This window comes from Sinocyclocheilus grahami, unplaced genomic scaffold (assembly GCF_001515645.1).
Source record: "Sinocyclocheilus grahami isolate Dianchi unplaced genomic scaffold, SAMN03320097.WGS_v1.1 scaffold12.1, whole genome shotgun sequence".
NCBI classification, from domain to species: Eukaryota; Metazoa; Chordata; class Actinopteri; order Cypriniformes; family Cyprinidae; genus Sinocyclocheilus; species Sinocyclocheilus grahami.
Window position 1 is genome coordinate 3,130,365 of NW_015505191.1, and position 61,396 is coordinate 3,191,760.

The following is a 61,396-nucleotide window of genomic DNA, read 5'->3' on the forward strand; positions in this document are numbered from 1 at the left end:
AACCAGAGGATCTAGAGCCTTTGAAGTGGCTGGTCCCACCCTCTGGAACAACTTACCAGTTCACATCAGAATGGCTTCCACTTTATCTGAGTTCAAGTCATATCTTAAAACACATCTTTTCTCTCTGGCTTTTAACATGTAGTAATATGTGCCTTTGAATTGTTTTAATCTGTTTTTGTTGTTGTATGGATTTTGAATTGTTTTATCTGTTTACTGATTTAAGTGATTTTCTCCTTGTTATATATTATTGTATGTTGTGCAGCACTTTGGTCGGCCTTGTTTCATGCTTAAATGTGCTCTAGAAATAAAACAGAACTTGAACTTGAACACACACACACACACACACACGAACAGCTTGATCTGTGGTTTTGTACTTAAAAGTCTGTATTGATGGCAACAAAAATGGAGTACATTACATTAAAGGGATAGTTCACCCCTGCCCCCATGTTTCATGTTTCAAACCTAACTTTCTTTCTTCTGCTGAACACAAAAGATATCTGAAGAATGCTGGCAACTAAATAATTTTGATTACCAATGGAGACACGTTCCAGATAAAAAAGTCATAAAGGTTACGAATGACATGAGGGTGGGTAAATGATGATAGAATTTGTGTGAACTGTCCCTTTAAGATGATGATCAGGTGTACCTCTACACAGGGATTTATATCCCACCCAGCAGCAGTCTGAATCTCCACAGTTGTCTCTCTTCAGCTCCCTGTGTCTGCCTTTACACCCTCCGAAACAAAGGGGGGCTGTCCCAGACCAGTAAGTGTCTGCCAGTTCATCCTCCTGTTCCACCTCTAACAGACCTGAATAACACAGTGCAGTCTTCAGAGCTCAAATTCATGCATCTTTTGCCAATTTTCAATATTTCTAACATTTTGTAAAAGCAATCATGCTGCTTTGTTGAGATATTTTGTTCATTCATAAATGAATAAAGTGCTTCTCTTACCACTTCCTAGACCTTCCTCCACAGCTGTTCTTTCAGTAAATGCAGTTATAGGCACTTGAGTGAACACCCCGTGCAAGGACCCCAGAAGCAGCAGCAGAAGAGCTCCTAGTTTCATGTCGTTTTAATGGTAGGAATTCTTCTCCAATACAGAAGTAGTCTATATCCCTTCAGTTCTCCTCTTTAATGTCTTACTCATTTTCTAATCAGCAATTCCTTGTTCCGTTGTCTCATATTGTAGAAGTCATAATTATGTAAATAATGTAGAAAAACAATTTCATTAGGAACTGTATTATTTAAAGGCTATTTTCAAGAACCTGTTTTCCTGCAGAGACCGAGCGAGACAGATGGAAAGAAAGGGGAAGTGTTGCATCTTAGCTTAAACTAAGCCCTTAACTCAAACTAATCTTTTAAATTCGGCTAACACAACAGCTAATATCACCAGAGCAGAGAGAAACAGATTACAGAGAAAGGGAAGTCATGGGAAGTCTGATTTGCAGTTGCTCTGATTGTAAATTTCACGTTTCTCACATTTAACAATGTTAGAGATTAATCTGGTCCGATTCACTTCCCTAAGCAGAGTGCCTAGTGTGCCTGAAACCTGCAGTGCGTGTAATTACTGTAACGACACAGATCTGTGAAAAGCGTTCAAACACTGACCTCTGACTGCTGCAGTAATGCATAAACTTCTGCCTAACCCAGCACAACCTGCCTGCTGACTCCTGTCCTGAGAGATTCAACCAAACAGGACTTACAAGTACTGTTCTTACAGTCACACACAGGATCACAGAACAAAGTGGATTATTCCCAGAACACACAAGCTTTAATTTTTCACACACAGAGGAATATATATAGTATATTTGCACACTAATGATTGAAGTTTGGGGTTGATAAGATTTTTTTGTGTTTTTGATTGCTCACCACCAAGGCTGCATTTATTTGATCAAAAACAGTAATATTGTGAAATAGTTACAATTTAAAAGTAACTATTTTAATATTATTTTAATAGATTTTAAAATGTAATTCATTCATCTGATGGCACAACAATCTTTCTGACTTTGAATGGCAAGAAATAATTTCCGTTTACAAGCTAAATATTTTAATTAGAGAAGAACAAAACAAAAAGGACAACAATGTACTGATATTACTGCCATTGTTTATTTAAAACAAAATTATGTCAATTTGTATAGTCAGTATGCCCTAAATTAATTCTTTCTTAATAAGATTGTTAATTATTAGGACTCAATGGCAAAAAAAGTCCTAAGGAAAAGGTGTATATTAAAAAAATTATATATTTAAAAAAACAAACAAAAAACAATTAATTTAAAAAGTACTTTTTACTTTGATACAACAGCAGTAGGAATTGGAATGGGCCTTTCTGCACAACAGAACTGATTTCAATAGAAAGTAGAAAAATAAATTAAACGGGAATGGTGGTTTAAAATTCAGAAGCACTTCCAATTCAACTTTAAAACAGAAGCACACTGTATAAAACTATACACTGTAAAGAGTTCTCCACAGAGATCTGTTCATCTTCCTTCACATTAAGTCTGAACCTGTCAAAGAAAGCGGATTAAACTGTTCAGTAGGATTAAACATTTCAGTTCCCATTACCCTCTTCTCTCTCACTCACTCACTCTCACACACACACACACAGTCAAATTTAAAGGGATAGTTCAGCCCAGAATGAAAATAGCGTCATTTTTTAAATCGTATTATTCCAACCCTGCACTGTCCTTCTTTCAAGAAACACAATAAGAGATCCTGAATGTGTGTGCTTGTGTTTTCCCTACAAGGAAACTAACTTCCAAACAGGGAAAAAAAACACTTACAACACTAATAACGTACAAGTCTACATTTAACATACTTTCTTGGTGTTTTTTGTCTGTTTTGGAGCTTGGCAGTATAAATTATCATCAATGTTTGTTGAATAGAAAAAGGCAACTCACACTGTGTTTGAAATCTCATTTTGCATTTTGTGAAAAAAAAATTATCAGTCAGAAAGACATGAGGGTGAGAAAATAAGCTCCTTTCTGAATGAACTATTAATTTAAGCACATCCTCAGAGCTAACTTGTGATTTTGTTCAGTAGAATTCTCACACACACACTCTATTCCTGTTTTGGTCCCCTGTTAGTCTCATAGTATTTTTTGTCACGGCGTTAATTGGAATGTCCTAATGTACCTTCTTATTGTCTGACATGGCAGTCTTAGGGTGTTCCAGTAATCAGAGGTGCAGTTAAACCACCTCCATGCCCAACTGTTGGGCAGTGTCCTGTAGCTGACGCATTACGGCTCCCTCACTTGTAGAGTCCGTTTCTGCAGAGGTGCCGGCTGTCAACACCAAGAACACACTTTCTGTATTTTCCTGTGTCCTACAGACATCCACTCCCTCCTTTCTTATTCCTGCCTCTGTATTTCCACTCATGGTGCGGAGGGGCCCCGTCTCCTCCAGTTCTTCACCGTTCTGCTGGCTGGACTCACTGCTGTCCCCTTCTCCCTGCCGCTCCCGCATCAGCTGCTCTGTCAGCTCCACGCTCTCATAGCGGATCAGCTGCAGGCGCATGAACCCATCTTCATGCTCTTTATACCTGAAAAAGATTGGAGAAAACCATAGTCAGGTTAGATGGGTTAGGTTTACTGTCCACTGGATACCCACATCAAAATAAATATGCCATCTACTATGGTTAGAACTATGGGTGGTCAACCTACTTAAAAGTTTTGATTCATCGTGTTTATTTTATTTATTATTTATTTATTTATTTAAAAGAAAATAATATATGTTTATTCAGTAAGGACACATTAACCTGATCAAAAGGTGACCCAACGATATTTAGATATTTATAAAAGATTTGTTTCAGATAAATTCTGTTCTTTTAAGCCTACTCATCAAAAAGTAAAGTTTTCCACACACAAAAAAATAAAATTATAATAATAAAACATTAAGCAACGCAAATGTATTCAAGCATATTAGAATAATTTTTGAAGGATCACGTGACACTGAAGAGTCCACTTTTCAGAGAAATAAAATCTATTAAATACATTTAATAATTATTAAAACAGAACAGTTGTTTTAAACTGCACATTCCAAAAATTACTGCTTTTGACTATATTTTTAAACATAAAATTTAAAAAAATAAATAAATAAAATATATATATATAGTAAAAATACAGTATTGTAGGTTTCCACATACACCATCTAATGTTTATTGCACACAAACCTAGCAAGTGCTTTCTGAAAACAAAAGCAAAGTCAAAGAGGAATACTTCAAACCTAAATCTCGGGTGTCCTGAAGGCCATTTGAACTGATGTTTCTTGCGTAAATGGGCAGTGAGGTTGTTCCCCCGGGTGAAGCACTGCTCACACACGTGACACTTATAGCGAGGAGTGTAATCTCCCTAAATGCAAAACAACACATTAACGTTTTTAGCTATTCTGAAGCTATGAGCTGAAAATGAGTGCAAATGTAATGATGCAGAATTGTATTAACTTTCTGACGAACATTAAGTTTTATTTTAATTGCTCACACTGTTCCAGACAATGAATTCTGCCTTTTTATTTTATATAAGAGATCCTGAATGTGTGTGCTTGTGTTTTCCCTACAAGGAAACTAACTTCCAAACAGGGAAAAAAAACACTTACAACACTAATAACGTACAAGTCTACATTTAACATACTTTCTTGGTGTTTTTTGTCTGTTTTGGAGCTTGGCAGTATAAATTATCATCAATGTTTGTTGAATAGAAAAAGGCAACTCACACTGTGTTTGAAATCTCATTTTGCATTTTGTGAAAAAAAAAATTATCAGTCAGAAAGACATGAAGGTGAGAAAATAAGCTCCTTTCTGAATGAACTATTAATTTAAGCACATCCTCAGAGCTAACTTGTGATTTTGTTCAGTAGAATTCTCACACACACTCTATTCCTGTTTTGGTCCCCTGTTAGTCTCATAGTATTTTTTGTCACGGCGTTAATTGGAATGTCCTAATGTACCTTCTTATTGTCTGACATGGCAGTCTTAGGGTGTTCCAGTAATCAGAGGTGCAGTTAAACCACCTCCATGCCCAACTGTTGGGCAGTGTCCTGTAGCTGACGCATTACGGCTCCCTCACTTGTAGAGTCCGTTTCTGCAGAGGTGCCGGCTGTCAACACCAAAAACACACTTTCTGTATTTTCCTGTGTCCTACAGACATCCACTCCCTCCTTTCTTATTCCTGCTTCTGTATTTCCACTCATGGTGCGGAGGGGCCCCGTCTCCTCCAGTTCTTCACCGTTCTGCTGGCTGGACTCACTGCTGTCCCCTTCTCCCTGCCGCTCCCGCATCAGCTGCTCTGTCAGCTCCACGCTCTCATAGCGGATCAGCTGCAGGCGCATGAACCCATCTTCATGCTCTTTATACCTGAAAAAGATTGGAGAAAACCATAGTCAGGTTAGATGGGTTAGGTTTACTGTCCACTGGATACCCACATCAAAATAAATATGCCATCTACTATGGTTAGAACTATGGGTGGTCAACCTACTTAAAAGTTTTGATTCATCGTGTTTATTTTATTTATTATTTATTTATTTTTTTGAAAGAAAATAATATATGTTTATTCAGTAAGGACACATTAACCTGATCAAAAGGTGACCCAACGATATTTATCATGTCACAAAAGATTTGTTTCAGATAAATTCTGTTCTTTTAAGCCTACTCATCAAAAAGTAAAGTTTTCCACACACAAAAAAATAAAATTATAATAATAAAACATTAAGCAACGCAAATGTATTCAAGCATATTAGAATAATTTTTGAAGGATCACGTGACACTGAAGAGTCCACTTTTCAGAGAAATAAAATCTATTAAATACATTTAATAATTATTAAAACAGAACAGTTGTTTTAAACTGCACATTCCAAAAATTACTGCTTTTGACTATATTTTTAAACATAAAATTTAAAAAAATAAATAAATAAAATATATATATATAGTAAAAATACAGTATTGTAGGTTTCCACATACACCATCTAATGTTTATTGCACACAAACCTAGCAAGTGCTTTCTGAAAACAAAAGCAAAGTCAAAGAGGAATACTTCAAACCTAAATCTCGGGTGTCCTGAAGGCCATTTGAACTGATGTTTCTTGCGTAAATGGGCAGTGAGGTTGTTCCCCCGGGTGAAGCACTGCTCACACACGTGACACTTATAGCGAGGAGTGTAATCTCCCTAAATGCAAAACAACACATTAACGTTTTTAGCTATTCTGAAGCTATGAGCTGAAAATGAGTGCAAATGTAATGATGCAGAATTGTATTAACTTTCTGACGAACATTAAGTTTTATTTTAATTGCTCACACTGTTCCAGACAATGTATTCTGCCTTTTTATTTTATACATTTATTGTGGATTTATTGTGTTGCTGGCAGTAATAGAGATTATCACTAGATTAGATAAATTATTTTTATAGATCAAACCTTGGACCTTATTACATTATTTCTTGTAATGATAAACAATTCTTGCATCAATTACAGGCTAAAAAAACAATCTCACAGAAATTACATTTTCCGGTTTACATTTGAAATCAGGAAAAATTGGTAAAACAACATTAACAGTCCTAAATGTAACAATGTACTTCCACATGTCTGTAGAACCACTCCGGATTATCCATAGACATCTGAATACAAATACGCTTATCAGCTGAGCACTTTATTTTGAAAGCACTGCCAAACACAATACATATAATAGAATAAAAACTCTTCCACTTATTCTTCACACCTCAATAAACTTGATTTGACAAGCCACATACAGTAACACTTGGGATTGCTTCCATACCTCACAGTGCTCCCAAAGACAAAGGAAGTTCTCTTGGACCTCAGGCACAATGTTGCGGTTATGGAGGCCGACCGAACAGGCACCCATGTCACTGTGGCCCTTGAGTATAGCAAGACCCCATTGCTTCAACTTGGTGTGGTAGCAATGAAAGAACATGTGTCTGAGAAGCTCTGCATTTCCTTCCACTGAGCAGAAGCCACAGTCTCTCCACAGACAGTTATGCTCCTCTTCTGTAAAACATGCAGGCAAGCCAAGTATTGATTATGGACCAGACCAATGGAGTCAGCGCCACAGAGACTCTGACTGCCAGAAACCTTGAGCTCAGACACCTGCTATGGCTCAAAGTCAACACTCAACAATCCTCCACATTACACATTATACCAGAACTGATAAGCTATTGTTTATATTGTCATTTACTTTGCAATGTATGGCATGTTTATTCTTAGAATTGAATCTTTACTCATTTTTACGCAATAACTTTACATCTCACAATTGCAACAAGAGGAGACTTCCAAAATAAAGTATTATTCATATTGAGAATTTTTATAAATATTTTGAATTCGCTTTTATTTTCAGTTTTCATTATACAAGTTTTTATTTACAAAATCGTTAGAAAAAGTCATTAGAACTAGTCCATATTACTCATACGCAATGTTCCAAGTCAGTGTTAGACATCCATAGTCACCTTTCATTTTCAATGCATGCAACAGATATTCTCCAAAACGTTTCCTATTGTGTTCCATAAAAAAAACTTGGAACTATATCATGTTAAATAAATGATGAGAATGTTCATTTTTGAGTGAACTATCCCTTTAAGACAAGAAAGACAAGGAAATAAATGCTTCCATTACAAGACCTGACACTTGCGAGGGTTGGACGCACCTGGTAAGTCTGTCTCACTGTCCACGGTAGCTTTATAATGTTTCTCCATGTGCTGGCAAAACTCCTGCATCCTTTCAAACGTCTCCTGACACGAGCCCCACTCACACGCCAGCTCCAGCTGCAGCTCCTCTCTGCGCAGGGCGCGTTTACCCGACGGCAGCATCCTGCAGCACTGAATGTAAAGCACAATGTGTGGTCCTCCCGTCTTCTGAAACACATGCTAAAGTCACATGCGAGATCTAACATGACTGTAAGTTTGTTCTGCACACCGCAGCTCGAGCTATCTGTCCATAGCTGCCAGTTTGTTTTTAAAGGCGATAAACACCACATTCACAATATGAACTGCGCCAAAATTATTACCTCCAACGTATTAATTACCAAATGTACAGCTAGTAGTTGTATTAATTATTATCATAGACGACGTTGATACCTAGTATGACACATAGCCGGTTAGCAAAACAAAAAGGCAAGTTAACATTCTGCCTCCATTTTGTTGACTAGTGACTTCGGTTGAGAATAACTGAATATTTCAATTCAAGTTTATTTGTACAGCGCTTTTCACGATACAAATCGTTGCAAAGCAACTTTACAGCAAATTAAGTTAATACAATATTTAGTGTTAGCTTATCAGTGGTGGCTGTCAGTTAATGTAACGTTACATATGGCAGAAATGTACGGGAAAATCAATTAAAGACGTAATCAAACAGACGATGAACACTATTTCGTGAGGGAATGCGTCTGCAGTTGTTTACAAATATTGATAAATAACTCACCTTTTGCAAATACTTCAAACATTTCCTTCCTTTTTCCCACATGAAATAACCAAACCAATCAGAATCCACCTTTGCGGGGTCGCGTTCAAATCTCAGCCAATCAAATTGCAGCCTAGCAGTACATCACAATTATCATTCCCTCCAACACCTAAACTCATTCAAGTGTTCCGCTGCTCGATTTGCACTTTGTATTCAATGGCGGTAATGCCTGTCTTCTACTAGATTAGTAGATTAAATAAACCCTAAAAAAAGTTTATTTGCTGTATGGCACTACTTTATGTAAATCTGCTTTGGAATTGCACTTAAATTATTGTGCTATATTAATACATTTTAAGAAAGCGAAACAACTGTGATATCAAGTAATTATTTTCCAGATAATATTTTAACAATTTGCTATCATTTTAGTACAATGGCAAATAAAATAAAAAACATTTAATTTTGCAAACATCATGTTAAAAGACTACACATTTACTATGGTCACAGTATAAAAGGGTTGCTATATATTAAACTGAACAGCTGCCTTTGTATTGTAGGAAAGGGACCACCACATTTGAGGGTCCTTGGCATATAATAACATGGAAAACCCTCATGCTAAATAATTGAAAAATGGGTTATTTGTATTAGTATTAATGTTTGATTTTTGGTCTGAAAACTGCATGAGAACAATATAAATATAAAACATAAAATATACAACAATTGATCTATAAAACAGTATAAATATAGAGCACTTTTTCCTTTCCGGAAGCTAGTATGGTCCATTGTCACATTGGTTTATTTAAATCAGTCAAAGGCATAATATTAGATTTGTCACACACACACACACACACACAAATACACCTGCATACATCAAGTAATCTTTCAGAAATGTTCTCAAAAATTTCAAACTCCCTAAAATATTCCTGAATGTATCTTTCAAAATAGAACCCTCTTTTCAGGTCAACCAAAATAATTAGATATCCTTACGCAGACATTGTTCATTATCTACAGAGCTCAAATGTCCCAATGACAGTTAAGGGCATATGTGTACACCGTCCCATCTCATGCAGATATATAGACAGAGAAGCTGGAATACAGTGTGTAGTATCAAGATTCCATACTTTATAGAGGACAGGCAGTAAGGTTATCATTCTTACAACAATCAGTTTTGTTTCAGTTCTGTATGTTCTTCAAATGAAAGCAGCAGGTTGTAAAGTCTCTCAGGAGCTTGAGTGGTCTAGATGTCGTAGAACAGACGCACAAGATGATACCGGATTCCAAATGCCACGGCACTCCCCGAGACCTGAGAAAGAAATATACTATTATCTCAAACCACCAAAACATCAGATTCTTTTGAAGAATTTACAGTCTTTGAAACCCTGCATTCATGAGGTAGCCTGATTTTGAAAATGTGATTTCTACACCTGGAAAAGGCATGTAAATTAATCAAATCTTGAATTTGATTAAAGCAGCACTATGTAACTTTTGGCGCTCTAGCGGTTAATAAACAGAACTGCACACATCCCGCGGAAGAACATTCTAACTGGAGCTACTTCTCTAAGTTTATGTCTATGGCGATTCACGCAGGTATGTGTTACTCCGCAGCGGTGACGACCCGACCAGGCTACAATAGTCCAGATATAAGTATTATTATAAGTACTTATTATTAAGTGTACCGTAGTGATTCGGAATAAGACAAAAACGCGGTTTGGAAGATGAATTCATGATGTACTCGCTCATTATATACATAGTGCTGCTTTAATACATTTTGCATGAATATACATTTTTGCTAGATGCCAATCTATAAAGTATTTTATCAGAGACAGAAAGTGGAGAAAGAGAAATAACTTCTAAAAAAAAACTCTTATCCTTAAAATTGGAAGAGTTGAACCCCTGAAGAAGATTCAACTAATAATTTTTTTATAGGAATTTACAGAAACTTTGAGTGCCCATATATTACAGTAAGTTTTGAAAACAACACTAGGGCTATGGAGCCTTTAAATATTGTTGTGACTAAAGGGGGCCTTATGATAATGACCAGAAAGATGTATTTCTCATACATTAGTGAGGCTGTAATGCCAAATATCACAACCTTCTTTACGGTTTCAAAGCACTTTGAATTGAAACGACCATAGTATAGCACATTGCCTCTAAACTCAGCTATAATAAATTTATGGGACTCACCTGTATTAAAAGCATGATTGCAGTCAGGTTTCTCTCATGGGTAGGTCCCAGTACTTTTAGTACCAGGTTGATAAGGGTCATGTTGTTACACTCAATAAACTCATCATCTCCTTCCTGCCCTCTACGCACATCCAGAAGCCATAACATTTCTGCCACCTGCAGGATAAAAGAGGAAATCACATTCAAAGATACAGGGAATACTGGGTTAAGCTCCTGAATCTTTTGTTGCAAAAATAACATTCTTTTAAACAAACATTCTTAAACCGATTTATAATGATAAATACTGACAGTGGCATGAGTGTGTTTACCATCAGAATAAGTTGCCCTAATTTGCCCAGGTCCTTCTGTTTGAACTTGGAATAGCTCATGCCAAGCTTTCCCGTGTCAGATTGTAACCTGCATTAATCAGTTTCAGAGGTCATGCTCTCATAACCATTTCATTTTGCCTTATCTATGGTGCAAATGTTTAGGGAACACTGTTGAAATAATAAGTAAATCATGTATAAAACTTACAAATAAATCATAAGTGAAAAAGTAATTAAAGGGGTCATATGATGCTTTTTTAAAGATCATTATTTGGTGTATTTGGTGTAACAGAATATGTTGACATGCTTTAATGTTCAAAAAACACATCCTCTCCCCCTCTCTCTCCCCCTCCCCCTCTCCCCCTTTCGCCTAGAAACACACAGCGTCTCCCTGACATGGCTGCTTCAACACTAACTGCGGTTACTGAAACCACGCCTTCTTTCTTTGCGTGCACATTTGGGCGCATTATGCAAATATTTCCACATAGTGAGGTAAATATGTGGGGGCGTGTTAGAACGAGCCGTTTTAGGGGGGCGTGGCAGAGTCTTAACTTTGATAAAGAATATCTCTTTGGTTTTGAGACTTTAGTCTTTGCAACTTCAGGGATCTTATCTATGCACAATCATCTTGTAACACTCCAAAGAGAAAGGAAAACTTGAAATCGCATCATATGACCCCTTTAAAGAGTTTAACACTTCAAATGCCCACATATTCAAATAACTTTCAATGACTGTCAAAATAAATTCTACTGTAAGTAAAAAGGAATCTATGTTATAGCTTGATTTTAAAATGTTAGTGTAATAACCTACCTAGGCAGACGATGTCTGGGACAGGGAATAATGTGAAACAGCTGAGGCAGAGAGTAAATGAAGTTGATGATTTGGGGGATGAAGAAAAGCAGCATGGTCTTACTGAAGTGGCCGAGTATCCCAACCACTGCAAACGTCATTCCAGCAAAGTAACAGAAAGTGTCTCCCACAAACACAGAGGAAGGGTACCTGATAAAAGATATTCAAAGGTTTATTATAGGTTCAAAAATAGGAGTGGTTGAGGTTAAGATTATTATCAGTGCTGATTGTCAAACAACAGTTCAGCATTTTAATGGGCTGTCTTAAACTAAAGTAAGTAAAGATGATCAAAAAGCAATATATTTAACAAACCAGTTGTGGTAGAAGAGGGCTAATGTGGTGAAAAAAAAGGGAATCATGAAGTACAAAGAGAAAACATGGTCATCCCTGTAGTCTCCTGAAAGAGAAACATTAATCAAAGATCAATTAAACAATATAAATTAGAGAATATATCTACAGACCTATTCAAATGAAAATCAAGCAATGTCAGAGAGGTTTAAACAAATTAAGTATAATGTGACACTGAAGACTGGAGTAATGACTTTTGAGAGTTGAGTTTTGCCATCACAGGAATAAATTACACTTAAAAAAAATAAAATAAATATATATATATATATATATATATTTATTTATTTATTTAAACAAATTTCACAATAGTACTGTTTTTAACTGATCAAATAAAAACACCCTTTGTGACCATAACAGACTTGTTTCAAAAACATAAAAATATTATTTAAAACTTTTGAACAGTAGTGTACATATAAATGGTATAAATTATGCATGTGGAAAGCAGGTGGAAAATTTGATCAAACAGGTTGAATAGAAACCCTCCGCTCACCATTGAGTTCCAGTATATTAAAGAGGATGATGGAGCCAGATATGAAGAGAGCTTGCCCAGACTCAATGCCATTGATACCAGCCAAGATGTTGATGGCATTTGTGCAGAATACAGCCAGCATTCCCATATACACATAATACAGAATGCCTGAAACACATTGTATAAAAATGCTGAGAATAGCGACAATCATACTGCACATATCAAACAAGAGGGCAATACAATCAAATCTAGAGCACAAGACATTTAAGCAGACTGTCAAACTCACCCAAGTCCAGATGCATCCCCAGCAGGACACGGAAAGGTTTGGGCACGACGATGAGAGTGTTGCCAAAGTTAGTGAAGTAGACCATGAGTAGAGGCAGGGAGGCTATAGTGGGCAGCAGCAGCTTGTGTCTCCATCGCAGATTCAGAACATCATCAGCAAAGCCCAGGAATATCATGCAGCAGATGGCCAACAAAGCACCAATCAGCTGCACAAACTACATGGACATATGCACAAATGCCATAGTTATGACTGATATTTTATATTACATTATTTTATATTTATATTATTTATATTGATATTTTATATATATATATATATATATTTTTTTAAAAATAAGTCTCTTATGCTAACTTTTATTGTGAATGCAATTAATCACGATTAATCATTGCCCAGCACTACTTAAAATATAATTTATTCCTGTGATCAATGACACATGATCCTTCAGAATAAAATAATATACTATAATATTCATAATATACTGATTTGCTGCTCATGAAACATTTCTTATTATCAATGTTGAAACAGTTGTGATGATTAATATTTTTTGACATGCTATTTTAAGCTTTTGTAACATAAATGTCTCTATTGTCACTTTTAATATTTAATTTCCTTAAAAGAAACTGAACCCAAACAGAGTGGTGAATTCTTGAAATGTGTTTATCGTTTTATCATTAAGGGATGATTAACTCACCTCGTTGTGAGGGAACCGTTGACACTGCTCTCCCATAAAGCACTGGAGGAAGGGGACAGGGATGAAGAGGAAGAGAATGATGAGGAAGACTGTGCCACTGATTACACCTTGCGATTCAGGCCTGGTTAATAAGGAAAAGAAAAAGAAGTTAAATTCAGCTTCCAAACATCAAATTGCAATTCATACGTTTGATGTAAAAATCAACCACTTACACCTCTTTCTTTATGGCTTTATTTAGGTCCATGCCATAGAGTCTGGCAGATATGAAATGATCCTTAAAAGCAGGAATCAGTTTGATTGTTGCAATGCACCCAAGTGCAGACATACAACAGTTGATGATAAGAGGAAGAGCAGGAACTGGAGACATCTTCTCCATGGACTAACACGACATAAAAATACAATATACTGTATCTACTGTACTATATGTCAGTTATATGTGGATAAATCTAGTTAAAAACAGCGTTCGATTCCTGTCAGCAACATTTAAAACTTTTGTGTTGCATATCCATAGTGGAGCTGTCATTGGCTTAAGTTTCTTCGAGGCTGACAAAAATTGGATTACATTTCAAATGCAGCTACAGACCACATGACTGTATGAATGAAATCGCGTGCATAATGCTTTATGATGACAGCTAGATTTTCGTAAATTACAGTCAAGCGATAAAAAGAATCCTGGCCAAATAAGCAGCGGTTCAGGTTATGAGTTACTAGTTACTCGTAAGCTTCTTTGACGTCAAAATGAGATAGATGTATCAGTTTACTGTATAGGTTTGGCTCTGATCACAAACTCCACGTCTACTTCCGTCAACATAATCCGTCCGCAGACTGGGTATATTAAACAACTTGCTTATTATACTCTCATAAGCTGTTGGTACGACAGTAAAGGCTTCGAAGCGTAATACTGCTAAACACGCGGTAGTGATCAGGTAGGTCTTTTATCAGAGAAATACGTAAATATATTCGCTATCATCTTGTTTGCAGTCAAACCTTTGCAGACGTAACACAACCGGAAACAAAATGAATAGTACGTTAAAGGTCTCGTTTTCAGTGTAGAAACCATAGACCTCAAAAGGTAGAAACATTCTGATTCTGTCGCTCAAATGAACAATTATGTTTTATGACTCTAATTTTTAGAAATACCAAATAACAACAACAACATTAAGTCGTGTTATTATTATTATTATTATTTGTATTTTTAAAAATATTCTATTTAATACATTTTAATATTTGCCTTAAAAATTGTATTAAGCTCATATATCTTAGCTAAGGATTAAAGGCTGAAAAATGCAATGCTGTAATCTTATATTTGATTAAACATGTTTTACAAGAACTCAGACAAGACGTTGGAACAGGGATATGACAGCTATGCTCACTCTCGTATAATATCATATAATAACCCTATGTTTTTTACAACAGTGAACACAAGTGATTTACCAGCATAAAGACAATACACAAAATATTATAAGATGGTTACAAAACATGAAAATTAATACATTACCATACAATTAAATAAATTAAAGCATATTAAACAACAATATATTATTATATGTGTGTATATATAATGTATTATATGATTGTAGTTATTTAAGTAAGTATTTTATAAAATTATATATTTTTTATATAATTTTATAAGTATTACATATAGAAGATTATTACAAGCTGACTTTGAATTTTTTTAAGAATACAAATATGTATCTATATATCACCATCTTTCTTGAAAATATAAATAATTGAATATATATTATATATTTATCAAATGTATTTATATTCATATTATCTTTGAAAATGGACATTATGAATATAACATTTTGCTAGAATATTAATTAAATAATTCTAAATGTAATATGAAGAGAGTAACCAAAGAACACAATTTTGGCTAATACAGAAGTTGGCTAATATAGAATTAGAACCATTAGCCCAAAACGCAAAATAAATGGATACTTGTATCCTAAAAGTGATGACAAATGGAACATAACATTCTTATGTTTATGACATTATGTGAATCCTCATAAACATCAGCGACAGCGAGTGCGCTTTGTGGCGCGCACCGCGCAGGCAGCGCATGCGCAGTTTAGGCAGCTCGCGCGGGTGTGCGTGTCTCTTTAAATACGTGCAGCGCGTACGTGGTGTGTGTTTGTGTTGCTACACTATTTGACAGCTCGACTGTTCTGTTCCTGCGCATTGCCATTACAGACCATCCGACACCGTCGGTGGGAGGGGGCACAGTTTCTCTTGAGTTGACAGCGCAGGATATTATAAATGTGTGGTTTTATGTATCACGCTAAAGATTCACGAAACGGAGGCCATGCACCGATCAACTCAGGTTTGATCGTAGAAGATGCTCGGACCTGAAGACTGGTGCTGAAATTACGAAGACATGATGTAGCCATTGAGCTGGTGATCTGTAGCTAGTCAGCGTCCAAAGACGGTGTTTCTCGTCTGATCGGTAATATTTCATTTCTGTTTTTTTTAAATACTGAATATACATTCGGCGTCATATATGCGCGTCCAGCATTTTTGTCCACCGTAGGTCAGCTGAACTGACTGATCGGAGTCAGTTGCCCAAAAATGCTGTCTATTTAGGCAGCTCACTAGGCTTTGAAACACAGCTTTTGGAATGGTGACCAGTGAGGGGGACGTAAACATGCATAATTTGATATGAACGCCATTATTGCATACAAGCTTAGATTAGCTGTCAAGAAGAAGGGAATTGAAATGAATCGCTAGATGGGTCATGATGAGCTGTTTCGACGTTGCAGTGCTGCACTGACCCAGAACACCCTGGACTGTCAGTAATGTGACAGAATCGGAACGGGTTTGTATGAGACAGGCTTCACACAGGACTAGACTCTGCAACCGATCTGACTTTTCTGGAAGAAGTTGTGTACTTCTCCGGTTTCAGGACATGCATTCAATGTCACACTTTCACCGAAATGCTTAGTCAGTTTGCTTAACTGCTTAAACTTTCAAGCACAGGTGATAATACTAACACGAAACATTATAAAGTATCTCTTTGATAAGAACACGTCTTTGCAACCTTTGCAAAAAGGTTACTATGGTAACCTTAGTTTGGGCGCAAATGGTTAAAGTAGTAACTACAGTCATTATTGTGCAATAAAATTAGACCACTGTCGTGTGAGTGTGTGTGTGTGTACATGCATACATACACATACATATACATACGTTTTTAAGTGTAGTGTTATGAAGTAAATACCATCTTTTTTAGGTAAGCTGCATGGCCGTACTTCTGAATTGTTTGGTCGGAAAACATTTGCCAAGAATATAATATATATGTAAATAGTAAAGAAACCATAGCTGATTTTCATGAATTTGACCTCTTGTTAAAAGTACAGTTCACCAAAAAAATGTACATTTTGTCATTATTTTCACCCTTGTGTTGTTCCAAACACATATGACTTTCTTTTTTCCTTGGAACATAAAAAGAGAACAGCAATCAAGAGAGGGGCTATTCACACAGAATACGTGTTTGCATTCAACTTTGCATTGTTTTTCTATTTAATCATGCACTAGATGCACATATTTGACAATAGCGAGAGGTGCTCAAGTTAAAAGTCTTTTCTTGAGACCTTGCCTTTTTTTCTTTCCACTGCTCTGTGTCTCTGCGTGAACCATCCCTGCTATCAGTTACTCCCAAACATGCTGTCTAACATCTCTTTTTGTAAAAGAAAAAAAGATCTTGGGGGCTGTTCACAAACACATTTTAGCGTTCCACTGTGTTTTCCTTTTCGGTTGTTTTTCTACATTAACATGCTAAACGTGCTCATGTCTCGTGTCTTTTTACAGTATCTCATGCATGATGGCATGATAAAAACGCATCTCTGGACCTTGTGTTTTTATTGTCTCCCCTGTCTCGCATCTCGCATTTTTTAAAAGCAAGAAGCATTCTGTATGAATGGCCCCTTACAGGTTCGGAACAACATGAAGTTGACTCAAGAATTTTCATTTTTGAGTCAACTGTCCCTTTAAGATTTCACTGTTCCTATAAGATGTTGTTAACATGTTTTGTCTTTGTTGCATGGCTGTATATCCCTTCATCCTGTCTTTTTCCACTCAACTTACTCTTTGTCTCTCTCTCCCTTTCCCCAGAGTTCCAACCTTCGTGAGTCAAGATTTTCAAGCTTTCATAAACATGAGACTTAAGTGAACAGTGATTAGGGAGATGACGACTTTCCAGGACGTGAGCTGGCTGGTTCAGGTGGCGCTCTTCTGCGCCTCGCTGCTGGTCGTATTAGCCTGGCTCATTCAGTTCTCACTGGCGTTGCTTCGCCCTAGGTGGTGCACGAGGGTCCAGGGCAAGAGGGAGACCCCGTGGCATCTGCCCTTGAGTCTCACCCACCAGACACTGACGGGCGGCGTGTGGGGTTCCCTCCTGAGGCTGAGGCTGGGGCGAGACGGGGCAGGGAGTGACACTGAAGCGGGCGTCAAAGGTCTTTTGTCCTCGCTTTTTGTGTTCAAGTCGTTCAGGGAGCACTGGCAGAGAGCCTGGGTCCGGGCGCTCAACGAACAGGCCTGCAGGCAAGGGGTGAGTACGATCTGGAGCAAAATTCAATTTGTTTTGAGACAATACGGTGTAGAAACATATGTAGGAGGGTTTGTATATACATACGCATGTGTTTTCTTTGCTCCATGCATGTTTATACATGTGTAAGAGTATTTTTAGGCTATGCGAGTGTGTGTGGGCATAATATCATGGCCTGGCTACTTGATAGTGAATGTGTGGGTGTGACAGTGTCAGGGTACGCAGGTTCTTGTGTAACAACCACACGCTTTCTCTCCTCCCAGAAAATCTGCTCTGCAGTGAGTATTACACATGACAGGCCTCAGTCTACTGTCTCCTCTGGGGTTTCTCTCATGGAAGCAAATTTGCACTTTTTTTCCCTTAGTTAATCAGTGTAAATGAGAGTATTTGTCTTAAACGCCAAGATTTTGCTGAAAATGTGACACTTATTGCCTACGTGCACTGGTTTTATATTTAAGATGCATACTTTCACATGATACCCGTTAAATTGACAGATTACTTTTTGCGGCAACTGTCTGTTATACTTACATACATTTAATATTAGCTGTATGCATGTTTTTATCCATATTGCTAACATTAAAGGGTTAGTTCACCCAAAAATGAAAATTAGCCCGTGTTTTACTCCAAGGCATCCTAGGTGTATATGACTTTCTTCTTTCAGACGAATCCAATCGAAGTTATATAAAAAATTGTCCTTGCTCTTCCAAGCTTTATAATGGCATGGGCGAGTGTTTTTGTTCAACAGTCTAAAAGTAGTTAAATAAAGCGCATCCATCCATATTAAAACATGTCTCACACGACTCCGGGCGGTGAATAAAGGCCTCTTGAAGCGTTTTTGTAATAAATAAATAAATAATAATAATCCATATAATATCCATAGAAATGCCAAAATGAAAGAGCTTCTTTGAGCAGATGAAGAACTCAGTCAAGTCCCTTGTACAAGGAAAAGACTGTCCCAATTACGTTTTGTTCAACAGTCTAAAAGTAGTTAAATAAAGCGCATCCATCCATATTAAAACATGTCTCACACGACTCCGGGCGGTGAATAAAGGCCTCTTGAAGCGAATCAATGCGTTTTTGTAATAAATAAATAAATAATAATAATCCATATAATATCCATAGAAATGCCAAAATGAAAGAGCTTCTTTGAGCAGATGAAGAACTCAGTCAAGTCCCTTGTACAAGGAAAAGACTGTCCCAATTACTTTCCACAGTATACACTAACAGGGTCAATAAGTTTAAAAAAAAAAAACTTTTATTCAGCAAAGACTAATTCAATTGATCAAGTGACATTAAAGACATTAAGAAAAATTCTATGTCAAATAAATGCTGTTCATTTAAACTTCCTATTCATAAAAGAATCCTGAAGAAGATAATCCTCAAAAATATAAAACAGAACAAATGTGTTTAACATTAATAATCGTCAACGGCAATAGCCTTGTGGTTATTGCTGTGACGCATAGCGCAACTGTACTCGCCCAAATTCGATTCCCGTCTCGAGGTCCTTTGCCGATCCCATAAAAGCCCAGAAATATAACTTTAAAAAAAATATTAATAATAATCAGGAAAATTTACAGACTCCATATTTTTAATGGTAGTGTAAATAATCACAATTTTTAATTCAACTTTTCTGGCAATATTACAACTAAATGTCAACTGGTCCTGGCCTCTGACCAAAAATATTTATATTGTTTCATTACCTAAATGATTAATTATAGTACAGCATATTTATGTTGATTATTTTTTGTGATCAGCTCATTATCTCATGGCCAATCAGATACTCTGCAGTTCCACAATCAATCCTAGATATGTATATTACTCTAATTCTAGAGAGAAAAAAACACACAGATCACACAACTAGGTTAAAGGTCTCTAACAACTGGTTCCCTCTGTAGCCCTTCGTCTGTTTAAGAGTGTGTTTGAGGACTGGTGAGTTGTGTAAAGGTCTCCACTCCTATATTTAACTCTAACTGTATTTGATCTGTGTCTGTATCAAAGCTCAGTCTGCCCGGTAGGTGTACTTAGAAAAAATGAAAGATGTCCTTCCATCCCCTCTCTAGACACTTTTCTCAGTGAGGTCAGGCTGAATTGTGAAAAAATGCTTTTACTTGAAGTCTTTGAAGATCAGTTCATCAGAGGACTCGCCATCGTTTTAAGTGATGGCTATGTGCATATTTAGACATGAGCAGAATGTAGAAATGGCATTTTCACCCAACAGGCAGTTCCAGTCGGGTTTTACAGCAAATGCGAGCCTTCAAGGGATTTAAACTTCAATACAGTGAACTTTGCTCCAACACCTGAGCTATATAGAAAGTGGGGGCAGGGGATCCTTCCATCTCATTTCCTTACCGAGGTCTCCAGCCGATAGTTGTGCCAGTTCAGCAACCTAGTTATTTTCTCAGGTTGTCAAAGTGGGGGGAGGGAAGGCTACAGAATGCAGTTATGCAATTGCTGTCCCTTTATCTTAAATTTCTTCACAGTCAGTTGGGTTCTCTGAGAAAAGAGAGGAGGCAGAGGCTAATAAATAGCCATTTATTAGTTAGCTGTTTAATTTAAGTGCATTTTGGCTGTGTGCCATAACTGCAGCACTGACTGTAATGCGGTAAGCTGATCCAAAAAGCAACTTAACGCTGCAAAGTGCAACGATTCTGCAGACTCTGTATCAGGGAGTCCTGAAGTAAGGACTTTTCCTAATGAATGTCTTTACCGTTTAGAATCCCCATGTGGGAGTGAGTCACAGGAGTTGATGTAATGTGTCACTGTGTGTGGTTTTTAGATTAAAGAATAAATTCACACCATTTTTTTCAATGGAACTGGCACAGGTTATGACTAGCATGGTTCTGTTCTTGATTTTTAAGTTTATGCAAAACGTTTATTTGAGGTTTCATGATAATGGTATGGAAGGTGCAGCCTCCATTATAAACGCTTAGGGAATTATAGTTTCATGACTGTAAACATACAGGTTATAAGTGTGGGATGATAGTTTCAGGTATGCATGTAAACATACAGGTTATATCGGTGCATTGTGTGTGGTTGTATGAATTGAGCTAATTAAAAATAGGAGTGTAATGTTTTTGTCATACAGTTCTTACCAAAGTTCATCAGACTACATCATAGATTCTTGATACTATAGGTGTGGTCACATTTACCGTTGTTCGGCTTAATTTCACAGGCTAAATCCAGTCATTTCAATAGGAATCTGTGCAGTCTGGAATTTCATGTAAGGGTGAAACATGTCCTCACACAGATTTGGAAGTCATTCACAAAAATGTACCTCGTTTACCAACAGAATGCAGCTTTGTTTTGAAGCGGTGCTTCATGCATTACTACACTACTGACAATGGAAAAGGGATCTTTTTTGCTTGCAAAATTTGTGACCTTGTGCCTTTTAATACAGAATATTTACCAGACGTCTTTCCAAACCCTCCATCTGTTTCCAAATCGCATCTGTTTTCAGTATCTGTTCATCTCCCAAAACCTTTCACACAGTAGCACAGTGTTGAGTTCAGTTCAACTCCTGTAAAGGTTCTTTTTAAATTATACAAAGCAGTAGACCGTAAAGAAAGAGCTTCAAAACGGAGCTGTATCGAAAAGACAGTCATGCTTTATTTGTTCTCCATTTTAATGATTTTACCTTTTATGAAAGGAAACCGTTTCTCTGTTCATCTGATAGTTTTAACGTCTGTGATTATAATGTTGGAAGAGAGAGGGTTGGCTAACAGAGGGGAGACAGTTAACTGGCTCCAATGAAAAGTGGTCAGGGAATGGAACAACTCTGAATTGAAAGACCTTTTGGATGATCGGACCTTGATTAGCAAGAAAAGTAACGTAGGTGTCAGTGTTCAACTAGGCATTTCAATTTAATCTGCAATAACTGGATCTTCTGTGGGAATTTATAGTGCCGTGAAATGTTAGTCGCGTGACTCTCCCTTAGAGGTGACCTCCGTGTGCTAGTTAAATATTCCTGTGTTAGATTGGGATTTGGGGAGAAGCTCCTTTTTCGGAAGCTTTGATCTAGAATCTTGTCTCCAAGCAGACCGGATATCTGCTCTTTCAGCATGCCAGGTCATTGACACCCCAATCCACTCATATCAAGTTCTTCTGACCTGAAAAACCTGCCTGTGGAGTTGTTCCAGTGCTTGCGAGGTGTTTTTTGTGTATGCTTGAGACTGGATCGAGAGCAAAAGAGATTTGCAACTTTCGCTCTGCCCCTCTGAAGCACTGAAGCCATCTGTTGACACAGCAACATGAAAACAAACACCATGGTTCCAGCCCTAGCCATGGCGACCACCTCTCAGGTTGGAGATGAAGGAGAAAAGAGAGTCAAAGTCTCTCCCTCTGTATTTCTATCTGTTAAACATTCCAACTGTTTGTGCTTATTAATCTAATAATTAATGCAGTTCATAACCAATTATTAGGTAATACTTTAGTATGGGGACCAATTCTCACTATTAACTAGTTGCTTATTAGCATGCCTATTATGAACATATTGGCTGTTTTTTAGTACTTATAAAGCACATATTATGTATAACCATATTCTACATTCCTACTCAATACCTAAACTTAACAACTACCTTACTAACTATTAATAAGCAGCAAATTAGGAGTTTATTGAGGCAAAAGTCGTAGTTTATGGTTTATTAATTGCGAGAATTGGACCTTAAAATAAAGTGTGACCAATTATAATTTATTTACTATAACAAAACTATGCTGTAATTATGTATCTAACCCTGTAGCCTGACATAAGAAATAATAATAGAAATATCTTTTTTTTTTTTTAAATGGAACCGTTTTAGCAATACATTTTTTTTTAAATCTGAAGAAAAGGCAAAAAGGTTTGGATATGTCATACTTTATGGCTAATATAGTATAAGAGAAAAATGGAGCTCATACTCAAGGTGGAAAAAAGCACCTCAGTTTTATTCAGAGTCCAAAACTATGCATTTTGGTGCAGTTGCTGATATTTGTATTGCAATAAAAAGTAAGATGAGATTTTGTAGCTAGTAATGTAATTCAGCGAGATCTTCATAAAATTATAGCAGCTGCTTAAAGAAGGGGGAAAAGTCTGGTTTGCGGCTCGGTGCATATGTGTTTGTGGTTGCCTGAGGCATTAAGAGGGAAGTGCACGAATACCACTGCACCAATGAGAGTTTTATTCATCCAGATGGAACTTTGCAACTTTTTAATTATAATCGTTAATATGAAGGTCTCCAGATAACTTCCTATTAGGAGGATTAACCAACCATTGACCACTGGTTAATCTCCTCTGCATAATTTCACGTGCGGTGGGATTTTAATCTGATTGTCGGTTCGCTGACTGTTACAGAGAGAGTGGGATTGCTGCTGGACTGTCTATAAGAGAAGGATTATAGGGAAGATGATGTATAAAGGGTTTGATCATGTTGATCAGTTCTGACACTCCACACAATGTGTGAATCTTGTGTTGAGTAATTTAACTTGGCTGTATCTGTTTCTATATGAATCAACCTAGGTGGCAGAGGCCTAAAAACAAGTAAACAAATGGATTGATATTACTCTACGAGCACCCCAGAGAAACCTTGATGTCAGTGAGATTTTGCTTACTCAGCTGCAGTGGGAATAAAGAGTTGCTTGTTGCAATTCTGGTCATATTTGGTTAGTTTCAGGCTACATTTCTGTGATGTGCGAGGACTGCTAAGAGGCTTTATCCTTCGTTCGTTCTTTACTCTTTCTTTCTCACCCAACACACACACACACACACACATAAACTCCCTCTAGTAATCCAGGGATTTGGCTGGGGAGGGGGGGGGGGCAAGCAGACCGGATATCTGCTCTTTCAGCATGCCAGGTCATTGACACCCCAATCCACTCATATCAAGTTCTTCTGACCTGAAAAACCTGCCTGTGGAGTTGTTCCAGTGCTTGCGAGGTGTTTTTTGTGTATGCTTGAGACTGGATCGAGAGCAAAAGAGATTTGCAACTTTCGCTCTGCCCCTCTGAAGCACTGAAGCCATCTGTTGACACAGCAACATGAAAACAAACACCATGGTTCCAGCCCTAGCCATGGCGACCACCTCTCAGGTTGGAGATGAAGGAGAAAAGAGAGTCAAAGTCTCTCCCTCTGTATTTCTATCTGTTAAACATTCCAACTGTTTGTGCTTATTAATCTAATAATTAATGCAGTTCATAACCAATTATTAGGTAATACTTTAGTATGGGGACCAATTCTCACTATTAACTAGTTGCTTATTAGCATGCCTATTATGAACATATTGGCAGTTTTTTAGTACTTATAAAGCACATATTATGTATAACCATATTCTACATCCCTACTCAATACCTAAACTTAACAACTACCTTACTAACTATTAATAAGCAGCAAATTAGGAGTTTATTGAGGCAAAAGTCGTAGTTTATGGTTTATTAATTGCGAGAATTGGACCTTAAAATAAAGTGTGACCAATTATAATTTATTTACTATAACAAAACTATGCTGTAATTATGTATCTAACCCTGTAGCCTGACATAAGAAATAATAATAGAAATATCTTTTTTTTTTAAAAATGGAACCGTTTTAGCAATCACATTTTTTTTTAAATCTGAAGAAAAGGCAAAAAGGTTTGGATATGTCATACTTTATGGCTAATATAGTATAAGAGAAAAATGGAGCTCATACTCAAGGTGGAAAAAAGCACCTCAGTTTTATTCAGAGTCCAAAACTATGCATTTTGGTGCAGTTGCTGATATTTGTATTGCAATAAAAAGTAAGATGAGATTTTGTAGCTAGTAATGTAATTCAGCGAGATCTTCATAAAATTATAGCAGCTGCTTAAAGAAGGGGGAAAAGTCTGGTTTGCGGCTCGGTGCATATGTGTTTGTGGTTGCCTGAGGCATTAAGAGGGAAGTGCACGAATACCACTGCACCAATGAGAGTTTTATTCATCCAGATGGAACTTTGCAACTTTTTAATTATAATCGTTAATATGAAGGTCTCCAGATAACTTCCTATTAGGAGGATTAACCAACCATTGACCACTGGTTAATCTCCTCTGCATAATTTCACGTGCGGTGGGATTTTAATCTGATTGTCGGTTCGCTGACTGTTACAGAGAGAGTGGGATTGCTGCTGGACTGTCTATAAGAGAAGGATTATAGGGAAGATGATGTATAAAGGGTTTGATCATGTTGATCAGTTCTGACACTCCACACAATGTGTGAATCTTGTGTTGAGTAATTTAACTTGGCTGTATCTGTTTCTATATGAATCAACCTAGGTGGCAGAGGCCTAAAAACAAGTAAACAAATGGATTGATATTACTCTACGAGCACCCCAGAGAAACCTTGATGTCAGTGAGATTTTGCTTACTCAGCTGCAGTGGGAATAAAGAGTTGCTTGTTGCAATTCTGGTCATATTTGGTTAGTTTCAGGCTACATTTCTGTGATGTGCGAGGACTGCTAAGAGGCTTTATCCTTCGTTCGTTCTTTACTCTTTCTTTCTCACCCAACACACACACACACACACACATAAACTCCCTCTAGTAATCCAGGGATTTGGCTGGGGGGGGGGGGGGGGGATCTGCACAGCTGGTTATATGTGGCAATAACAATAGAAGGACGTCCTCTGAGATTGTACACACATACATACACACAATTAAGTACACTACTTGCTAATAAACATAGTATAAAAAAAGCACACAGCTCTTTGATCTAGAATGACTTGGATAACTTGTCAAAGTTATCAGTTTAATTTGTTAGTTACTCTGACAGGATTTACAGAAACTCCTTGGTAGTTAGTTAGTACACTCTTGAGTGTCTGGGGAAAGTTAACTTTGCTTTGATTCCTCCAGTTGTGTGTGAATGTACGCCCTCATTGTTCCTAATTACATATTACATCTAAATGTTGTTCTCTCTGGTTGTTTTTTAAATATACAATGACTGATTTTTGTAGTATATCATCTAAGTGTATTTTCTTTTTTTCACATTAATTTGAAGTTTTATGGACATTTTTGGAAAAAAGAAATCAAAGAACAAAATTGATTTATTATTGAGAAAAATAATACATATAATAAATTCATACTTATTTATTAAAATATTGTCTTAATATAATAATATTATATATAAGACACATACAGACCAGCTACCTAAAGGCCAGAGGTCAAAGTTTGTGTCTTAATTTACAACTGTGCACTAATCCTTACACTACCGTACTAAAGTTTGGGGTCAGTAGGATTTTTCTTTTTATAGAGGGTTCAGACTATACAATTTTTTTTTGGTTATGACAGTCACTGCGTCAGATTATGTGATTTTGACTCCTCAAATCTTGTTGTGTACAATAAACAATATCAGACTACATGAACATTCACCACTTGCCGTCTTTAACGACCTGCGTGCTGTCATTGCGCCCCGTCCCATTGTCGTTGACGAATCCCCATGACACCCTAGATCAAACAGATCATGCCAAAATGGTGCTAAAGTCATGTAGTCTGAACCAGGCTTTAAAGAAATTTATTCTTTTTTTCAGCATGGATGCATTATATTGACCCAAATTGACAGTAAACACTTTCTATTCAGCAAAGAATCCTGAATAAATCATGATTTCAACAAAATACTAAGCAGATCATAACTGTTTTCAACATTGATAATAATATGAAATGCTTCTTGAGAACCAAATCAGCATATCAGATTTATTTCTGAAGGATCATGGTAGCACTGAAGACTGGAATAATGGGTGCTGAAAACTGAACAAAATTGTCATCACAGGAATAATTGCATTTGAAAAAATATATAAAAATGTACGTTTTAAAATATAATTGAAACAGTTATTTTAAATTATTGTAAATTATTGTAATATTTATTTATAATGCTGTTCTGCTATAAATATTGCCTTGGTAAGCATAAGAGTCTTAAAAAAATTTACAGAGCCCAAACTTTTGAACGGGTGTGTACCTGGATGCCTCCACATAGCATTGCAGTTGTCCTTTTCATTGAGTCATGTAGTTACAAAGAATGCATGTTAAACATGGTCTTCAAATGGTCATCACGTGGCCACTAAAGAAGGGCATTTGCCACGGGCACATATGGTCCATCCAGAGAGCTGCAACATATAGATCTGTCCAACAGTTCAGATCCTCTGGGTCATTGTCTTCAAGAGCAACTATTTTTTAAATGTAATTGAAATACAGAATAAGCATCTGATTAATCATGTGGTTGAGATTGAGTTTTTTCATGTCTCTTGCTCTCCCAGCTGGCCTGTCTGATATCGTCAATGTTCTGAGAGTTTAGCTCTTGCCAATATGGCACAGACCTCCAGGCATGTGTGTCAGTGTCACCATCGTCTGTGTTAAAAAGAGTGTGTGTGTGGCATCTGTGCATATGATGGAATGTATGATGGCACATTATCATGCCTGCAGTGCGCAGAATAGCACAATGTCTGCACACGAACACACAGGGCTCAAGGTCAAACTAGTCTCGCTATCATCCTTCTCTTTTCTTTTTCCTGGTGGACAGACTTGAAAATAAGCACTGAATTTAATTACCATTTGTGGTATTTCCATGACTCAGAATGAAAATAAAACAAGTGCTCTTTTTGTTTGTGCTGGTTTTCTCATTAATGCTGAAGAATGTAAGGATCAAGTAAGCCTTACCTTGCTTCATATTGGCTTACAGAGCAGCAAACCCTACATATACCAATACAATTTTATGATCGACACTAGAGGACTATTACAAGGCTTACAGCAAAGTTTGTGCATGACAGTGTCCCTCTATTGTCCTTTATTTTGAAATGGCATTGCACTGCCTTAAGTTGTTGGCAGCCAGTGATTTAGATTTGCCCCAAGGAATCTTTGGATCCTTAAGTTTTGTCATCAAGTTGCGTCATGGTGCCTTAAAGAAGGATATTTTTGGTTGGTTCAAATGGTTGTTGTGTTACATTTGAAGAGTCCAAAGGGGGATTCAAGACAGGGTGGCTCAAACTCAAAATGACATTATACTAATGTGTCTAGGAACACACTCTGTCATCCACATACAGTTGCACACATGCCCTCTTTTTGTGACAAGCACACACACCAATGAACTATTAAGGGCCTGACTGAGATTAGCACACTGCCATGTTAAAAGAACATCTTAATTTACAAGAATGAGAGGAGGAACACATACATGTAACCATGTTCTCTATAGCAGGGGTCTCAAGCTCAAATGACCTGAAGCTCACTTGCCAGGTGGTGTTCTCTATTAGAGTTGCTTGAACAGCTGAACAGTGGTTTTACGGCAATATATTTGAACTGTATACAATTACTAGCACAGTTATACTCTTGACATATGGACTTATGTCTTACTTGGATTTGCATACCACTTTATTAAGTGCAACAGTTCCAAAAGTAAAAATAAAATTTTTTAATAATTTATAATCATTGAAGTTCTCTACACCGCACATTGGATCTCTTTATTATCACCATGTCTACATTTAGTTTATTGCAATGAGAAGATTAGCAAGCATGTCAAACGTGGCACTGAACAAAAACTCTGGCGTTATGAGTGGTGAGTGGATTCTGTTTGAAGCACATCTCTGATTGGCCGTTACATTCAGGACATCAACGGATATGTCGTTATTGGCTACATTGCTCAACACTGCAAAAACACATTGCAAATAGAAACCTTTGACGCTCTCCAGAGTGCAAATACACACTGGAGAGTTTGCCAAATATTTTTCACTAATATCAGATGGGGCCCCCTGATTCCCTGGAGCCCTAAGCAGCCACTTATCTTGCATATTGTTTAGGCTGCCACAAACAGATACTCTACTTGTGTAAAAGTTATGATATTGTTGGAAGTTTTTTTTAATCATTTCCTAGATAAAATCGAACATTGCCCAGCACTCCAACCTGTCAGACCACAGTTGCACCCCTGAACACAGTTATGGCATATCAATTATTTCTCTTATGTCAGTTATCTCAAACATGCATTCTGCATGATCTATATAAGTTTGACTTATTGAAAATGCAAACTGACGTGGCCAAAGTGGAATGTGAGGTGATTTTGTTTAAATGCTTGACTGTGCCCTATGGGGGTGGACAGGTCTTGTTTTTTCTTTTCATTACGGATGCTGATTTCACTGATGGAATCTGAGCAAACTGCTGATGCACAGGACAGAACAAGCTTTCTTCCTCTGTTATGTAGTTGGATGTGAAGTTTTCCCCCTAGAAACACATTTTCAGGGGTCATGCAGTTGTGTAAAAATAAATCAAAACCTCAACCTTTTTGAAGATTTGATGGGCAAAAGAAAGGTGTATTCCCAATTTAACAGAGCACTAATATTCTTATTCTGGCCCTCCCTGGTCTCAGTGCACATGTCTGTTTGTAGTGGGTAATAGCCAGTGTCAAATGTGTAGATCACAGCATGATGTTGTGGAAGAGCACAGATGATCATGCAAATGTGTGATGTAAATGACAAGGATTTGTCTCTGTATGCAAATGACACGTATTGTGGTGATTCTTTGCTGAGGAGAGAATTAGAAAGACGTGTTGTAATGTAAAACCATCAGCTTCTACATCAGCACTCATTTGAATCAGATTGCTTTTGTGGTTCTTCTCAGTGTGTCACACTCCATAAAAACGAATCATGGTGGCCGCAATATTAAGGAAAATCAAAACTGAACTAGTAGTTGTTATAAATAAGTTATATTGCACTTACTCTCGACTATAAAATGATTATGATTATTTTATTTTTTTGTTAATAATTTTTCGCATATTTTTCTTGCATGGCAGAAACAGAAGCTCTCCTCTTCAATAATCATATAAAACAATTCACACACATACTAATTTCTAATAATTCTAATCAAGTATGATGAAGTATAATCATACTTTTCATTCATTCATAGTTTTGTCCATAGTTGGCTGACGTTAACATTGTGTCCAGTCAACCTATTGACATTTAAATGTTTTTTAACCTTCAAAGCATATTTAATCATTATTTTGAACATCACACCAACATCAAGAATTATTTAAAATCAGAGTAAGACAATTTCTTATCAAAAATATGTATAGACTTCTATTTAATATAGAAAATAAACTTAATTTGTTTTTGTTTTAAACAGTTTAGCCTATTTTTGTTGTATTGGAGACATACAAAGAATGTTATGTCAAACAACATCATGCAACTGAAGTGAACTGGTGTCTATTTTAACATGAGTTGAACCTTTCTGTTATCTTCTACACAAATGACCAAGTGTTGCCTGTATGAACACACTAACACACACATCGTCATGCTTGTGTAACTGTGTTGGATGGAAAGATGTGTATGAAAGAACATATGCCAGTACGGTAGGGGATTTGTGTTTCCTCTTCCTCCTCTCCAAGAGCTCAGGGGCTGAGCCAGTAAATGCTTCCCAGTCAACATGTCCTCTCATCCCATTGGCTGAGCTACAAAGAGAGAGAGAAAACCTAAGTCAATTATGCTGAGCTCCTCTATTTTCAAAGCTCTGCGGTACTTCAAATCTTACTCTCTGAGATATACATTTGTGTTTTACTCTGTGAGTACTATTTACACCTTGTTCATTTTGCATTGAAATGAACTGTGACCCTTTAACTCAAGGGGTTTGCCCCTATGAGAATGTACTTTCACATTAATGGTCTAAAGACAAGTAGTTACACAACTGTTACATACCAAGAGTTTGGTATGTTGTCGGACAAAATCCATTTATCCATTTAAACCCTCCAGTATTTTATGCTTTTACTTTCCATGTGTTCATTGAGTGGATTTTCATTCAAACTAACAGATTTTTGTCCTTTTTAAATAGAGGGGACATTTAAACTGCCTATTTATATATAGTTGTTTTTATTTGTTTGTTTTAACTTTGTCCCAAATCCATATCATAAATATGAAAATCCATCATATAAATATGAATAAATACTTTTTAAAATAACCTAACCCCAATTTTCATTATTTACTGAGCAAAAGTGATAAATTTTTACACCAATTACTACTAGAAAAGCTTAAGATATTAACAATGTGCTATTTTAAATCTAGAAATAATAATGTAAAATTATGCAAAATGTAGTGAATTAAATATTATATGTGTATTTTTAGGATAAATGAAATGTAAAAAATTAGCCTTCCAAAGAAGTCTGTCACCTTCATTTACACCACAAAATGCTTTTAAATACAATACTGACATGGAACTCTTCATTAAAAATGACAAACAAATCTCCAGAATTCTTCACAATTATTTATTTATTTATTTACTTACTGTGGTTAATTCTCCAAATTAAGTAAAAATGAATTGACTTTTAAAATACAATGGCAACACCATGGCCAAGTCATATTATCAGAAGGGCAATTACACATGTTTTAAGTGGTACTCCAAGATATGGTTTTATGTTAAATGTAGAGTAAGCCTCAAATCTGTTTACTTCATCTTCTAGTCAGAGCATCAGTCGTGTCAATTGTGATGATGAAAAGCATAATTATTTACACACCCTCACCTTGTCTCACAGTACATGAAATCATTTAAGAAGAAAGCTACAGCAATAGTTTCCCTTGTTATGCCCATCAATTACAGCAACAGCCGCAGCAGCATAAGTCAGTGTTCTCCACATAGTGTTGTGGTTATGCTCAGTCATTTCCATTACCACACTTCTCTCTTGCCAATCACACTTGGCCAAGGTTTCTGCCCTGCTGCAATATCCTGTCACTTGCAGAGGTTTTCTTTAAGTGTGATCAGAGGCCGTTACTCTCATCATGATCTTTATTTGGGTGTTTTACAAGCTTATATTAGATTAGTGTGTTTCTACCTGGAGTCCTGGTGTGCAATGTTTGTTGCTTGATCTCCATTTGTGAACTGTGGAAGTCTGGCTCAAATAAGTACATTGGCAGCTTGTCGTCATGGCAGTCTGCCATGTTCGCCTGGACAGAATGATGTCATATCCTGAGTATGCTATATTCGCTGACCTATTTTTGGCTAGAGATAATTGTGAATGTGTGTGCTGCTTAGATATGTATGTTTGTGTGATTGAAGAGAGACAGAATGTATGTTGTTTGTATTAATCTCTGTAATTAGTACGTAATTGCCCAAACGTGAGCAAAATAAAAGTTGAAATATTAAGGAACCTGTTTTCTTTTCAGCTCCGCTGGAATGATGAGTGTTTTATATTTCCATTTACTTTTACTGCTTATTGATTTATGGCATTTCTTAATTAAAAGTGGCGTTTTTTTCCTACGTCTTTCTTTCCTGCAGTTGCACTTTGCATAATTGCAAGAGATGGATTGTGGGGAAAGTAAAGCAGATGATATTGCAGTGCTTCCTTTGCCTGTTTATCATGCTACTTTATCCTTAGGTGGCTGGGATTTCTGTTTTGAAGCTGTGGGAAGATTTATGGATGCACTATCATCTAGCTGCTTGATATAAACATGCAAATAGACATTTAGCCCAGGAGACATATGTGAAGAGTGATTGCACCCAGAAATGCCAGAAATTTATGTGCAGATGAACTAACTGACAATCTCCATTTCTTCCCAGAGCTCCATTCAAATCACCTTTGATGACAGTCTTCAGCTCCCAACTTCTGCATCCATTGACCGTGTGACTTGCACTAATCAATCAGTACGCAGCATGGTAAGCAGTCAAAGCTTTGACACCAGAAAGATTATTAATTTGTTTGGGCAATCTAACAAAAAATAAATGTGCAAATATCCAAGTTATAATGTTGCTAAAGATGCTGTTCTTTTGGACTAAATCCTGAAGAAAATGTATCACAGTTTCCACAAAAATATAAAGCAACACAATTGTTTTTAACATTGATAATAAGGAATTTTTCTTGGGCATCAAATCAGCATATGTAAATGATTTCTGAAAGGTCATGTGACACAGGACTGGAGTAATGGCTACTAAAAAATGTCGCTTTGCTATCACAGGAATTACATGTTAAAATATTGAAAAAAGTTATTTTGATTGTAATAATGCAATATTACTGTTTTTAATGTATTTTTGATCAAATAAACCCTAGTGAAAAATAAATATACTAAAATGTATTTCATGCTAAGTACACTACGAATACATTTACATATTTATGTACTTAATAAAAATACCCTGCAATTGAACTTTTAGTATACTAAATTGGTATACTTAAAATCTGCTGAATTGGAACAACTAATTTTGTACTTAATGTACTTTAAATGTCTTGCATTTAAAGACCGATATAATTCAAATACAATCATACAATCCTCATCAATAGTGACATTGAAACACATTTTAGGCTTAATATTAAAAAATGTGCATTGTGCACTAGTACTCCAAATAAAGTTTAATTATATTTTTATATCAGTAATTCTCAAGCGATATGTAAGTAAATATGTTAAAGGGGTCATATGATGCTGCTAAAAAGAACATTATTTTGTGTAAAAAATTGAAATCGCGTCATATGACCCCTTCAATAGATTTGAACTATACTTGGTATGAAATAAATGTATTTTAAATATATATATACTTATAAATATAAATATAAAAATACTTTTTTACTAGGAAATACAGCTTTGAGACTTCTTTCAAACACGTTTAAAAATCTTACAACCCCAAACTTTTGAACAGTATATGTAAAAAATGTATATATGTATAAATAGGATTTAGTTATAATTTTGTGTTCTACATATAATTGCAAGTAATTACAATAATAAATGTTTAAATTTTTTACAATAATACATTTTTTTGGAGTGTCAGCCATTCAGCTTCATTGAGTTCATCTGCATATTCTCTCCTCTCAGTGTAAATGAATGAGAGCAGTAATAGTGCACACATCCTTGCAGTAGTATTCATTTGCACGTGCAGTTATCATATCCAAAATGATTTTCAGGCATATTTAATATATTTGCATTGACAACGCCCTTTATATTTGCATGCATATGGAGGTAAATTACATTTCCATTAAGAGAAACGTGCACCCGAGAAGCTAATTTTTGGTTCATTTGTTAGACACAATCTTCATACAACCACATTACTTAGTAGATCAACTCAAACATGTTGTGTGCATGCTCTTAATATTTTTTGGATCAATCTGTTTTAAACTCTTAAATCAGGGCTAATGTGTCCATCCTTTTGAATTGCATTCAGTATATATTTTGTCTGTTTTTTAGATACCATGTTGTGTCCAACTCAGTCATTATTTGTCAATCATACCCTCAACCTCTTCCAGGTCCTGCAGTGCAATTGTTCAGTTGGCACCGTAACATTCCACGTGACTGTCACTCAGCAGTCACCTGCAGCCGTTTCCATGGTTACCTACCAGATCACAATGAAGCCCATGCAGGCCCAGGTAAAATACAAATGAAATGGATTTGCATCTGCGAGTTTGCATCAGTCTGCATAGCTGCACACTCAACTTTCATTAGTCTGACATCTCCTGCCATTGCTCACATGAATGAGCCTCTCAGTTTGCCCATTTTTTTCCATCTCAATAGCTTAATGTAGATTGTGAGGTTTAGTGGCTATGAATATTGCATGCGATACTCATCTCAAACAAACGACACCACTTGATGTGCAGTGACATAGTTTAATGTTTCATCTCTAGGTGGTAAAAAAATGGAGCAGCCATCGATGAATATATTACTTTTGCAAATTCAGTGTGAAATAGAAGTTAATATGTTCTGTATGGACTTCTGTAGTTGCAGGTCTGTCTTGAGGAAGTGGAAGAAGAGGGTCTCCTTGTGTCCTGGATTTTTTCCAAGCAACCTCATCTCTCTTTAACCGTAACACCATGCCAAAGAGTCCAGAAAGAGGTAAGGGAGTAGTTTTGGTCAAGTAGGTCTTGTTCCTTTCAGCTTGTCAAGTCAAGTCAAGTCACCTTTATTTATATAGCGCTTTTAACAATACAGATTGTGACAAAGCAACTGAACAGCATTAATTAGGAAAATAGTGTCAATAATGCAAAATGACAATAGTAAACACTCATTTTTCAGTTAAAGACAGTTCATCATTGAATTCAGTGAGGTCAACATCCAGCTCAGTTTAAATAATATCTTTGCAATCAAGTCAACGATATCGCTAATTTAGTGGGTACAGGATCTAACAGGCATGTTGTTGGTTTAGATGCAGTGATAAGTTTATTTAGCTCTTCCTGTCCTATAGCTGTAAAGCACTGCAGTTTATCTTTTGGTGCGATGAATGAAGCTGAAGTATTATACGCTGTAGAATCTACATTTGTTATTGTATTTCTGATGTTATCTATTTTATCAGTGAAGCAATTCATAAAGTCATTACTATTAAACTGTGAGGGAATATTTGGATCGGGTGGCGTCTGGTTATTTGTTAATCTAGCCACTGTGCTAAATAAAAACCTAGGATTGTTTTGGTTATTTTTTTTGAGTTTGTGGATATGCTCGGCCCTGGCAGCTTTTAGAGCCTGTCTATAGCTGGACATACTGTTTTTCCACGCAATTCTAAAAACTTCCAAGTTAGTTTTTCTCCATTTGCGCTCAAGACTACGAGTTTTTTTCTTGAGAGAATGGGTATTACTGTTGTACCATGGCGCAGTACGTTTTTCTCTAACCTTTTTCAATTTGATGGGGGCAACAGCTTCTAATGTATTAGAGAAGATAGCTTGTGATGTATTACAAATTGTAAACGGTATAAAAAGAAACTGCTTTCGCAACTGTGCATATAATCTGAAATCTTTGTTTGTTTTTGTCTTTAGGGCTCTGATGTGGAAGTGGACAGTGAAATGATTGCGGCACTGGTGGAGGACACACTGTACACAACACACCCTGCCATGATCCTCAACCTGAGAGCCTGTGTATCAAGCCCTGCGGTAAAAAATACCAGTATCGATTGCTATATCGCACAGTAGGGGTTATGACCGTGTAATGGGTCAGTGTGATGACCAAGGTTTCTGCAGGCCTTAAAAAGGTCTTATACGTCTGAATTCACCCTTTCACAAATTAAGGCCTTAGAAAGGTCTTAAATCAGAGCAGAAGGTCATGGTATAAATAAAGATATGTAGTCTTGTTTTCTGAGAAATTGAACAGAATTGAGTGAGTTTGTTTGGAACAAGAACAAATATGTGTCATCCTAGGTCCACTGGCAGATATTTATTCTTTTTAATCATGAACTCATTATTAATTTCACAGAAAAGAAGATTCATGTCATTTTTCTTTTCAAGTAAGTGTATCTCGATTTAAGAATTTTTAGACGTAGGTACTGGGAAACAAGGCAAATATATTGAGGAATAACATAGCTTTTTTTCAATGTTGTTAAAGGTATTTACATATTCTAGTGGCTGGGAGCAAAATCATTTTTGAGCCTTTTAAGTCTTATTTTTTGTCAAATTAATTAAGAATTAATGGAGATTGGTGAGAAATTGTATTTTCAAGTGTTTCTAATGCTACATATTGACATATTACGTAATTATTTGTTACATTTTCTTTACTTGGTATTAAAAAGGCCATTAAAAAGTCTTTAAAAATCCTGCAGAAACCATGTGTGACAGATCTATGTGTATATTTTGGTTGAGAGTATTTGAGGTATGACAAATCTGTACTAAACATACAAGACATGTAATTAAAGTCAACAACAACGAGGAAGGAAATCTCAAAACATGTTACTTTCATGTTATAAAACATGTACATTCTCTATTGTTACAGTTTCCCAGGGAGAAGCAGATAGGTGGTCTGAACTCTCCATCTCAGAGCAGGCGGATTTTGGTGCACCAACTCAAAGCAACCAATGTCAAAAAAGGTATAAAATTATCATGATTCTTAAAAACTTTGTGTTAGAATTAAAAATTTGCCTACATATTTACACAATCAGCTACTCCCTGATTTGCTTGAATGGCTAGTTTACTGTTTTGTAAGGAAGTCTGATTAGGCTGGTTTCACTTTCATTTGACCCCAATTGGATGTATTTTTAGGGCACTTTACATAACAAGAGTTATTCAATTTTGCAGTGGGTAATATTTTTTAAGTTTTTGAATTATCTTATGTTAACTCAGAAACTCTGGATGTGAGCAGTTTATAATGCAGGTTATGTTAAAGGGCTCATATGATGCGATTTCAAGTTTTCGTTTCTCTTTGGAGTGTTACAAGCTGATTGTGTATAGATAAGATCCCTGAAGTTGCAAAGACTAAAGTCTCAAAACCAAAGAGATATTCTTTATCAAAGTTAAGACTCTGCCACGCCCCCTAAAACTGCTCGTTCTAACACGCCCCCACATATCTACCTCACTATGTGGAAATATTAGCATAATGCCTCCCAAATGTTCACGCAAAGAAAGAAGGTGTGGTTTCAGTAACCGCAGGTAGTTTTGAAGCAGCCATGTCAGGGAGACGCTGTGTGTTTCTAGGCGAAAGCAAAAGCACTTTATTTGGCCTTTCCGAAAGTAGATGCATTTAGAAATCTTTAAGATTACTTACAACAGAACAGCAATGCATTTTATGGACGACCGTTTCGTGAACCTAGGAGAGGAGGTAATTCTGACTTTGCTATGACAATCTGCCGCTTCTGAATCAGCTACTGTTTTGTTATTAGTTTAAGTATTTGCTATTGACTGTTCAAATGCGGAGTTTTGCATCGTGTGTGTGTGCGCGAGCGAGCGAGAGAGAGAGCGCAAGAGAGAGATATAGAGAGAGAGACGGGGTCACATCACAGTGGAGTCAGCTGTCTTAACCGTGGCTTGTGTAATGCAAACACATACCAGCTTCATCACTGTGTCTGTCACGCGACTCTGTTCCCCTTTCGGGCTCTGTCTTTACATTTATTTTGAAAGATGAAGCTCGCGATTATGGTAAGGGGCGTTACATTTCCGATGCGTGCTTGCGGTGTTCAGCCAATCACAATGCACTGGGTCAGCTAGCCAATCAGAGCAGACTGCGCTTGTCGGGAGGAGGGACTTTGTAGAAACGAAGCGTTTGAGAGAGGCGGGGCATAGAGGATCTACAATAATGTACAGTATTTGAAAAAGAATGTGTTTTTTGAACATTAAAGCATGTCAACATATTCTGTTACACCAAATACACCAAATAATGATCTTTAAAAAAGCATCATATGACCCCTTTAATTACTTTTCCAGGATGTCAGACTCATGTAGGAGAACTTTGTTGTGTGCTGAGTCTGGACACTCCTTCCATTGAATGGAGAAGCGGATTCCGTACTCCATCCCCCAGTCCTGGAGCTGCCCTGCACTGGACTGACGACTTCAAACTGTAAGCACACTATTCTGCCATCATTATTGTAAAGCAGAAATAGATCAACATAAAGACATGAAACTAGATTAATGGAGTGGGTTGAAACTTTCTGAGTGAGGTGTTGACATGTCTGACTCCTAGGAAATGTTTCTTATAATGTCATATTCTATTAGACAGGGTCCTTTTTGTTCATGTAAGTAATTTAACTCTGTGCTGCAGGACTAGACTGATAATCCAGTGGGATTTTCGAACACCTTCCATTTAAAGGTCAACTTCACCAATTCAGTTTGACACAATGGAGTGTTTTCATCAAAGCCCGTTTTATAATGGCAGCCCTTCTGTCATGAATGAAGGTGTGAAGCTGTGAGCAGCTCCACCAATGGCTCTGTGAATATATGCAGCAGCCAACTCCCATAGAAACAAAGAGCTGTTTAGCACATTTAATTACAGCCATTCCCAACACCTCGCTACTTCCTGTGATGCCAATTACCAGAATGGCCAATTTAATTCTCATAGCCAGTATACAGATTGCTGCTGTGTGGCCAAAGGGGATATTTAGTCTACCACAATACCGATAGTATACAACAGTTATAAAATTGTATGCAAAATTGTATACAAAAGTTATAACAGTTGAAACCTAAAATCCAGTTTCAACTGTTAAAGTCAATTCAGTCTTTTAATAATACAAAAAGTCACTTCATCTCTAATGTTCAGTATTACAAAATTAAAGTTTTCTGTGTGTGCATTTTATATGATAAATCAAAGTCTGTTTTTATCAATTAGGGAAGTAGGACCAGAAACCAAAGAACTCAAAGTAAGACTTGTGGAGAAGAACAGCAAAGGAGAACGTGAGTCACTTTTCAGTGCCTGTCATTCAATAGTTCATCCAGCACTATAAGAAATGTATTGATTTCAGATGATCTGGTGAATGATTAAAGACGGATATTCTCCATTCTGTCTGTCTGCTGATTAATTGGTTTTCTTTTTCCTGTTTGACAGAGTTTCTGCCTGGTTGTGCTTCCTTACAACTGGATCTCTCTAAGAGAATTCCTAATGGACATCATAAACTGTCCATCGCACCAGGTCATGGTCTGGCTCCAACTGCAATTGTAACATTAGAAGTAAGGACAGCATAAAGTAGAATTCAGATTTTATATTTTATATGCACTAACTTTCAAAAGTTTGGGGATGGTAAGACTAATCTTTTGGTAAGAAGTATTTTATGCTCACCAAAGTTGCATCTATTTGACAAAAATAGAGTAAAACAGTAATATTGTGAAATATTATTACAATTTAAAATAAATATTTTCTATTTAATATATTTTAAAATGTAATTTACTCATGTGATGGTATAGCTGAATTTTTAGCCAGAAGCCATTAGCCAGTCATCAGTGTCACATGATTCTTCAGAAATCATTCTGTATATTTATATTCATTATAAATGTCTTTTAGTATAAATGTAACTTCTGATCAATTTAGTGTGTCCTTGCTAAATAAAAGTAATATATTTAAAAAATCTATTTACCCGAAATGAGATCATTCCCATAATTCCCATGTATAAAGTATGCATATGGATGGCATTATTTCCATAACACGGCAGTCAGAACTTTTAAGGCTTCCGCCAACCTTGTGTTCACTTTCTGAACACTCTGATAAGTCCCTTCTAAATGTCAATGTGAATTATTTAATAGAAAACATATCTTATTACAGTGGTCTGCCTTGTGAATTGAATGCTCACCTTATCTCTGATTAACTCGATAACGGAATTATTTCTTTATTTAACCCAGTACTTCAGTTCACACTGTACTTGTTACACACATGTGCTTACAGGTACACACTTAAACGCTCTGAATAATAGTTGTGTTTGTGAACAACACATAGGCAAAGACAGCTCAAAATGATTTAGGAAGATATCAGTGGCTGTATTAACCCTATTTCTAATTTCTTTTAAAAAATGAACATACATGAATTATGTTTAAGGTAATGATCTTATGTTTCTGCCTCCATAGCTGTTGTATTTGGAGTCCAGTGATTTGCGTGCATGTCAGAATGCCACTCCTCTGCGATCCTCGGTCACCCCCTCAAAGAAGGTGGACGTGGATCGGACCATCATGCCCGATGGCACCATAGTCACCACAGTAACCACCATCCAGTCACGACTAAAACTGGACCGCAAACTAGGTAAAGCTCACTCAGGAACACTGAGAACACGCATACCATTCTGTCTGCATCGTCCAGTACCATCGAAGTGACTTGGCGGTTTTACCCTATCCTATTTCTTCCTCTGTAACTGCAGGAGACTCTCCGTCTAGGTCTCCCTCAAAGGTGGAGGTGACTGAAAAGACTCCCACCGTGCTCACAAATAGCTTGCAGAGCACCAGTGCCAGTCCTACCCCCAGCAGTGAGCTCCACATTAACATTTTTTTTTTTATGCATGAAATTGATTAAAAGTAAGAGTAAAGACATTTAGAATGTTTACAAAAGATTTCTATTTCAAACTTAATGTGCTTTGAACTTTTTATTAATCAAAGAATCCTGAAAACAAATGTATCATGGTTCCTACTAAAATATTGAGCAGCACAACTGTTTTCAACACTGATAAACACCAAACCAGCATATTAGAATGATTTCTGAGGGATCATGTGACACTGAAGACTGGAGTAATGGCGGTTGAAAATTCAGCTTTACCATTACAGAAATAAATTACATTCTAAAATCTATTAAAATAAAATAAAAAAAAAACTGTTATTTTAAATTGTAATACCATTTCACATTGTAACTGTTTAAATGTATTTTTGATCAAATTAATGCCGTTTTGGTAAGCATAAGAGACGTCTTTCAAAAACTTTAATAAATCTTACAGACTCCAAACATTTAAATGGTAATTTACATCTTCATCATCTTTATAATTAAATTATTGAAAACGTTTTTAATAATTGAAATCTTCATAATTGAAATGTGTAAATATGTTCTAGATTTAAAGTTATAAGTTCACAAAATTAGTACCACAAATGTATAATAAATTATTTATACTGTTGTGTATATTATTTTAACAATATATTTTTGTTAATATTATTAGTATTTTTGTTAATATTTATTAAATATAAATATATGATTTATTATAAACTGATTTTTGTTAATATTAAAATAAATTTTGTAAATATTATTTATTGTAGATAGATAAGATACTTTTTTTTACAGTATAATTTGAATGAATAACTAGGTTTGTGATCCTGTTGTGTTTGTGTCTGTGTGCTATTTCCAACCAGAAGGCACCCTCCCTAATGGGCTGGATCCCGTAGCAGAAACGGCCATTCGGCAGCTTACGGAGTCGGCGAGTAAGATACCCAAGAAGACACCTACTAAACGCAGCACTCTCATCATATCTGGCGTGTCAAAGGTCAGAGCCTGAACATCAAGTAAACAGACATTTCTAATCAGTGTCATAAAAACATCTTGGTTACAGTGATGCAAGCGTCTAGGGAAATGATCACGAGAACAGTCTCTTTAGAGCTTCCCCAGGGTAATTTGTTTTAGTCATCTCTTTCTGTCACATAATGTTGATGTAACTCTCATCAAGACAATTTTTAGCTGGGAAATTGTCTCTTTTAGGCTGTTATAACACAGAAACGTTACATTTACGTAATGTTGACTTCCTTTTAAACATTGTAATCTATAAGTTTGTAAATCTAAATTTCATCACAAGCTCAGTCGTCTCATATCACATCTCAAAAATCATCAGATCATACTGATCCGTTTGCAGTTTCAACTTCACTGTTTGACCTGACAGGGTTCACAGAAGGGCTGACAGCGGAGCCGCTTCTGCAAACACACAGCCAACATGTTGTCTTCCTCAGCTGTGCCTGCAGCACATGTACATGAGGAACACTGTTAAAGCTAATTTTCTGTCCTTCCCTCAGGTCCCCATTACTGAAGATGACTCAGCCTTATCAGTGGGCTACGCTGCAGCAATGGACGCAGCCCTACAGGGGGCGCATTCTCCCAGCGGAGCCCCAAACCACCACGGAGCATCCGCACATCAGGAAGCAGACGAGACTACGCCGTCTGACGTGTCCGAGCGACCATCCGTGGATGACGTGGAGTCAGAGACGGGATCAACCGGAGCACTGGAAACACGTAGCCTCAAAGACCACAAAGGTGTGAACTTCTTTGGAATGTATTTTTGATGGATTCATCATAAAATGTCTTTTTATGGTTTCATTTATGTGCATGAATGTTCTGTTTTAGTGGGATTCCTCCGCAGTGGCACCAAGCTTCTATTCCGCAGGAAACACAGGGAGAAAGAACCCAGTTTCAGTCAGTCCCACGAGGACGTCTCAAACCTGGGCAATGACTCCCCCACAGCCTCCTGCTCCTCCACCAGCCGTAAAAAGTCTGGAAGCTTCTCCCGTCGCCTCATCAAACGCTTTTCGTTCCGCTCGTCCAAGACAAAGGGCAAATCCAGCACAGCCAATGGAGGGTCCAGCACTACAGATAACTAAAGGAGAAACAGAGAGAAAGGACGAGTAAGAGAGACACGGTGCGGGCACCAGTCAAATGAGTGTGGAATCGGCTCCAAATTTCTCCAGAACTTGTTATTTATGTTATATACTGATTGTCCACAACCTGGTGGGGTAACGTAATACTTCAGACCACATTGCACCCAGGAAGCCAGCCTTGTTTTGGTGTTTGTTTCTTTTTGGACTGGAACATCATCATTCATCTACTATTAAGCTATTCAGGATGGAAAACACCAAAAAAAAGACTATTTCTGAATGCATCGCTTACCTAATTAATTTGACGAGACGGATAAAAGGCTGCTTTTGTGGATGATCGTGATGAGCGAACAAACTTGAGAAACTCAAAATGGACAGGTGTCATGCGGTTATTGAGCACAAGGGGGCGACATAGACCAATGACTATTGATGCCTCCAACACTGTCGCTGTGTTGTTTTTCTTATTTATTTTATTTCATCAGTTGCACTCTGGATCTTAATCTGATTGTTTACAATGCCGGGGAGCTCTTTTTCTGTCGTTTTTATCATGTTTGTGTATCGTTTAACGTACTGTTATCAGCACTGATTTATTTCTCCTGAGCTCATTAGGAGTAACGTAATTCCAGAGTGTGGTATGCTAAGACATGCTGTGAGCATTGTTCTCGTTTTGCTGTTACTATAGCATTTAGATCAAGGGATGTTATGCCCTGATTTCAAATAGTGGTGCGTTTGACTTTCATTGTGGCTTAATAATCTTTTATAATGACGTTTCTATTTGTTTAAGAAAACGGAAACGTTCATAAGTTACTTTAGGCATATCTCACTAAATTGCGTTCGTGTTTTTGGTTGTAAAGTATAAGCTCTTCATATGACAAAAGGGATACAGTACAGGGGGGGGAAATGCATTTGTGTATATTTATAAATTATACTACACATTATTGTAAATCTACAACCTCTGGAGCTACATAAATCTGAATCTGCAGCGGAGAGAAGTGCTATTTTCAGGGTCCACGTGATAACAAACCTCAGGGGATAACGTTACTATGAAAAGGTACAAATATGTTTAATCACTTTATCCATCTCGTTTTTGCTTTCAGAGATGGCTTCTTGAACAAAACAGCGTTACCCCAGTAACATGCATCCCCCTTTCCTCTTTATTCGTTTAACTTGGTTGCAATAAACGTAACTTATCCAGAGGAGCGCACGTGCTTTACTTAAGCACAGGTAGATTGTATTCTTGGTAATTCATGATAGCTTTTATGATAGTGTTGAGCAGAACATTTTAATATTTTTCTGATAAACTAGTAATTCGCGTTAAAGGTATAGTTCACAAAAAATTCTATTTAAATTCGGTTTACTTTCTGTGGACCATAGATGCATCATGCAGTGGTAACCGAGGCTGTTTATCTGCATAAAATCTCTTTGTCTATTGCACGACAGAAAGTCATAGAGGTTAGAAACAACTTCAGAGTGGGCAAATGAACACAGATCTCATTTTGGGTGAACGGTCCCTTTAAGGAATCTCTTTTGCGGTATCCCTCCCCCATCCCATATGATCGGTGCATATTTCAGCATTTGGTTCTACCAAATATTTGAAATAATCAGAACTCTGAAAAAAAGAAAACTGGTTGTCAAGTTAACAGAATCTAATTACTACAGGAAAACATCTTACCTACAAAACGTTGACTTGCAGTTCATGAATCCATGACAAAGCGCTTGTTTGCTAATAGTTAGTGTAACTCCTGGAGCATAAAGCCTGAAAATGTTATATGACCAGAATTTTATGATAACAGCGAACAATCTAAAATGAAGGCAGTGGACCTTCTAAGGTACTCGGAGCTTCATATTATTGTGGTTAATTTGATGTTTTATTTATTCTGAATAAATTATTTTTGAAAATCCATTCCTCTTCATTTTCCTTTTTTGCCTCTAAAATGTTTTAGTTACATGACTTGAAAAGGAGAAAAAGGCCAAGGGAATGTGGCAAGTTGAAAAAGTGTTCTTGTGATTTAAACCACCAACAAGATTTATTTCTTTAAACTCTTGTGCGATCTTCGGTCACTTGAATTTTTCATTTGGAATATTTAAAAATCTTAGCTTCATCGGAATGGTACGAAACTTGGTGACTTTTATGGCACTTGATATGTGAACACACACAAAAATTGAGGGCGTGATTCGAAAAAGCTAAGTGCTTGTAAAAAATAAAAAAAATCACACTCATGGTCTTCAGTCAAAAATGACCGACTATAGGAAATGGCAAAAAAATTTAAAATACAGAATTTTTTTGTGAGTACAACCTACAAATCCCCCACGATGCAGAAAAAAATTGCACAGCAATGAAGGGGTGAAACTCTAAAACATCTAGAGAGCAAAATCAACACACTCACACCCCTATGAGCTGGTGTGCCTGTAACACAGCAAATATGTCAAATAAAATCAATAATTCAACTACAATTTAGTAAAACAAAAAGTGGACAGCAAGGAAGGGGTTACACTCTAAAACATCAAGAGTGCAAAACAGACACATCCACTCACAGACACACACACATACACAATTATACACACTCAAATGAATTGGTATGGCTGTAACCATATTGCCAAAATGAGTCAGAAAACTGAAATAAGAGGTTAAAATCAGATCAGGCCCAGGAGGATTAAGCTCTGATAAAGCATTTTTGTTACATTTTTATTGAATTTTAATGTTTTGTATAACAGTACTCAGGTTTGTATTCAGGTTTGACTGTAGTAATAATAATTCAAAAACTGACGCTTCAAATCAACATTTAAAACAAAAAATATATATAAACCTTGACCAAAAGTAGTCTTTGAGAATGCCTTAATATACATTTAAATCCACAGCCTAATAAAAGTAAACAATTATGTATAAAAACAACTAGGGAATTCAAAAGCCTCTCTAAAGATTCCTTTACAGGCTTCTAGTGGTTTCACCATGACATTACATGTTTTTCTTTCTTCGCTCTCACCAGGAGGTGCTAATCTGCCTTCAAACAAATGGATTTTAAAGGCCTAGTCTCTATTTTAATCAGAGATACTGCATTGATTGAAAAATAATAGTAAACAATTAGAGAAAACATTTTTGTACTATTTTCAATGGGAAAAATTGATAATTATTGCATAAATATGAATTATTACCATACAATTATCTCAAAATAAAAAAATGTTATTGAACAAAAATATATTAGATTGATTTTACTAAAGAAAATAAAAGTTAAATTTCAGGTGTCCGGTCACTTTTGACCGCGAAGACCATGAGTGTGACTCCCAAATGAGGAGCGCACAAGTAAACTCAGTGGATTAAGTAATCTAAAAATGTATTACCGGTGTATATAAAATATTACATTACATATCACCCTAAACAAGAGAATTGTGGGGATTTAAACATAATGCGCCAAACTGTTAAAATTCAGAGGGAATGTATTCAATCGGTTTGAATTTACCGCCCAAATTTGATTGACATAGCAAAAGACCAATGGCGTCACAGACGAAGAGTACGAATCAATCAGATCGCGCACATTTAGATGCCCTCGGATTGGTTCGTTAGTTTACGCTGTTTATGCACTACAAGTTCAAGCCAATAGGAGAATACATCCGCTCTAGGGTTCGCTCTAACAGCCAATCAGGGCCGTGCTTTGCTTCGCGTATCCAATCATAACGATGGGCGGGATCATACGGCCCTAGTTCAGTCAGTCCTTAAATACTGCAGCAACTCCACAGACGATCTCACTGATTTCTTCAATAACCAGAGGAAAGAAGATTGTTAAGCAACATGTCTGGAAGAGGTAAAACCGGAGGAAAAGCCCGCGCTAAGGCTAAGACTCGCAGCTCCCGCGCTGGTCTGCAGTTCCCCGTTGGCCGTGTGCATCGTCTCCTGCGTAAAGGCAACTACGCTGAGAGGGTAGGTGCTGGTGCCCCCGTCTACCTAGCTGCCGTTCTTGAGTACCTCACCGCTGAGATCCTCGAGTTGGCGGGAAACGCTGCAAGAGACAACAAGAAGAGTCGTATCATTCCTCGCCATCTTCAGCTGGCCGTCCGTAACGATGAGGAGCTGAACAAACTGCTCGGTGGCGTGACTATCGCCCAGGGAGGAGTTCTCCCCAACATCCAGGCCGTGCTGCTGCCCAAGAAAACTGGCCAGGCTGTCCCCAGCACCGGCAAATCAGGAAAGAAGGGTTCTTCCCAGTCGCAGGAGTATTAAAAACTACGCTGAATTGAGTCAACTCATCCAAAGGCCCTTTTAAGGGCCACCCAATTATTCTGAAAAGAGCAAATTCCATTTGTTTGAATTGTAGTGGTAGTCTGTATTGAGACGTTTTGCATATTAAACGGTCTTTTTTGAAGTTTGCGTTTTTGTGGTGTGAGGATGAACAATTTTACACATGTGATCGACGGGGAGGGACAAAAAGTGTAATGATGGTATCAACATTTTTTTTTTTTTTTTTTATTACAGAAACTTTTCATATTGATATAATTGCAGAGTAGCGTTGTAGGTCAAATAATTTGCTGGTTAATTTAATCACATCTTGAAGACACATTGTGGGATCAAAACCATATAAAAATATTCTAAAACAACTTAAACGTTTTTCTTTAAATTGCCCACTTTGCCAAATCTTACATGGAGCCCAAATTCTAGTTTTGGTTTTTTTTTATTACAGAAACTTTTCATATTGATATAATTGCAGAGTAGCGTTGTAGGTCAAATAATTTGCTGGTTAATTTAATCACATCTTGAAGGCACATTATGGGATCAAAACCATATAAAAATATTCTAAAACAACTTAAACGTTTTTTAAATTGCCCACTTTGCCAAATCTTACATGGAGCCCAAATTCTAAAGAACTTGAAAGAAACTACATCTTAGCACCTCATTGTGATTAATGAATATTCTCCATTATTAAAATGCATCGTATATTAAAAACAGGATATGCTGTTAAATAAAAATGCCATATTTTGTTAGAGGTACATAACGACAAAAAAATACTCTTCTAAATTTAAAAATCATGGTCAGATATAGAAGATGGCTATTTTGACCATCTAATTTTCAAGTGGTTCATAGATGAAGGCGGCAGTCTGACATTAGAAATGGAAGACCATCAGCATGAATTCAGTGCCTGAGAAGAGACGACGGTAGTCACAACAGTAGAAATGTCTTCTGTGTGAACCAGCAGCTGAGAGAAAAACTGCTGCGGTCACATTGTTAAACTGAGGTATAGTATCTGAAGTGATTTGCTGGTTATTTATACAGCCAATCAAGGTTGTATTTAAGCTCTGGAGATTCAGCTATAGAGCATATAGTTGTGTGTAAGGTTTATCCAAGTTAACAGCATGTCAAAGGTTCCAAAACTAGGTCTAATACTCCAGTGCACAAAATGTAAAAAGCCAGCTATCGAGCATCATTTAGTTTCCTGGCTGTTGTGAGAATGTCTTTGGCCCCCTTATTAAGGAGAGCATTAGCCAGATCCATTCCCAGTTTCTCAGCAGCTTCGAGGGCCGATGATGATACACTGCTGGCAGTGACTCCAACGTGTTCACACGTCTGTGCACTCTCGCTCACCTGATAGAAACAAGTTGGAATAAAAGTTATAATACTGTAAATAATAATATATAATGCTGTAAAATTGTAAATACATTGACATTCAAGGGCTTGGGGTTGGTAAGATTTTTTTATATGTTTTTGAAAGAAACCTCATACTCACCAAGGCAGCATTTATTTAATCAAAATACAGTAAAATAGTAATACGGCTAAATATTAAATGTTCTATTTTTATATATTTAAGGAGCTGAATTTTCAGCATCATTACTCCAGTGTTACACGATCCTTCAGAAATCATTGTAATATGCTGATTTCTCATCATCAGCAATGTTGCAAACAGTGCTTCATATTTTTGTGGAAACCATGAAACATTTTTTCCATGATTCTTTGATGAATAGAAAGTTCAAAAAAAGATTTTTTTTGCAACAACGTCTTGTCACTGATCAATTTAATGCATTCTTGCTGATTTAAAAAAATCATACTGACCCCAACCTTTTGTATGTATGTATATTTAACCCTTACTTTGTTGTCAATTTCCACAACCGTCTGCATAGTGTCCTTCAAGCAATCAGCTCCATCCAAACTATAAACTGCTCCAGTCAAATACAGCTGAAACCAGAAAAAAGATCATTCAGTCTATGCTATACAAACATCAACAACACTTATTCAGATTTGCATTGTGTGAAGTAGCATAATAACATGCCACTGAATGTCTGTAAATATAGTTATATTTTGTCTCTTTACCATGGACCCTTTCACTTCTGTATGAACAGCAACAGGCACACTGCAGCCTCCTTCCTGAAAGTAGAAAAAGGGAATGAAGAGCAGTATTAAAACCATTAAACTACATAGAATACCCTCAGGTCAAACTGATATGAGCCAAATGCAATGAGAGCTGAGTTCATGTGTGCGTGTAAAGAAACCCACCAGCTGCTTGAGAAAAGCTCTCTCTGAGATGCACCGCAGCACTGTGTCTGGATGGTGCAAGACAGACACCATTTCCAGAATGTCTTTATCTTGTGCTCTAACTTCCACTGCCAGTGCTCCCTGATGATAAGACACATTTCTGTTTATTTACAGACTGACATTTACTTAGGACACACTCCTGCAGGTTAATGTTACAGCGAGTATGCATACAGAGCAGTCTGATCGCAAATGAAGCATTATGTGTTCATGTAGTGTCTTAAAAAGGTTTCAATAAGTATTAGTTTGCCTTCCACAGAGGTATTCAAGCCCTAAACTGTTTATTTAGTTAATTTGTTCAAATAAGTGAAAAAGTAATGGAGATGGAAGTAGTTTTTTCAAACTGGAGACCATATTGACGTATTTTGTTCCATTCAATGTATTTCCCAAATTGTCTTCACTTGGTCTAAAAACTCTTCAATTTACTATCATAAAACCTGCAGAAACCCTGCATGCAACATATACCATATAACTGCACTTTCATGGCTTCAACCGTTAACATAATTTGTTACACAGGTGTTTCCTTTAGTGTTTATAATGAGCATTAACAGTTGAGCTTGGCAGCTGCAGGTGCGTATTTTCTCGCATGAACAACAGCATGAACAATACAATAATAAGTACATAGCATGACGGGTATAAACATTGAAAAATATTTGCTACTAAATCTAGTGCATGAAAACCTAATGCAATTTCACAGTTCACGAATGGTTGTGCATGTTTGCACACTTACCTGGCCAACAGCATACATGCAATCTTCAGGGCCCAGAATCTGCAATTTATACAACAATACTATAAATGCATTATAAATACATCTAGAAACTCTGCTGTAGTCAACAGAGACCTCCATATTCAGAATAGTGGTTAGTACACCCATATCACGTCTCAAATTAAATATATTTTTTTGTTAGAACTGAATATGAGGTCATACTATGAGGCCAGTATGATTGATATCAACTTTATTTATTTTTTTCATATCAACGTTTTCTATTTTTTTTTATTTTTCGATACTCCATTACTCAGAAGTATGTCATTGTATATAAGAAAATATCTGCAACTACATTGTGATTTTATCATACCTGACTGATTCTGCTTTCCCAGCCCATACGTTTAAGGCCTGCTGCGGCCAGAATAATGGCAGCATAGTCATCCTTTTCATCCAGCTTCTTCAGACGGGTGTTTAGGTTCCCTCTCTATAGCAGTAAGGTCAAGGTGGAAGACTCTAGTACCGTTAAAATGCTATATACAGTATAGGGAAACTGGCTGGTGTAACAAATACCCAGGAAATATGTGCTTGCTTTGGCAGTCCATCAAAATGATGATAAAGCTCCTGCTATTTATAATATATAAACATCCACATACACAAAAAGGAAAGGAAAGGAAAGGGCAGGATACAATATTTTCAAACTCCAGTTGAGGGAATCGTTTCTTCAGCTGAGCTGCTCTGCGAAGTGAACTTGTGCCAATCACGCTGGGGGAAAAAAAAAAGAGAGAGAGAGAGAGAGGTTTCAAAATGTTTCGGACACCTTTGGTTACATAACTGCATATAGCTGTCAAAACATGACATCTATGGCAGAATGTAGATTTTGAATGAAATTCTATCACCATGAAAACCACTGATCTCCCTTGATTATTGGGTCATCAATCAAATTCTGGAGGATAGATGCTGGCACTTTTATTTGGCATGACAAGATTGTTAAAAAATACAGAGCTCACCTCTTCTCTGGCAAGCTGTCTAGGGTAAGTGCAGCATTCTTTGGATGAAGCACCACTGCATCATGGGGATTTTCCCTCCTTCACAAAAACAATACACAACAAATCACTCACCACTCAAACAGGTTCTACTCCTGTACAGTGCCTTTGGTAATAACAAGTCATAAATATGCAATTCATAAATTAACTTTATAATTAATTAAAAAGTTTAAAAACTATTCATAAGACTTAATTAGATATTTACACTACCAGTCAAAATTTTGGATTAATTCGTTTTTTTGTTTTAGTTTTTTTAAGTTTCTCATTACCATTTATTTGCATTTATTTTATATAAAAAAAACTGTGAAATATTATTACAATTTAAAGTGAATTCGTAAAGTCAATTAGTAATGCTGCTGAAAATTCAGCTTTGATATCACAGGAATAGAGTACATTTTAATAAAATATATCACAATAGTAAACAGTTATTAATTTGACATTATTATAATATGTTGCAATACTCGGATCGGGGGCACAAAAAACCTGATCGGGACATCCCTATATTTTACATTATTATAATATGTTACAATATTAGCTTTTCACTGTATTTTCCACAAAAATAAATGCAGCATTGATGAGCACAAGAGACTTCTTTCAAAAACATTTAAATGCAATAATTATTCAAGAACTTTTGACTGGTAGTGTAAATTAATAAACCAATTGATCAATTTAAATTAAATTAATAATTCATCGGAAAACAAAACAAATATTTGTTAGATGTCGAGGTTGTGGTCCTTACTGAAGAATGGCTCCAATAGTGAATCCAGGGGGTAGTGAGGTAGGTAAATCCTTAAGAGAGTGCACCACAATATCCACTCTAGTGATGAATAAACGCATATTAAAAAAAAAAAGGGAAAACCTTCATATAAGCTGACATGAGAATATACTAGCATTAGTGTCCTCAAACTTACTCATTTTTCTCGAGGGCATTCTCCAGCTCTTTGGTAAAGAGGCTCTTTTCGCCAATCTAAGAAAATACAGGTTTAAAACATGGTAAATCTGACACATTTGATAGCTGATAATGGATTTGTACATGTTGGGCAGCGCACAAAAGTTCAAGGGCATTTCTTCCTACCAAAACCTGACATAATGGCACATGAAATTGAGGAATTGACGGAATTCTACCTTTGATAATGCAGTGTCCAGGATTTTGTCCCCAATTGTAGACATGGCAACTGAAAAGCACGCAGACAAAAAGGTTAAGGGCTGAATACTTGTGCACTGGCTCCTACTCTGACATCATCACTCGTCTTTTGACACAGACAGTAGGATTCAGCAGTGAAGCGGTCGTATAGATTACACATTCTCAGCAGAACACAATCGCTCTCTGTTCTTAGACAAGCAGTGAGAGCATGAGGACAAGAAAACATGTGTGTGTGTGTGTGTGTGTGTGGACAATACAGATGCAAATATATGCATCTGATTAAAAGATACAACAAATACAATACAATTAATGTAGAGGGAATTCATGCAAATTATAGTAGGCAAAATGTCCTCACCTATTTCTAGATGAACGCCTGGATAAAGCTCTTTCAGTCTGCTGGCCACACTGTCTGTTTGAATACGAGCCAGCTGAGAGACACACACAACCTCATTATTGAAGATACAAAAAATTTATTTCATCAATGCCATAAAGTTCCAGTGCAATATATCATGCAAAAGCATGAATACATTTACTCTGAGAGTGGCTCCCTCTATTCAGATTATAGAGAATCTGAAGATTTTCTATAACAAAACTTTTATGATTAAATGTTAGCAGTCACTCCCAGCAATCATCATGGCAACACTTAGGGGCAGTTTCTATCTGATTAAAGCACACGAGTTTCACACCCATTTCCATTGTGTTATCTACCCACACTTTATAACGGTTCCCTAGAGCAAAAAATCTAATTCTATATACTCTTAATTCAATTTAAACAGCATGTTTTCTCTATTTTTGACTTAACTGACTCCGTTTATCATTTCATTTGAGCTTGCAATAAGGAAAACCTAAAATAATGGTCCATGCCAAGGGTTGTCAGCCTGTACAGACTGTGGGACCCTCAGCCATCCAAGTGACCCACAAAAAAAAACAAAAAAAAAAACTCAATTTTCTTAGGAGCGCTTTATAATACATGTCATTAAAAATGCATATTTTATTAAACTAAAATTACTTATATAATGCGTATCAGATTATTAGGTAATGTACTATATAAATTAAAATGTATATATACATTTTATATCTAACATTTTTCACACAGTTTATGTTGTTTTCAAAGTGGAAAAAAATGGTTATAGCTCATTATAATCTATTTAAACAATACATGTTAAATATTAAGTACAGTACTAAAGTTAAGTGTAGAAAATACTCTCATTGGAAGATGAAATAATGTATAAATAAATTACAAAACAGCATAGCTGAATGCCTCAAGAAACATTACCTGGCTCTTCCTTGTTCCCATGCGAATAACTCGACTGAATTTTCCTTCCTGCAAGAGAGAGAATATCACTCAATTTCATAATAATGCTCACCTCAACTCTTCTAAATAGCAAAAGAGGTTTCATCTCTCACTCTAATATACTTGAATGGCCCTTCCATATTATTTGCACACTTTTACAGCTCAGGCTCCAGAAGAAGATGTGTCAGGTCCAAGGCCTAATGACTGACTGAATGAATGAGCAACTGGTGGAGGGTTATACAGTGTCCTTGCATTCCCCACTCAATTTTCTTAGGAGCGCTTTATAATACATGTCATTAAAAATTCATATTTTATTAAACTAAAATTACTTATATAATGCGTATCAGATTATTAGGTAATGTACTATATAAATTAAAATGTATATATACATTTTATATCTAACATTTTTCACACAGTTTATGTTGTTTTCAAAGTGGAAAAAAATGGTTATAGCTCATTATAATCTATTTAAACAATACATGTTAAATATTAAGTACAGTACTAAAGTTAAGTGTAGAAAATACTCTCATTGGAAGATGAAATAATGTATAAATAAATTACAAAACAGCATAGCTGAATGCCTCAAGAAACATTACCTGGCTCTTCCTTGTTCCCATGCGAATAACTCGACTGAATTTTCCTTCCTGCAAGAGAGAGAATATCACTCAATTTCATAATAATGCTCACCTCAACTCTTCTAAATAGCAAAAGAGGTTTCATCTCTCACTCTAATATACTTGAATGGCCCTTCCATATTATTTGCACACTTTTACAGCTCAGGCTCCAGAAGAAGATGTGTCAGGTCCAAGGCCTAATGACTGACTGAATGAATGAGCAACTGGTGGAGGGTTATACAGTGTCCTTGCATTCCCCACACCCTGTGTTTCTGGCCAGTGCTGATCAACTAAAAGCTCCATGCAATGCATGTAGTTGCGGTCAGATATACGTTGACCGCAGTTTGACCAGTTGTTTCACAACACTGCTATTGTTTATTCGGACGTTCATGTTTGTATGACAAAAGAGGCTAGAACAGACAAGTGGTATAGGCTGCTTAAGCCATGCTTCTAATAAAAATGTCATTTTTATTACATCATGTGAAATCTCAATTTCTCTTTTTAAAAGGCATGGCTATTTGACCTGTTCATTAAGAGACCTTTATGCTTATTAAGACTAACGTTACACTGAAGAAAATAAGAGATAATCTTGTTTAAGATATCGTTCATTTATGCTTAATCAATCGCTACATCATCGACGCACTTGTCGACTTTTAAAGTAGGACTCCCTAAAATAAAGTGGATTTACAAAATATATAAATGTCAAATACATTCACCGTTTTTACATAGTCCTAAATGCAAAATTCCATATTTGCTCCTTGGATCCACATGGTTTCAACACCCGCCTATTTCTCTTTCCATCCACCAATAGAAAGACAGAACGTTTAAAATGGCAGTTCACCGAGCCAATAAAATATCACTATATGCCAGTCGCGTTACATCAGGTAGTTGCTGCACTTACTTGAGAAACACTACCGTTCCCAGACATCTCCGCTGTGAAAGTGGAACGATGTGTTCCCCGAACTGTATCGTCAAGATTTTTCACTCATTTGCACAGTTGCTTTGGTTAAATGGCTGGTTTCGAGAATTCCCAACTGCTACCTCAAACTCGTGACCCGAGTTCTGCGTGACCTAGACGGGAACGATACTTCCGTCTGCCAGAAGTCATGCTCCTCATGCAGCGCCACACAGCGCATGCTTAAACCCAACAACACTCATGTCTCCAAATATTGTTTTAAACTGAGTTATAATGACTTAAAATAAAATGTATAAACCAGTTTAATGCAAGACAGACAGACAAACGTAGACAGATAGATAGACAGACAGAGACAGATATGTCTTTTTATTGTTGTTAGCATAACTGTTGCAAATAAACATACATTTTATACCATGCTCACTCCAAAGTCCCCACTCCAAGGGCTCTGCCCTTCAAAGGCATGGGGATGATCACTTCCATTTTTGTGCCGTGAACCATACTGTACGAATACGTGTACCGTTACACCCCTAATAGATAGATAGGCCAAGATACTGGTAGCACTTTTCTTTAAGATGAGTAGCCTGTTGTTTTTCTCGTTTGGATAAAAGCGTCTGCTAAATGTATAATGTAAAAACAAGGAAACAATGTATGAAACAGAGCAGTTCATAAGGGTAAATAAAAAGATAAAAATGATTTAATTAAGTTAAATTATATTGCATAGAATAGGCTATAGCAATATACTATTTTTCAAGAGTGACAAATAAACAAAATTATGAACAAAATTCACAATGAACTGAGATCCTGCTGGCCACAGTTATTTGTGTCATCATATTATAGTATAACACATAAAACAACTCATCACAACCACGTATAAATAGGCTACATGACATAGTATGTTAATTTATTTATAATTTATACTGTAACTAAAATTTCTAATATTTTAATAATATATTATATAATATCATATAATATAATATCATATATTATCATGTCATATAATATAATAGTGATGGATACGATGAACAGAAAGCTGTAGTGTTGTGTGAGGGAGGCTTGGGCAGTGCTGCTGATGTTGGATCCTCCACACATGCCGCGCTGCCCTTTTACCCCGCTGACGAGCCGCTTCCGGTTGGAGACGTGGCTTACACTTCTGCCATATTGAATCGCGGAGCAGCGCACTGCACACAAATAACAGTTTTATTTTTCTCCACATAGCATTTATACAGACACACAGACGGCGTTTATAAGATTAAACGCAGAAAACATATCAGACACTGAAAATGGTAAGTATCTATTCGTTTTTGTACAAACAACATATTTTGACGTGTTCCGGTTTTTCCTTGAGCGATTGCTGCTAGCTAACTAAATTAACCGCAGACTGATTTATTGCTCGATATGCTTATTAAATCAAGAGAAACTTCAAAATTAGCGTAATGTGAAATTGTAAATTAGCTCAGTGATAATGTCTGTGTATAATGTCGCTTCTTGAGCTGTTAAAACTCGCTAGTATGGTATGTTGTCAGTATGAAGAGTAGTGAGCTACATCAGTGTCAAATACTCGCTATACTGCAGGCCTGTAACTTTGGTTATCAACTTCTCATTAAACGTGTCTGTGATAACAAATCAGTTATGTAAGTCTGTGATTAATAACAGTGTGGCTAAATGACTACATCTTGCCCATTTGTAACATCTGTTGACGAATGTAACAGATTGTGTTACCCTTGAAGCTGCTGGCTTAATTAAAGTGAAAAGATATTGCAATCATTTATCATGAAAATATCAACCATTTAGATCAATTCAAACGTTGTGTCTTATTTTTGTCTAAATTGGTAAAGCTGCAACGAGTAGCGTATGTGTGTTTATGCAGCTTCATTCAATTGTTGCTTCATTTCTGTCAAATCATTTGGAACAGGATGGATTGTTTCAAAGCTTTTGTGTAAAATTTAAGTGAACTGGAATATTTTATTTTCCCAAGAATAGAGAGCATCAGAAATAAAGAAACCACTTAGGCTTTCATGCAGAAAATAAGAGTAGATGGATAGAAGCTGCATTGTGTGAGTCATCATATTTTCATTTATTATCTGAGTTTTTGTACAGTTGTTTTATGGAAATGTTAGGTTGATATCTTAATTGCATGATCTTTACTGTACTTTCCATATGGACATCACCTTGCCATAGTCATCACTGATAAACTACTCGTAGATGTAATGTAGAAACTTTCATTTTCTGTGAAACTGCTTTGCAGCAATGTGTATTGTGAAAAGCGCTATACAAATAAACGTGAATTGAATTAATTCTATACAAAGTCTTGACTCAGTGTTTTGTAATGGGTGCTAGCTTGTCTCATAGAGTGTTGCATTTCAGTTTGTAGCAGCTATTCAGAAATGTAGTCAATGAATGCATCAAAGTTTGTGCAATTTAATATCTTGCTAAACAGACCACAAAATTCTTCATCCCATCAATTTCTTGGTAATGATAAATGGAACCCATTCATTCGGTCACTTATTTTGACCAGTTTTGCTGTCTCATGTTGATTTCAAAAAGTGTTATTTCCAGACCTGAAAAGTCATTGAAATAAATTAAATTAGTAAAAGTCATGGCAATTTCTGTAGTCAATATCTTTTTTTTTTCTAATGCTCAACACCAACCTAATTATTTGGCTAGAGATAACACCTTGTGTATAATGTGTTGTTGGTTTTTCTAGTTCATATTTATTTATAAGAAATGACTGGGAAAATCCAATGAGAAACCAATGGAAATCCATTGGTCAGAATGTGTGGGAAGCCTGCATGATATGTAATCACATTGTTGGTTTTATTAGGCGTTTCTTCGATTTGCTTCAGATTGCTTTCGTTACATACAATAGTCAGTCTGTTCTGACAGTTGATTACGTGAAACTAAACAACTTTCTCTTGGGAGACTGGTTCCATCTTTGCTGTTATGAAGGGCTTTATCCTCAAGTTAAACACAGTATGAATGAAATACCGCAAACATGAGAGCCAAGTAAAGTTGTGTCAGTTTTGCTCTTGGAAGGAATGTTAATATTGAATCTTAATGGCCTCTTTCCATCAATACATCCAAGTAGTGTGCTGCATTCTGCATGTTCCTCTCTGAAGATTACTTCTGCATGTTTGTAATCGCTCCTTAAAATTCTTGTTGAATAACTCTTCTCCAGGTGCTGTTGGCAGCAGCAGTCTGCACCAAGGCGGGTAAGGCCCTGGTGTCGCGGCAGTTTGTGGAGATGACAAGGACGCGAGTGGAAGGTCTGCTGGCTGCTTTCCCAAAGCTGATGAACACCGGCAAACAACACACATTTGTGGAGACTGAGAGTGTGCGCTATGTCTACCAGCCTCTGGAGAAGCTCTACATGGTGCTGGTCACCACCAAGAACAGTAACATACTGGAGGACCTGGAGACACTGCGTCTCTTCTCACGCGTGGTATGATACAAACAGCATACATGATGGAATAACAGGGATGCAAACTTGTCGCCTTTCGGCGAAATTCGCCCTTTTGAATTAAAAAGGGGTCATTTGTGTGAGTCGTGTAGATCCGGTGAGTTTTTCAATTTTTTTTTAGGGGGGGTCCTTTCTCATCTCAATTCTGTACCCGCTTGAACTCGCCCGCTATCAAACGGTCCTGCTTGTTTTTTTATTTGTGTGTGTGCGCACTCTGGCTTTGCAAGTTTACGTAGTTCTACACATTCGCAGATCTTCCCATTATAATAAAATTAAAAGAAAGCATACACGATGTACTGTGACGCAATATTGGAAATATTTCTGTTTTAAACCATGAAGGCGAGCCAATGGATATCACACAAGCAACGTGCAAACTTTGCGTAAGTGTTACGCCGGTGAACGTCTTAACCTCAGTCAATTCACTATAGAGAAAGTGAAAGTAAAAAATTCTGATGGAGCTTAACGCTGCATTAACGGCGCATATTCTCTCAGAGACAACGAGAGACAAATCTACTTCAACATATATTACGATTAGATAACGGTATATAACTGTCTTGAATTATTCCCTTAATATTTCTCTTGTGGCTTGTATAGTGAAAAACATGAGAAGAAACATTTTGCGTTAAACAGGTTGTTTTTGAAAATCGTTGCATGAAAATAAAGCTGCTCTTAAATTTCATGTATGACAGCAGTGTTAATCATTTTAATTGTTAATTAAATGTTAATCGCATCTTTGCCATCTTTTTCAACCATAATGAGTTTGCATCCCTGGAATAAAATCCTTTTTATGGACAGTTTAATTATGTTTTCGTTATTTCTTGATGCATCTCAGTGTTCACGTTTTGGGAAGAAAATTATTTAATAATTATATATAATAATATAATAATTATAATTATATGTGATGTCATACAGGGACATCTGAAAATGTGTTCCGTAAATAGTAAGAAAAGTAAAATATTTTTATGTAGGTCAAATGTTTGTTTTTTTTTGTAAAATAGAAACTTGTCCGTGTTCATTGTAGGTTGTTCTGTTAATATCAGAGTTCTGAAAGGAAGCTGACTGATGTTTTAATTTTTCGTATATATTTTGGTAGATTCCTGAATATTGTCGTGTCCTGGAGGAGAGCGAGATTTCTGAGCACTGCTTTGACCTCATCTTCGCCTTCGATGAGATTGTTGCCCTTGGTTATAGAGAAAATGTCAACTTGGCCCAGATCCGGACATTTACAGAGATGGACTCTCATGAGGAAAAGGTGTTCCGTGCCGTCAGAGAGGTAGGAAAGACATTTCTTAAGGAATAGCAATGCACATTTTTGATTGTTATTGTGCTTTTAAAGGCTAAAAGTATGCTGCCATCTTTTCTAATCAACAAATCTGGCAATTCCCCAGAAGTCTGCAGCATATAATAACATTCTAGAAAATTCTCCAGTCTGCTAGACTTGTTTAGCTCAGGTATATGCACTGATGCAAAGGAGGAGGATCAATAACTTCCTAGAGTGTGAAACAAGGTGCTGAGTGTGTGGACTTCATAATTAAACATCCCTGATCACAGCCATGTGTTTGCAGTTTATAAATAACATGCTGGCCAGGGCTCTCAGATGACACTTGATCAATTAAATGCTTTATTTGCAATGTAATTTACTATCAATCATCTTTTCTTCACTCTAAACTGCTCAATTAATCGTTCATCAGACTCAGGAGCGTGAGGCTAAGGCAGAGATGAGACGGAAGGCTAAAGAGCTTCAGCAGATAAGGCGTGATGCTGAGCGTGGAAAGAAGGGACCAGGCTTTGGTGGTTTTGGCAACTCGGGCATGAGCAGCAGCAACACAGCCATCATCACAGACACACTAATCGAGCCTGAGAAACCCAAACCCACCCCTGTACATGTCAGGTACTGCCATACTCTTAATAGACTACAGCAATATGTAAAAAAAAAAAAAAAAAAACAGCGGCAGGCTGCAATTTAATGCCTTTTTGTTTTAGGTCCAGTGGTCCAAGTAAAGCGCTTAAACTGGTTGGCAAAGGAAAGGAGGTGGATGACTTTGTGGACAAACTAAAGTCAGAGGGAGAGAATATCATCTTGCCCAGCACAGGCAAAAGACCATCAGAGGCATCCAAATCTCTGCCTCCTCCAACCCACACAGAGAGGTAATGATATCTCAATGTTTTTATGCAAGAATCATACTGAATATAGTCAGTAGGACATTAGTGGCGTCTGTGATCTTATTCAATTAAAATATTTTGAAGTGCTGTTCATTAATGCACTAAAAATCTATTTTTGTGTTTGTAAATGATATGCCTCTTTGTGAGGCTTTTCAAATAGACAGATTTAAAATCTTTGTTTACTACTTGCTTAAATTGGTTTCAGATTAAGACCTCTCACATCTCACGTTAACAGCATGTAAGCAGTACATATTATTTTCATTGCCCATGTTAACAGTAGCAGCATTCATGCTATGCGTGTGAGCAGCGTGTCAAGTACAGTTTCAGCACTGAGCCTATTTTTGCTGTATCTTGCACGCTGAACTCAGCAGACCATATGGTGAAAATTTACTTATTCATCAACACAATGAAGACACATAAGCACCACTTTCTAAGTCTAACTGAATCTGGGTTTAAGCAGTGGTCCTCTTCTCATGTTAATCAGATTGCAAGTTTGACAATCAAATAGTTCGCAATGACCCACTCTTGATCTTTTTTTCTTTTATTACAGGATATAGTGTGATAATCCCGAAATCACTTTATTTTTCTGTATAGACCCACAACTCTGTTATGCATTATTAGGCACCATCTAAGATTTAGCTTAGGATAGGATAATTTTACAACACTTAGCTAAATCTTAAAATAAAAATTCTGTCTAATTTTCAGTGTGCATATGCGAGTGGAGGAGAAGATCACCCTCACGTGTGGCCGTGATGGTGGCCTTCAAAACATGGAAGTGCTTGGTATGATTACGCTCAGAGTGTCTGATGAAAAGAATGGGCGAATTAGGCTGAAAGTCAACA

The 61,396-nt window shown here is 36.7% G+C and overlaps 7 protein-coding genes across 14 annotated transcripts in view; 3 read left to right on the forward strand and 4 right to left on the reverse strand.

Annotated features, from left to right (window-relative positions):
- Positions 1–1,323, reverse strand: part of LOC107597540 (CUB and sushi domain-containing protein 3) — a 4,871-nt gene extending 3,548 nt beyond the window's left edge. Inside the window, exons 1-2 of the mRNA XM_016288660.1 lie at positions 952–1,323; positions 647–808 (exon numbers count right to left, since the gene is read on the reverse strand). Coding sequence (XP_016144146.1) covers positions 647–808; positions 952–1,066 — 277 coding nt within the window. The 5' untranslated portion in view covers positions 1,067–1,323. The remainder of the gene's footprint in view (positions 1–646; positions 809–951) is intronic.
- Positions 1,324–4,525: 3,202 nt separating this feature from the next.
- Positions 4,526–8,579, reverse strand: LOC107598102 (histone H4 transcription factor-like). Its single transcript, XM_016289372.1, has 6 exons — positions 8,416–8,579; positions 7,643–7,862; positions 6,761–6,990; positions 6,561–6,602; positions 6,031–6,155; positions 4,526–5,347 (listed from the first exon to the last, which is right to left on the reverse strand). Exons 1-6 carry the CDS (start codon positions 8,455–8,457, stop codon positions 4,996–4,998), a joined length of 1,011 nt encoding a protein of 336 aa, XP_016144858.1. The 5' UTR covers positions 8,458–8,579; the 3' UTR covers positions 4,526–4,995.
- A 594-nt stretch (positions 8,580–9,173) lies between these two features.
- On the reverse strand, positions 9,174–14,528 carry dpagt1 (dolichyl-phosphate (UDP-N-acetylglucosamine) N-acetylglucosaminephosphotransferase 1 (GlcNAc-1-P transferase)). 2 transcript variants are annotated; one of them, XM_016288636.1, is made up of 9 exons: positions 13,736–14,528; positions 13,524–13,644; positions 12,833–13,046; positions 12,568–12,714; positions 12,042–12,126; positions 11,691–11,879; positions 10,884–10,971; positions 10,576–10,731; positions 9,174–9,694 (listed from the first exon to the last, which is right to left on the reverse strand). In XM_016288636.1, exons 1-9 carry the CDS (start codon positions 13,897–13,899, stop codon positions 9,629–9,631), a joined length of 1,230 nt encoding a protein of 409 aa, XP_016144122.1. In that variant the 5' UTR covers positions 13,900–14,528; the 3' UTR covers positions 9,174–9,628. The 2 variants fall into 2 exon arrangements, with proteins under 2 accessions (XP_016144122.1, XP_016144133.1); XM_016288647.1 differs by lacking the exons at positions 9,174–9,694; positions 10,884–10,971 and having other exon boundaries at positions 10,580–10,731.
- A 1,123-nt stretch (positions 14,529–15,651) lies between these two features.
- Positions 15,652–42,862, forward strand: c2cd2l (c2cd2 like). 2 transcript variants are annotated; one of them, XM_016288677.1, is made up of 15 exons: positions 15,652–15,969; positions 17,631–18,066; positions 32,557–32,652; positions 34,226–34,345; positions 34,695–34,808; positions 35,723–35,836; positions 36,669–36,762; positions 38,093–38,225; positions 38,991–39,055; positions 39,207–39,328; positions 40,217–40,388; positions 40,504–40,608; positions 41,477–41,607; positions 42,128–42,365; positions 42,456–42,862. In XM_016288677.1, exons 2-15 carry the CDS (start codon positions 17,704–17,706, stop codon positions 42,707–42,709), a joined length of 2,121 nt encoding a protein of 706 aa, XP_016144163.1. In that variant the 5' UTR covers positions 15,652–15,969; positions 17,631–17,703; the 3' UTR covers positions 42,710–42,862. The 2 variants fall into 2 exon arrangements, with proteins under 2 accessions (XP_016144163.1, XP_016144172.1); XM_016288686.1 differs by having other exon boundaries at positions 41,480–41,607.
- A 3,418-nt stretch (positions 42,863–46,280) lies between these two features.
- On the forward strand, positions 46,281–47,293 carry h2ax (H2A.X variant histone). The gene has a single exon (XM_016288751.1). The coding sequence runs from the start codon at positions 46,491–46,493 to the stop codon at positions 46,917–46,919; it is 429 nt and encodes a 142-aa protein (XP_016144237.1). The 5' UTR covers positions 46,281–46,490; the 3' UTR covers positions 46,920–47,293.
- Positions 47,294–47,360: 67 nt separating this feature from the next.
- hmbsa (hydroxymethylbilane synthase a) lies at positions 47,361–55,115 on the reverse strand. 6 transcript variants are annotated; one of them, XM_016288713.1, is made up of 14 exons: positions 54,920–55,115; positions 53,387–53,434; positions 52,466–52,538; positions 52,092–52,141; positions 51,878–51,933; positions 51,706–51,783; positions 50,931–51,008; positions 50,610–50,685; positions 50,294–50,407; positions 49,948–49,986; positions 49,182–49,301; positions 48,999–49,052; positions 48,777–48,863; positions 47,361–48,275 (listed from the first exon to the last, which is right to left on the reverse strand). In XM_016288713.1, the coding sequence occupies exons 1-14, from the start codon at positions 54,944–54,946 to the stop codon at positions 48,105–48,107; spliced, it is 1,071 nt and encodes a 356-aa protein (XP_016144199.1). In that variant the 5' UTR covers positions 54,947–55,115; the 3' UTR covers positions 47,361–48,104. The 6 variants fall into 6 exon arrangements, with proteins under 6 accessions (XP_016144199.1, XP_016144183.1, XP_016144219.1 ...); XM_016288697.1 differs by lacking the exon at positions 53,387–53,434 and adding an exon at positions 54,001–54,048; XM_016288733.1 differs by lacking the exons at positions 53,387–53,434; positions 54,920–55,115 and adding exons at positions 54,001–54,048; positions 54,735–54,761.
- An 873-nt stretch (positions 55,116–55,988) lies between these two features.
- The window catches only part of arcn1a (archain 1a), a 9,102-nt gene continuing 3,694 nt past the window's right edge, over positions 55,989–61,396 (forward strand). Inside the window, 6 exon segments of the mRNA XM_071582420.1 lie at positions 55,989–56,217; positions 58,110–58,373; positions 59,485–59,664; positions 60,083–60,282; positions 60,375–60,539; positions 61,260–61,396. Of these exon segments, the coding sequence (XP_071438521.1) occupies positions 56,215–56,217; positions 58,110–58,373; positions 59,485–59,664; positions 60,083–60,282; positions 60,375–60,539; positions 61,260–61,396 (949 nt within the window). The 5' untranslated portion in view covers positions 55,989–56,214.

Bases quoted from the DNA above. Each gene is read 5' to 3' on its own strand.
- LOC107598102 (XM_016289372.1), bottom strand. From the start codon at position 8,457: ATGTGGGAAAAAGGAAGGAAATGTTTGAAGTATTTGCAAAAG. The intron at 6,991-7,642 runs GTGCGTCCAACC...CATGTTTTACAG, and splicing joins CAGTGAGACAGACTTACCAG to AAGAGGAGCATAACTGTCTG. The intron at 6,603-6,760 runs GTATGGAAGCAA...ATTTGTATTCAG, and splicing joins GTCTTTGGGAGCACTGTGAG to ATGTCTATGGATAATCCGGA.
- dpagt1 (XM_016288636.1), bottom strand. From the start codon at position 13,899: ATGGAGAAGATGTCTCCAGTTCCTGCTCTTCCTCTTATCATCAACTGT. The intron at 13,645-13,735 runs GTAAGTGGTTGA...CTTATTAACCAG, and splicing joins AAAGCCATAAAGAAAGAGGT to GCCTGAATCGCAAGGTGTAA. The intron at 10,972-11,690 runs GTAGGTTATTAC...TGATTAATGCAG, and splicing joins CCCAGACATCGTCTGCCTAG to GTTACAATCTGACACGGGAA.
- c2cd2l (XM_016288677.1), top strand. From the start codon at position 17,704: ATGACGACTTTCCAGGACGTGAGCTGGCTGGTTCAGGTGGCGCTCTTC. The intron at 36,763-38,092 runs GTATAAAATTAT...TTACTTTTCCAG, and splicing joins AGCAACCAATGTCAAAAAAG to GATGTCAGACTCATGTAGGA. The intron at 39,329-40,216 runs GTAAGGACAGCA...CTGCCTCCATAG, and splicing joins CTGCAATTGTAACATTAGAA to CTGTTGTATTTGGAGTCCAG.
- h2ax (XM_016288751.1), top strand. From the start codon at position 46,491: ATGTCTGGAAGAGGTAAAACCGGAGGAAAAGCCCGCGCTAAGGCTAAG.
- hmbsa (XM_016288713.1), bottom strand. From the start codon at position 54,946: ATGTCTGGGAACGGTAGTGTTTCTCAA. The intron at 53,435-54,919 runs GTAAGTGCAGCA...TCTCTCTTGCAG, and splicing joins GGAACGGTAGTGTTTCTCAA to GAAGGAAAATTCAGTCGAGT. The intron at 51,784-51,877 runs GTAAGTTTGAGG...ATTCATCACTAG, and splicing joins AATGCCCTCGAGAAAAATGA to AGTGGATATTGTGGTGCACT.